Genomic DNA, 63,381 nt, shown 5'->3' on the forward strand with positions numbered 1-63,381 from the left:
ATGTTATACAGCCTTCAGTGATAGGATGTTAGATAGCCTGTAGTGTCCTGCATGTTATACAGTCCTCATGTAGAGTATGTTATACAGCCCCCACTTACCATTATATTATATATGTCCCATCTGTCAGCTGGTTGTACAGCCTTCAGTGATAGGATGTTATATAGCCTGTAGTGTCCTGCATGTTATACAGTCCTCATGTAGAGTATGCTATACAGCCTCCATTTACCATTATATTATATATGTCCCATCTGTCAGCTGGTTATACAGCCTTCAGTGATAGGATGTTATATAGCCTGTAGTGTCCTGCATGTTATACAGTCCTCATGTAGAGTATGTTATACAGCCTCCATTTACCATTATATTATATATGTCCCATCTGTCAGCTGGTTGTACAGCCTTCAGTGATAGGATGTTATATAGCCTGTAGAGTCCTGCATGTTATACAGTCCTCATGTATAGTATGTTATACAGCCCCCATTTACCAGTATATTATATATGTCCCATCTGTCAGCATGTTATACAGCCTTCAGTGATAGAATGTTATATATCCTGTAATGTCCTGCATGTTATACAGTCCTCATGTATAGTATGTTATACAGCCCCCATTTACCAGTATATTATATATGTCCCATCTGTCAGCTGGTTGTACAGCCTTCAGTGATAGGATGTTATATAGCCTGTAGTGTCCTGCATGTTATACAGTCCTCATATAGAGTATGTTATACAGCCTCCATTTACCATTATATTATATATGTCCCATCTGTCAGCTGGTTATACAGCCTTCAGTGATAGGATGTTATATAGCCTGTAGTGTCCTGCATGTTATACAGTCCTCATGTAGAGTATGTTATACAGCCTCCATTTACCATTATATTATATATGTCCCATCTGTCAGCTGGTTATACAGCCTTCAGTGATAGGATGTTATATAGCCTGTAGTGTCCTGCATGTTATACAGCCCTCATGTAGAGTATGTTATACAGCCTCCATTTACCATTATAATATATATGTCCCATCTGTCAGCTGGTTATACAGCCTTCAGTGATAGGATGTTATATAGCCTGTAGTGTCCTGCATGTTATACAGCCCTCATGTAGAGTATGTTATACAGCCTCCATTTACCATTATATTATATATGTCCCATCTGTCAGCTGGTTATACAGCCTTCAGTGATAGGATGTTATATAGCCTGTAGTGTCCTGCATGTTATACAGTCCTCATGTAGAGTATGTTATACAGCCTCCATTTACCATTATATTATATATGTCCCATCTGTCAGCTGGTTATACAGCCTTCAGTGATAGGATGTTATATAGCCTGTAGTGTCTGGCATGTTATACAGTCCTCATCTAGAGTATGTTATACAGCCCCCATTTACCAGTATATTATATATGTCCCATCTGTCAGCATGTTATACAGCCTTCAGTGATAGGATGTTAGATAGCCTGTAGTGTCCTGCATGTTATACAGTCCTCATGTAGAGTATGTTATACAGCCCCCACTTACCATTATATTATATATGTCCCATCTGTCAGCTGGTTGTACAGCCTTCAGTGATAGGATGTTATATAGCCTGTAGTGTCCTGCATGTTATACAGTCCTCATGTAGAGTATGCTATACAGCTTCCATTTACCATTATATTATATATGTCCCATCTGTCAGCTGGTTATACAGCCTTCAGTGATAGGATGTTATATAGCCTGTAGTGTCCTGCATGTTATACAGTCCTCATGTAGAGTATGTTATACAGCCTCCATTTACCATTATATTATATATGTCCCATCTGTCAGCTGGTTGTACAGCCTTCAGTGATAGGATGTTATATAGCCTGTAGAGTCCTGCATGTTATACAGTCCTCTTGTATAGTATGTTATACAGCCCCCATTTACCAGTATATTATATATGTCCCATCTGTCAGCATGTTATACAGCCTTCAGTGATAGAATGTTATATATCCTGTAATGTCCTGCATGTTATACAGTCCTCATGTATAGTATGTTATACAGCCCCCATTTACCAGTATATTATATATGTCCCATCTGTCAGCTGGTTGTACAGCCTTCAGTGATAGGATGTTATATAGCCTATAGTGTCCTGCATGTTATACAGTCCTCATATAGAGTATGTTATACAGCCTCCATTTACCATTATATTATATATGTCCCATCTGTCAGCTGGTTATACAGCCTTCAGTGATAGGATGTTATATAGCCTGTAGTGTCCTGCATGTTATACAGTCCTCATGTAGAGTATGTTATACAGCCTCCATTTACCATTATATTATATATGTCCTATCTGTCAGCTGGTTATACAGCCTTCAGTGATAGGATGTTATATAGCCTGTAGTGTCCTGCATGTTATACAACCCTCATGTAGAGTATGTTATACAGCCTCCATTTACCATTATATTATATATGTCCCATCTGTCAGCTGGTTATACAGCCTTCAGTGATAGGATGTTATATAGCCTCTAGTGTCCTGCATGTTATACAGCCCTCATGTAGAGTATGTTATACAGCCTCCATTTACCATTATATTATATATGTCCCATCTGTCAGCTGGTTATACAGCCTTCAGTGATAGGATGTTATATAGCCTGTAGTGTCCTGCATGTTATACAGCCCTCATGTAGAGTATGTTATACAGCCTCCATTTACCATTATATTATATATGTCCCATCTGTCAGCTGGTTATACAGCCTTCAGTGATAGGATGTTATATAGCCTGTAGTGTCCTGCATGTTATACAGCCCTCATGTAGAGTATGTTATACAGCCTCCATTTACCATTATATTATATATGTCCCATCTGTCAGCTGGTTATACAGCCTTCAGTGATAGGATGTTATATAGCCTGTAGTGTCCTGCATGTTATACAGTCCTCATGTAGAGTATGTTATACAGCCTCCATTTACCATTATATTATATATGTCCCATCTGTCAGCTGGTTATACAGCCTTCAGTGATGGAATGTTATATAGCCTGTAGTGTCCGGCATGTTATACAGTCCTCATGTAGAGTATGTTATACAGCCCCCATTTACCAGTATATTATATATGTCCCAACTGTCAGCATGTTATACAGCCTTCAGTGATAGGATGTTATATAGCCTGTAGTGTCTGGCATGTTATACAGTCCTCATCTAGAGTATGTTATACAGCCCCCATTTACCAGTATATTATATATGTCCCATCTGTCAGCTGGTTGTACAGCCTTCAGTGATAGGATGTTATATAGCCTGTAGTGTCCTGCATGTTATACAGTCCTCATGTAGAGTATGCTATACAGCCTCCATTTACCATTATATTATATATGTCCCATCTGTCAGCTGGTTATACAGCCTTCAGTGATAGGATGTTATATAGCCTGTAGTGTCCTGCATGTTATACAGTCCTCATGTAGAGTATGTTATACAGCCTCCATTTACCATTATATTATATATGTCCCATCTGTCAGCTGGTTGTACAGCCTTCAGTGATAGGATGTTATATAGCCTGTAGAGTCCTGCATGTTATACAGTCCTCATGTATAGTATGTTATACAGCCCCCATTTACCAGTATATTATATATGTCCCATCTGTCGGCATGTTATACAGCCTTCAGTGATAGAATGTTATATATCCTGTAATGTCCTGCATGTTATACAGTCCTCATGTATAGTATGTTATACAGCCCCCATTTACCAGTATATTATATATGTCCCATCTGTCAGCTGGTTGTACAGCCTTCAGTGATAGGATGTTATATAGCCTGTAGTGTCCTGCATGTTATACAGTCCTCATATAGAGTATGTTATACAGCCTCCATTTACCATTATATTATATATGTCCCATCTGTCAGCTGGTTATACAGCCTTCAGTGATAGGATGTTATATAGCCTGTAGTGTCCTGCATGTTATACAGTCCTCATGTAGAGTATGTTATACAGCCTCCATTTACCATTATATTATATATGTCCCATCTGTCAGCTGGTTATACAGCCTTCAGTGATAGGATGTTATATAGCCTGTAGTGTCCTGCATGTTATACAACCCTCATGTAGAGTATGTTATACAGCCTCCATTTACCATTATATTATATATGTCCCATCTGTCAGCTGGTTATACAGCCTTCAGTGATAGGATGTTATATAGCCTCTAGTGTCCTGCATGTTATACAGCCCTCATGTAGAGTATGTTATACAGCCTCCATTTACCATTATATTATATATGTCCCATCTGTCAGCTGGTTATACAGCCTTCAGTGATAGGATGTTATATAGCCTGTAGTGTCCTGCATGTTATACAGCCCTCATGTAGAGTATGTTATACAGCCTCCATTTACCATTATAATATATATGTCCCATCTGTCAGCTGGTTATACAGCCTTCAGTGATAGGATGTTATATAGCCTGTAGTGTCCTGCATGTTATACAGCCCTCATGTAGAGTATGTTATACAGCCTCCATTTACCATTATATTATATATGTCCCATCTGTCAGCTGGTTATACAGCCTTCAGTGATAGGATGTTATATAGCCTGTAGTGTCCTGCATGTTATACAGTCCTCATGTAGAGTATGTTATACAGCCTCCATTTACCATTATATTATATATGTCCCATCTGTCAGCTGGTTATACAGCCTTCAGTGATAGGATGTTATATAGCCTATAGTGTCTGGCATGTTATACAGTCCTCATCTAGAGTATGTTATACAGCCCCCATTTACCAGTATATTATATATGTCCCATCTGTCAGCATGTTATACAGCCTTCAGTGATAGGATGTTAGATAGCCTGTAGTGTCCTGCATGTTATACAGTCCTCATGTAGAGTATGTTATACAGCCCCCACTTACCATTATATTATATATGTCCCATCTGTCAGCTGGTTGTACAGCCTTCAGTGATAGGATGTTATATAGCCTGTAGTGTCCTGCATGTTATACAGTCCTCATGTAGAGTATGCTATACAGCCTCCATTTACCATTATATTATATATGTCCCATCTGTCAGCTGGTTATACAGCCTTCAGTGATAGGATGTTATATAGCCTGTAGTATCCTGCATGTTATACAGTCCTCATGTAGAGTATGTTATACAGCCTCCATTTACCATTATATTATATATGTCCCATCTGTCAGCTGGTTGTACAGCCTTCAGTGATAGGATGTTATATAGCCTGTAGAGTCGTGCATGTTATACAGTCCTCATGTATAGTATGTTATACAGCCCCCATTTACCAGTATATTATATATGTCCCATCTGTCAGCATGTTATACAGCCTTCAGTGATAGAATGTTATATATCCTGTAATGTCCTGCATGTTATACAGTCCTCATGTATAGTATGTTATACAGCCCCCATTTACCAGTATATTATATATGTCCCATCTGTCAGCTGGTTGTACAGCCTTCAGTGATAGGATGTTATATAGCCTGTAGTGTCCTGCATGTTATACAGTCCTCATATAGAGTATGTTATACAGCCTCCATTTACCATTATATTATATATGTCCCATCTGTCAGCTGGTTATACAGCCTTCAGTGATAGGATGTTATATAGCCTGTAGTGTCCTGCATGTTATACAGTCCTCATGTAGAGTATGTTATACAGCCTCCATTTACCATTATATTATATATGTCCCATCTGTCAGCTGGTTATACAGCCTTCAGTGATAGGATGTTATATAGCCTGTAGTGTCCTGCATGTTATACAACCCTCATGTAGAGTATGTTATACAGCCTCCATTTACCATTATATTATATATGTCCCATCTGTCAGCTGGTTATACAGCCTTCAGTGATAGGATGTTATATAGCCTCTAGTGTCCTGCATGTTATACAGCCCTCATGTAGAGTATGTTATACAGCCTCCATTTACCATTATATTATATATGTCCCATCTGTCAGCTGGTTATACAGCCTTCAGTGATAGGATGTTATATAGCCTGTAGTATCCTGCATGTTATACAGCCCTCATGTAGAGTATGTTATACAGCCTCCATTTACCATTATATTATATATGTCCCATCTGTCAGCTGCTTATACAGCCTTCAGTGATAGGATGTTATATAGCCTGTAGTGTCCTGCATGTTATACAGCCCTCATGTAGAGTATGTTATACAGCCTCCATTTACCATTATATTATATATGTCCCATCTGTCAGCTGGTTATACAGCCTTCAGTGATAGGATGTTATATAGCCTATAGTGTCTGGCATGTTATACAGTCCTCATCTAGAGTATGTTATACAGCCCCCATTTACCAGTATATTATATATGTCCCATCTGTCAGCATGTTATACAGCCTTCAGTGATAGGATGTTAGATAGCCTGTAGTGTCCTGCATGTTATACAGTCCTCATGTAGAGTATGTTATACAGCCCCCACTTACCATTATATTATATATGTCCCATCTGTCAGCTGGTTGTACAGCCTTCAGTGATAGGATGTTATATAGCCTGTAGTGTCCTGCATGTTATACAGTCCTCATGTAGAGTATGCTATACAGCCTCCATTTACCATTATATTATATATGTCCCATCTGTCAGCTGGTTATACAGCCTTCAGTGATAGGATGTTATATAGCCTGTAGTATCCTGCATGTTATACAGTCCTCATGTAGAGTATGTTATACAGCCTCCATTTACCATTATATTATATATGTCCCATCTGTCAGCTGGTTGTACAGCCTTCAGTGATAGGATGTTATATAGCCTGTAGAGTCGTGCATGTTATACAGTCCTCATGTATAGTATGTTATACAGCCCCCATTTACCAGTATATTATATATGTCCCATCTGTCAGCATGTTATACAGCCTTCAGTGATAGAATGTTATATATCCTGTAATGTCCTGCATGTTATACAGTCCTCATGTATAGTATGTTATACAGCCCCCATTTACCAGTATATTATATATGTCCCATCTGTCAGCTGGTTGTACAGCCTTCAGTGATAGGATGTTATATAGCCTGTAGTGTCCTGCATGTTATACAGTCCTCATATAGAGTATGTTATACAGCCTCCATTTACCATTATATTATATATGTCCCATCTGTCAGCTGGTTATACAGCCTTCAGTGATAGGATGTTATATAGCCTGTAGTGTCCTGCATGTTATACAGTCCTCATGTAGAGTATGTTATACAGCCTCCATTTACCATTATATTATATATGTCCCATCTGTCAGCTGGTTATACAGCCTTCAGTGATAGGATGTTATATAGCCTGTAGTGTCCTGCATGTTATACAACCCTCATGTAGAGTATGTTATACAGCCTCCATTTACCATTATATTATATATGTCCCATCTGTCAGCTGGTTATACAGCCTTCAGTGATAGGATGTTATATAGCCTCTAGTGTCCTGCATGTTATACAGCCCTCATGTAGAGTATGTTATACAGCCTCCATTTACCATTATATTATATATGTCCCATCTGTCAGCTGGTTATACAGCCTTCAGTGATAGGATGTTATATAGCCTGTAGTATCCTGCATGTTATACAGCCCTCATGTAGAGTATGTTATACAGCCTCCATTTACCATTATATTATATATGTCCCATCTGTCAGCTGCTTATACAGCCTTCAGTGATAGGATGTTATATAGCCTGTAGTGTCCTGCATGTTATACAGCCCTCATGTAGAGTATGTTATACAGCCTCCATTTACCATTATATTATATATGTCCCATCTGTCAGCTGGTTATACAGCCTTCAGTGATAGGATGTTATATAGCCTGTAGTGTCCTGCATGTTATACAGTCCTCATGTAGAGTATGTTATACAGCCTCCATTTACCATTATATTATATATGTCCCATCTGTCAGCTGGTTATACAGCCTTCAGTGATGGAATGTTATATAGCCTGTAGTGTCCGGCATGTTATACAGTCCTCATGTAGAGTATGTTATACAGCCCCCATTTACCAGTATATTATATATGTCCCAACTGTCAGCATGTTATACAGCCTTCAGTGATAGGATGTTATATAGCCTGTAGTGTCCTGCATGTTATACAGTCCTCATGTAGAGTATGTTATACAGCCCCCACTTACCATTATATTATATATGTCCCATCTGTCAGCTGGTTGTACAGCCTTCAGTGATAGGATGTTATATAGCCTGTAGTGTCCTGCATGTTATACAGTCCTCATGTAGAGTATGTTATACAGCCTACATTTACCATTATATTATATATGTCCCATCTGTCAGCTGGTTATACAGCCTTCAGTGATAGGATGTTATATAGCCTGTAGTGTCCTGCATGTTATACAACCCTCATGTAGAGTATGTTATACAGCCTCCATTTACCATTATATTATATATGTCCCATCTGTCAGCTGGTTATACAGCCTTCAGTGATATAATGTTATATAGCCTGTAGTGTCCTGCATGTTATACAGCCCTCATGTAGAGTATGTTATACAGCCTCCATTTACCATTATATTATATATGTCCCATCTGTCAGCTGGTTATACAGCCTTCAGTGATAGGATGTTATATAGCCTGTAGTGTCCTGCATGTTATACAGCCCTCATGTAGAGTATGTTATACAGCCTCCATTTACCATTATAATATATATGTCCCATCTGTCAGCTGGTTATACAGCCTTCAGTGATAGGATGTTATATAGCCTGTAGTGTCCTGCATGTTATACAGCCCTCATGTAGAGTATGTTATACAGCCTCCATTTACCATTATATTATATATGTCCCATCTGTCAGCTGGTTATACAGCGTTCAGTGATAGGATGTTATATAGCCTGTAGTGTCCTGCATGTTATACAGTCCTCATGTAGAGTATGTTATACAGCCTCCATTTACCATTATATTATATATGTCCCATCTGTCAGCTGGTTATACAGCCTTCAGTGATAGGATGTTATATAGCCTGTAGTGTCCGGCATGTTATACAGTCCTCATGTAGAGTATGTTATACAGCCCCCATTTACCAGTATATTATATATGTCCCATCTGTCAGCATGTTATACAGCCTTCAGTGATAGGATGTTAGATAGCCTGTAGTGTCCTGCATGTTATACAGTCCTCATGTAGAGTATGTTATACAGCCCCCACTTACCATTATATTATATATGTCCCATCTGTCAGCTGGTTGTACAGCCTTCAGTGATAGGATGTTATATAGCCTGTAGTGTCCTGTATGTTATACAGTCCTCATGTAGAGTATGCTATACAGCCTCCATTTACCATTATATTATATATGTCCCATCTGTCAGCTGGTTATACAGCCTTCAGTGATAGGATGTTATATAGCCTGTAGTGTCCTGCATGTTATACAGTCCTCATGTAGAGTATGTTATACAGCCTCCATTTACCATTATATTATATATGTCCCATCTGTCAGCTGGTTGTACAGCCTTCAGTGATAGGATGTTATATAGCCTGTAGTGTCCTGCATGTTATACAGTCCTCATGTAGAGTATGTTATACAGCCCCCATTTACCAGTATATTATATATGTCCCATCTGTCAGCATGTTATACAGCCTTCAGTGATAGAATGTTATATAGCCTGTAATGTCCTGCATGTTATACAGTCCTCATGTATAGTATGTTATACAGCCCCCATTTACCAGTATATTATATATGTCCCATCTGTCAGCTGGTTGTACAGCCTTCAGTGATAGGATGTTATATAGCCTGTAGTGTCCTGCATCTTATACAGTCCTCATATAGAGTATTTTATACAGCCTCCATTTACCATTATATTATATATGTCCCATCTGTCAGCTGGTTATACAGCCTTCAGTGATAGGATGTTATATAGCCTGTAGTGTCCTGCATGTTATACAGCCCTTATGTAGAGTATGTTATACAGCCTCCATTTACCATTATATTATATATGTCCCATCTGTCAGCATGTTATACAGGGATCGGTATGATTTACCGCCGGCTGCATGGCTGGCGGTTCAAATCCCGACAGCGGCAGCCCGACATGGGTGAAAATCCCGAACGGTGATTAAGGTAAGTAACCCTAATCTTCTTCCCCCCCTTAATCCTAACCCTCCCTTACTGGTACCTAACCCTAATCCCCCCTCTAAGTGCCTAAACCTAACCCCCCCTTCCCCGCTGCCTAAACCTAAGTCTCCCGGGAGGGTACCTAACCCTAACCTCCCCGCGGGGGTGCCTAACCCTAACTCTCCCTTCCCCTAGCCTAAACCTTACCCTCCTGGGGAGGTGTCTAACCCTAAGTCCCCCCCAGGAGCCCCTAACCTAACCCGCCCCCCCCCCCCCCCCCCGCGGCTGGCCGCACCTGGCTTACCTTCGATCGGGATGCCGGGCTTCGGTCTCCCGGTGTAGGTAAAATGACAGGCGTCGGGATTTCAACGCCTGTCATTTAACCCTTGCCGGGATTAGACAGTCGGGAAGCCGGTGGTCGGGATTCCGTCCGTCGGCTTCCCGACTGCTTACACAGCCTCATGTGATAGGATGTTATATAGCCTGTAATGTCCTGCATGTTATACAGCCCTCATGTAGAGTATGTTATTCAGCCCCCACTTACCAGTATATTATATATGTCCCATCTGTCAGCATGTTATACAGCCTCCAGTGATAAGAAGTTATATAGCCTGTAGTGTCCTGCATGTTATACAGTCCTCATGTTGAGTATGTTATACAGCCCCCACTTACCATTATATTATATATGTCCCATCTGTCAGCATGTTATACAGCCTCCAGTGATAGGATGTTATATAGCCTGTAGTGTCCTGCATGTTATACAGTCCTCATGTAGAGTATGTTATACAGCCCCCATTTACCAGTATATTATATATGTCCCATCTGTCAGCATGTTATACAGCCTTCAGTGATAGGATGTTATATAGCCTGTAGTGTCCTGCATGTTATACAGTCCTCATGTAGAATATGTTATACAGCCCCCACTTACCATTATATTATATATGTCCCATCTGTCAGCTGGTTGTACAGCCTTCAGTGACAGGATGTTATATAGCCTGTAGTGTCCTGCATGTTATACAGTCCTCATGTAGAGTATGTTATACAGCCTCCATTTACCATTATATTATATATGTCCCATCTGTCAGCTGGTTATACAGCCTTCAGTGATAGGATGTTATATAGCCTGTAGTGTCCTGCATCTTATACAGCCCTCATGTAGAGTATGTTATACAGCCTCCATTTACCATTATATTATATATGTCCCATCTGTCAGCTGGTTATACAGCCTTCAGTGATAGGATGTTATATAGCCTGTAGTGTCCTGCATGTTATACAGCCCTCATGTAGAGTATGTTATACAGCCTCCATTTACCATTATATTATATATGTCCCATCTGTCAGCTGGTTATACAGCCTTCAGTGATAGGATGTTATATAGCCTGTAGTGTCCTGCATGTTATACAGAATTCATGTAGAGTATGTTATACAGCCTCCATTTACCATTATATTATATATGTCCCATCTGTCAGCTGGTTATACAGCCTTCAGTGATAGGATGTTATATAGCCTGTAGTGTCCTGCATGTTATACAGCCCTCATGTAGAGTATGTTATACAGCCTCCATTTACCATTATATTATATATGTCCCATCTGTCAGCTGGTTATACAGCCTTCAGTGATAGGATGTTATATAGCCTGTAGTGTCCTGCATGTTATACAGTCCTCATGTACAGTATGTTATACAGCCTCCATTTACCATTATATTATATATGTCCCATCTGTCAGCATGTTATACAGGGATCGGTATGATTTACCGCCGGCTGCATGGCTGGCGGTTCAAATCCCGACAGCGGCAGCCCGACATGGGTGAAAATCCCGAACGGTGATTAAGGTAAGTAACCCTAATCTTCTTCCCCCCCTTAATCCTAACCCTCCCTTACTTGTACCTAACCCTAATCCCCCCTCTAAGTGCCTAAACCTAACCCCCCCTTCCCCGCTGCCTAAACCTAAGTCTCCCGGGAGGGTACCTAACCCTAACCTCCCCGTGGGGGTGCCTAACCCTAACTCTCCCATCCCCTAGCCTAAACCTTATTCTCCTGGGGAGGTGTCTAACCCTAAGTCCCCCCCGGGAGCCCCTAACCTAACCCTCCCCCCCCCCCCACGGCTGGCCGCACCTGGCTTACCTTCGATCGGGATGCCGGGCGTCGGTCTCCCGGTGTAGGTAAAATGACAGGCGTCGGGATTTCAACGCCTGTCATTTAACCCTTGCCGGGATTAGACAGTCGGGAAGCCGGTGGTCGGGATTCCGTCCGTCGGCTTCCCGACTGCTTACACAGCCTCATGTGATAGGATGTTATATAGCCTGTAATGTCCTGCATGTTATACAGCCCTCATGTAGAGTATGTTATTCAGCCCCCACTTACCAGTATATTATATATGTCCCATCTGTCAGCATGTTATACAGCCTCCAGTGATAAGAAGTTATATAGCCTGTAGTGTCCTGCATGTTATACAGTCCTCATGTAGAGTATGTTATACAGCCCCCACTTACCATTATATTATATATGTCCCATCTGTCAGCATGTTATACAGCCTCCAGTGATAGGATGTTATATAGCCTGTAGTGTCCTGCATGTTATACAGTCCTCATGTAGAGTATGTTATACAGCCCCCACTTACCATTATATTATATATGTCCCATCTGTCAGCTGGTTGTACAGCCTTCAGTGATAGGATGTTATATAGCCTGTAGTGTCCTGCATGTTATACAGTCCTCATGTAGAGTATGTTATACAGCCTCCATTTACCATTATATTATATATGTCCCATCTGTCAGCTGGTTATACAGCCTTCAGTGATAGGATGTTATATAGCCTGTAGTGTCCTGCATGTTATACAGTCCTCATGTAGAGTATGTTATACAGCCTCCATTTACCATTATATTATATATGTCCCATCTGTCAGCTGGTTATACAGCCTTCAGTGATAGGATGTTATATAGCCTGTAGTGTCCTGCATGTTATACAGTCCTCATGTAGAGTATGTTATACAGCCTCCATTTACCATTATATTATATATGTCCCATCTGTCAGCTGGTTATACAGCCTTCAGTGATAGGATGTTATATAGCCTGTAGTGTCCGGCATGTTATACAGTCCTCATGTAGAGTATGTTATACAGCCCCCATTTACCAGTATATTATATATGTCCCATCTGTCAGCATGTTATACAGCCTTCAGTGATAGGATGTTATATAGCCTGTAGTGTCCTGCATGTTATACAGTCCTCATGTAGAGTATGTTATACAGCCCCCACTTACCATTATATTATATATGTTCCATCTGTCAGCTGGTTGTACAGCCTTCAGTGATAGGATGTTATATAGCCTGTAGTGTCCTGCATGTTATACAGTCCTCATGTAGAGTATGTTATACAGCCTCCATTTACCATTATATTATATATGTCCCATCTGTCAGCTGGTTATACAGCCTTCAGTGATAGGATGTTATATAGCCTGTAGTGTCCTGCATGTTATACAGTCCTCATGTAGAGTATGTTATACAGCCTCCATTTACCATTATATTATATATGTCCCATCTGTCAGCATGTTATACAGGGATCGGTATGATTTACCGCCGGCTGCATGGCTGGCGGTTCAAATCCCGACAGCGGCAGCCCGACATGGGTGAAAATCCCGAACGGTGATTAAGGTAAGTAACCCTAATCTTCTTCCCCCCCTTAATCCTAACCCTCCCTTACTGGTACCTAACCCTAATCCCCCCTCTAAGTGCCTAAACCTAACCCCCCCTTCCCCGCTGCCTAAACCTAAGTCTCCCAGGAGGGTACCTAACCCTAACCTCCCCGCGGGGGTGCCTAACCCTAACTCCTAACTCTCCCTTCCCCTAGCCTAAACCTTACCCTCCTGCGGAGGTGTCTAACCCTAAGTCCCCCCCGGGAGCCCCTAACCTAACCCTCCCCCCCCCCCCGCGGCTGACCGCACCTGGCTTACCTTCGATCGGGATGCCGGGCGTCGGTCTCCCGGTGTAGGTAAAATGACAGGCGTCGGGATTTCAACGCCTGTCATTTAACCCTTGCCGGGATTAGACAGTCGGGAAGCCGGTGGTCGGGATTCCGTCCGTCGGCTTCCCGACTGCTTACACAGCCTCATGTGATAGGATGTTATATAGCCTGTAATGTCCTGCATGTTATACAGCCCTCATGTAGAGTATGTTATTCAGCCCCCACTTACCAGTATATTATATATGTCCCATCTGTCAGCATGTTATACAGCCTCCAGTGATAAGAAGTTATATAGCCTGTAGTGTCCTGCATGTTATACAGTCCTCATGTAGAGTATGTTATACAGCCCCCACTTACCATTATATTATATATGTCCCATCTGTCAGCATGTTATACAGCCTCCAGTGATAGGATGTTATATAGCCTGTAGTGTCCTGCATGTTATACAGTCCTCATGTAGAGTATGTTATACAGCCTCCACTTACCATTATATTATATATGTCCCATCTGTCAGCATGTTATACAGCCTCCAGTGATAGGATGTTATATAGCCTGTAGTGTCCTGCATGTTATACAGTCCTCATGTAGAGTATGTTATACAGCCTCCACTTACCATTATATTATATATGTCCCATCTGTCAGCATGTTATACAGCCTTCAGTGATAGGATGTTATATATCCTGTAGTGTCCTGCATGTTATACAGTCCTCATGTAGAGTATGTTATACAGCCCCCACTTACCAGTATATTATATATGTCCCATCTGTCAGCATGTTATACAGCCTTCAGTGATAGGATGTTACATAGCCTGTAGTGTCCTGCATGTTATACAGTCCTCATGTAGAGTATGTTATACAGCCTCCACTTACCATTATATTATATGTGTCCCATTTATCGGCATGTTATACAGCTTCCAGTGATAGGATGTTATATAGCCTGTAGTATCCTGCATGCTATACAGTCCTCGTTTACCAGAATATTGCATATGTCCCATTTATCAGCATGTTATACAGCTTCCAGTGATAGGATGTTATATAGCCTGTAGTGTCCTGCATGTTATACAGTCCTCATGTAGAGTATGTTATACAGCCCCCATTTACCATTATATTATATATGTCCCATCTGTCAGCATGTTATACAGCCTTCAGTGATAGGATGTTATATAGCCTGTAGTATCCTGCATGCTATACAGTCCTCGTTTACCAGAATATTGCATATGTCCCATTTATCAGCATGTTATACAGCTTCCAGTGATAGGATGTTATATAGCCTGTAGTGTCCTGCATATAATACAAACCCCATTTACACATATATTACATATGTCTCATCTTTCAGCATGTTATATAGCCCTAGCATTCCCGCTAGGCTGTTTCAGCAGGACGCCGCTTACTGCCTGATTTTAAAAGGGCACACTGTATGGGCCAAGAGATTCTTATCTGCCATCAAACTGTATATTTCTATGTATGCATGTTAAAGTGGTAAGATGCACCTTGCCCTTATGGAGGCACTTCGCTGATCACAGCCCCACCTCTCGCACCTCTCCCTGTCCCCACTGTACCACCTCTACATGGGCTGCAGTGTCCCATGGGGGGAAAAAGTAGGGGGGGTAGCACTGTGAAGAATGTGAATAGATGCCATACGCCTGCGCACGGCATCTATTCACAGTGTGGTGAGAGCTTGGGGCCAGCCCAGCATCTTTGTGAGTGCTGGGCATGCCCCTTAAAGTAATGGAGAGACTGCATGATGCAATGCCACACCCTTCCCTAAGAGGCCACGCTCCATTTTTCAGCACCCTCTATCTTGATCAGGTGTCTTGACCTGCCCTATCAAGACCCGAGAATGAACATTACAGCCCCTATTTATAGTATGTTATACAGCTCCATTACCAGTATATTACATATGTCCCATCTATCAGCATGTCCTCCAGTGATTGGATGTTATATAGTCTGTAGTGTCCTGCATCTTATACTGCCCTCATTTATAGTGTGTTATAAAGCCTCTAAATACCACTATATTAAGTATGTACCATCTGTCAGCATGTTAAATATACTGCAGAATAATACGCCAATGTGCAACACTGTATCTGTGTGTCCAGCCTGGCACAGCCCCATGTCTCAGATTAGCAGCAGTCTATACTCACCTCCCCCACTGCTGCCACCAATGACCATTCCTGGTATCAGCCAGTGTTCCTGAGACTGAAGCCTAATGGCATGCCTTTGAGCATACTATAGATTATAGAGAGAGAGAACAATAAATAATTGTTCTCACAACATAATCGATGCTACCCAGCATATCTTTACTGTGCTAAAAATAAAAAATGTTTACATATCAGAAGATATAATTTCAAGTATATCCTTTAACTATCACAGGTCACAATCATCAAAATGTCCGTGGTCTAAAGTGTACACGATACAGTATCTTGGTTTATGCATCACGGTTTAATTTAATTAGTTACAGTAAATTTTGTTTTATGTGTGTGCCTTGTTTTCCCGCAGCTTCGTGGAATGCAAATTTCCCAGAAAAGAAAAGGACCAATATTGGGAAGGGTACAGTGTATTGGAGTTGTTCAGGGCGTGCCAGATGCAGAAACTAAAGTAGGTAGTCTATACTGTATTACAAGACAGCATCATTTTTCACAGTCTGACTGGTATTCTAGTGAAGTGCCACATATTACGGGACATACCACACTCTGTTTCAAGTTGTGCGGGTGACCAGTAACCAGTACACCTCTACCCCCAAATCCGACTATCAATGCCAAGGTAGATACACAATAGCCACCTCTAAATCCCGACTTAGACTTCTCTTGCGCTGCTCACCTTCTCTCTGCCCCTTCTGACCAGAATACTCCAACCTTCAGTCTTTCAAATGCGATTTTAAAACCCAGCTCCCCAATATAGCCTACTCTACACCATCCTACTCCGCTTCCACTACAGGCCCTATCTGAAATGTCCTCTTTTGCCCCATTAGCCCCTATTATCTCTGCTCTTCCCCTCCCTTTTGCCTCTAAGCCCTCATGAACAGGGCCCTCTCTACCCGGTGTCTCATAGCTGCACCTCCTTTGTCTATCTCAAATGCGTTCATTGTTTTTATATATAACTTGTATTTGTGTGTGTATTTTTTTTTTAGGGTTATTTTGTACGTGTATTTTCTGCTTAATATTGTACTTGTCATTTTCACTTAATTTGGTATTCTGTTTAGTTTGCTTTTATGTGATTTGTTTGCTGGCTCACACATGCTGCAGACTTTGTGGAGCCTTACAAATTATATTCATCAGTAATGATGCGCAGCATCTTTTCAGCAAATTTCCCATCAGATGGAAGGGAGGGTATGGGCTGTACAATGCAGTCACGTACTTGTTCACTTTACCGGAATTGTAAATTTCTTGTAGAGTTCCACGAACTCACGGAAGAGTGTGGAACCCACCCGCTTCCTGCCCCATTTCCTAGTGTAATCGGTAGGTTGGAGGGGTGTTGATGTGATCTGAATGCAGTGCCATGATGTGCGTTGTGGGTGGGGCCAAATTATGCATATTGCCTGCCCTCCCCCAATAGCGCCCACCTCCACCTTGCATCCAGGAAGTCTCCCCGAGACAGAAGATTTAAAGTCGGCAAGCATGCTCTGATACCTGACCAGAGTACATTCTCTCCTATAACCTAGTCTAACGTAGAGGTCTTCACTTACTTCCTTCTGTTCTACTATCATTTAGCATTGTTGTAGATCTTCGGGCAGAAGCAAGCTGTCTCTAAGACAATTTATATCCTCATGGACCAGTCTTTCTTGGTATGTGTTATATTTGTGTTTTGATTCATTTCAGAAAGTGCTGACTGTGTTTAGAAGCTTTATTTCAATCAAAGAGTAATAATAAATGCACCTGCACTTCATGGAAAGTCACTGTGAGGTGTTCTGAGGACACGTGATCCTTTACTGATCAGTACTCTGGGGATACGTGACCCAGCTACGCATCTGACTAGCCTGGGCTTTATTCGATAAATCGCTACCAATTTTTTTTTTCAGTGGCAGGCAGATACTGTACAGTCTAACAGCGGAACTGTGCACCAACGATTGTGTCTTTGTCTAACCTTTATTTTTCTGTCAGCGATGACGTCATGCTGAGAGTGAGGCTGTAAAATGATAAGAAATGACCTAATGCAGATCCCTCATCTCTCATCAGGTTGCGGCGTTGTGGTCTCACCTCCTCCTACTGTGATGATCTCCGCTCTATTCTGATGACAAATTCCTATCTGATGGCACTGGACCTGTCAGAGAACAACCTGGGGGACATTGGAATAAAGACTCTGTGTGACGGACTGAGTCATCGAGCCTGTTACTTACGGGTACTTAGGTAAGACCTGTGTTAGTAATTATATAGCTGTCCTCTCAGTACAAGGTGTAGACCACACAAGTGACTACTATAATATCCCTTTATGTCATCAGAAAGGAGTTTAACACTTGGGAATGCCACACCTATACAGGATGTCAATGCTTAGGATCCCGGCGATCATAATACTTATGCTGACAGCCCAACAGGGTTAGGATACCGACACCTGTCAGTCAGTATCCTAACCCTCCACCTTTTCCTACCTCTAAGGTAAATTGAACCTCTCCTCTAGTGCCTATATCTAACCTCCCCCTCCCTCACCCTAAAACTATCCCTCCCCCCTTAGTGCCTAACCCCAACCATTCCCCTAGTGCCTAACCATCCCCCTAACCTCGCTACCTACCCTTCAGGATGCCAGTGCTGGGATTGTCACAGATGTCAAGATGACTGGCACCGGCATTCTGAGCGCCGGAATCCCCGCGGTCGGTATTATGACCGCATCCCATTCTGAGGCCACATGATGTTTTAATGATTAATACTCTAAACCTGGGTACACACTATATGATATATTGCGATCCGTAATGGATCTTAATGACCATCGTATAATGTGTTCCTCCAAATACACCCAATTCATTGTTTGATGAATTGGGAGGTCGCATCTTCCCATTTGATAGATGTGCTGCACGATACAATGTAGTTACGTTAAGCATGTAACGATATATTGCATCGTCGTTTGGCGGATCACGCATTATATCTTGACATCACATCGCCGCATTGCTGGGTCGGCACATCATTGAGGTGTGTACCTAGCTTTAGTGTACCTAAACCTAACCTCCCCCTCCCCGCACCCTAAACCTAAACCTCCCTCCCCGGTGCCTAATCCTAACCGTCGCTCTAGTGCCTAACTTTAACTCCGCACCCTAACCGTCCCCAAACTGCCGATACTTACCTTTCGGGATGCCGGTGGTCGGGATTCTGGTGCCAGGATCCCGACACTGTCGGGATTTTGGCGCCGGTATTTAGATAATTGGCATCCCGCACGCCTGGATGCCAACTACATCCCCCGTAAGGATATCCACGTTTGACTTAATTAGTAGCCAGTTTGATCGTAACATCTGTGCACAAGCAGAGATTTTCTTAAAACCTTTTGCTTTAAGTGCTTTAAGGGCAGATATAAGGGCAGGGTTTGGAAACCCTGCTCTAATGAGAAACCTACAGATTCACCGATAGACAGTAAGTGAATAACTATATGATCAGCGACCTACAGCCTAATTTCCACCATTTTATTCAATCAGTGATGACGTCACGTAGTTTGAGGCTGGGAATGATAAGAAATGACCTCATGCAGATCCCTCATCTCTCATCAGGTTACAGCACTGTGCTCTGACCTCCTCCTGCTGTGATGATCTCCGCTCTGTTATTACTACAAACCGCTCTCTGATCACACTGGACCTGTCAGGGAATAATCTGCAGGACTCTGGAGTAAAAGTGCTTTGTGGACTAGGATGTCAGCCTCGTACCCTACAAGAACTCATGTAAGAAGGTCTTAGTATATAATTATATAGAATTGTTCTCTCCGTGTAAGGCATAGATGACCTAAGGCAAAGTACATAGATATGACCTGCTATCATTTCTGTAGGTTATTTTAGTACAGATGTGTCCTCTTGTATCTTTGCCACCACCACGGCAAATGTTGGCACACATGCCGCAAAAACGTGCCCTCTAGTGGGCACGTTCGCACCAGAAATCCATAGGTTTGCATGGTGCGAATGCTCCCGTGGCATACTGTGCCATGCGAGTGCACTGCAAATCGTATGCCGCTATGTATGCGCACGTTTGCCGCATAAGCAACAACGACGGCAAAGGACACATCTGTAGTTACTTAGTGCAGTGGTTCTCAGACTCGGTCCTCAGGACCCCACACAGTTCACGTTTTCCTGGTCTCCCAGGAGTATTTATTACTCACTGACACATTTTAAAAGATCCACAGGTGGAGGTAATTATTTCACTTGCGATTCTGTGAGGAGACCTGGAAAACATGCACTGTTTGGGGTCCTGAGGACCGCGTTTGAGAACCTGTGACTTAATGAACTCTTTTAACCGATTTGTATTTGTTACATGGCAACCGTTCTTTTGTTTTATCATAATCGTAAATTGTCCAGATCTATTTCAAGCAATATGTTACGAAAAGAAAGAAAAGTGGAGGTAACCAATCAGCTTCAACCTATCATTTTGCAGAACGTACCTGATAAATGCCACCTCGTTGCTGATTGGTTGCTATGGGCAACTTCTGTACTTTTCCACTTCCTCACTCTTTAGAAAGTTTGGCACACTTCCCCCAATATCTGCTAACCTTCTGGGGCAGTCACCTAAAGGGGAGATAATAGTTCAGACTTTGAGGTCTGTTTTACTGTTCCCACCATGAAGATTTTCGGTAAATATTTTTTGGGTAGTATGTAATATATAGGGTCAGATGAATAGAGGATTTAACTAGAAAATGAATATAAAAAAGTCACTTAAGAGCTAATGTTGGTAATACACATGATGGGCAGCGGCTGTCACACCATAAGAATATGAGGTGGGCACCTGATGATTATATGTTTTGATTGGTTAATATTAGGGGTGAGCGGCTTCGGATTTCTGAAATCCGAACCCCCCCGAGCCCCCCCGATCCGAGGCCGATCCGAGTCAGGCTCGACTTTTCCCGCCTGACTCGGATCTGAAATCGAGACAAAACGTCATCATCCCGCCTTCCGGGTCTCGCGGGTTTTGGATCCTATATAAGGTACCCGCGTCGGCGCCATTTTCTCACTCGGCTGTGGACAGTGAAGAGGGAGGGTGGGAGTTAGGGCTGGCTGGGCTGTGTAGTGTAGTGTAGTGCAGTGTAGTGTTGTGCTGTGCTGTGCTGTGCTCTTCTGTGCTGCTGTTGTCCATAAGGGCTGTGTCCACTCCTCCAAAGTCCATAGGGGCTGGCTGTGTTGTGCTGTGCTGCTGTTGTCCATAGGGGCTGTGTCCACTCCTCCAAAGTCCATAGGGGCTGGCTGTGTTGTGCTGTGCTGCTGTTGTCCATAGGGGCTGTTTCCACTCCTCCAAAGTCCATAGGGGCTGGCTGGACTGTGTTGTGCAGTCAGTTGTCCACAGGGGCTGTGTCCACTCCAAAGTCCTGTGCAGAGTCCCAGTCCTAAAGGGGTGCTGTAGTGTTGTCCAGGGGGTGCTCTGTCCATCAGGGGTACTCCCCCCAAGTGCAAAAAAAAAATTAATATTTTCTGTGTTTGTGAATTGTGTGCGCAGTAGCCGCACGTGCATCAACAAAGTAGTGCCAAGAGTGCGCCTGTGTCATAAGTAAAGGGCCGGCTGGCTTGACCGTTAAAGGGTGCTGTAACCCCCAAAGTACACTCCAAACAAAATCAAAAAATATTTTCTGTGTTTGTGAATTGTGTGCGCAGTAGCCGCACGTGCATCAACAAAGTAGTGCCAAGCGTGCGCCTGTGTCATAAGTAAAGGGCCGGCTGGCTTGACCGTTAAAGGGTGCTGTAACCCTCAAAGTACACTCCAAACAAAATAAAAAAATATTTTCTGTGTTTGTGAATTGTCCGCGCAGTAGCCGCACGTGCATCAACAAAGTAGTGCCAAGCGTGCGCCTGTGTCATAAGTAAAGGGCCGGCTGGCTTGACCGTTAAAGGGTGCTGTAACCCTCAAAGTACTCTCCAAACAAAATAAAAAAATATTTTCTGTGTTTGTGAATTGTGTGCGCAGTAGCCGCACGTGCATCAACAACATAGTGCCAAGCGTGCGCCTGTGTCATAAGTAAAGGGCCGGCTGGCTTGTCCGTTAAAGGGTGCTGTAACCCCCAAAGTACACTCCAAACAAAATAAAAAAATATTTTCTGTGTTTGTGAATTGTGTGCGCAGTAGCCGCACGTGCATCAACAAAGTAGTGCCAAGCGTGCGCCTGTGTCCCATAAATAAAGGGCCGGCTGGATTGACCGCTAAAGGGTGCTGTAACCCCCAAAGGGCACTCCAAACAAAATAAAAAAAAAAATTCTGTGTTTGTGAATTGTGTGCTCTGTGGCTGCACGTGCATCAACAAAGGAGCAGCGCCAAGCGTGCGCCTGTGTCCCATAAGTAAAGGGCCGGCTGGCTCATTTCTTAAAGGGTGGTGTAACCCACAAAGTGCACTACTCTCCAGCAAAAATAAAAAAATATTTTCTGTGTTTGTGTGCGCCTTAGCCGCACGTATATATCAATATAACATAAATGGAGGACCAAACTTTCTCCGATAAAAATAAAATAGGGAAAGATCAAGAACCACTTCCTCCTAGTGCTGTTGCTGCTGCTGGGAGTTGTTCATCATCCCAGAGAGGAAGTAGGAACACCACTACTTTTACTAAACAATTGACCCTCCAACAGTCCCTAGCGATGAGGATGAAGTACGACAGCAGTCATCCTGAAGCAAAACGTATAACTGAGGCCTTGACTGCTATATTGGTGTTAGACGTGCGTCCGGTATCCGCCATTAGTGCAGTGGGATTTAGACAATTGATGGAGGTAGTGTGTCCCCAGTTCCAAATCCTGTCTAGATTCCACCTGCATGCTCTAAGCAGCAGCGACAAGCGTGCGTCTGTCTGTTAAAGGGTGGTGACACCCTCAAAGTGTGCTTCACAAACAATAAAAATATTCTTCTTTTTTTTTCTGTCTTTGTGAAATGTGTGGGCTGTAGCCGCACCTGCATCCTTAAAGCAGCAGCGACAAGCATGCGTCTGTCTGTTAAAGGGTGGTGACACCCTCAAAGTGTGCTCCACAAACAATAAAAATATTCTTTTTTTTCTGTCTTTGTGAAATGTGTGGGCTGTAGCCGCACCTGCATCCTTAAAGCAGCAGCGACAAGCGTGCGTCTGTCTGTTAAAGGGTGGTGTAACCCTCAAAGTGCACTCCACAAACAATAAAAAAATTCTTTTTTTTTCTCTTTGTGAAATGTGTGGGCTGTAGCCGCACCTGCATCCTTAAAGCAGCAGCGACAAGCGTGCGTCTGTCTGTTAAAGGGTGATGTAACCCTCAAAGTGCGCTCCACAAACAATAAAAATATTCTTCTTTTTTTTTCTGTCTTTGTGAAATGTGTGGGCTGTAGCCGCACCTGCATCCTTAAAGCAGCAGCGACAAGCGTGCGTCTGTCTGTTAAAGGGTGGTGACACCCTCAAAGTGTGCTCCACAAACAATAAAAATATTCTTCTTTTTTCTTCTGTCTTTGTGAAATGTGTGGGCTGTAGCCGCACCTGCATCCTTAAAGTAGCAGCGACAAGCGTGCGTCTGTCTGTTAAAGGGTGGTGACACCCTCAAAGTGTGCTCCACAAACAATAAAAATATTCTTCTTTTTTTTTTGTCTTTGTGAAATGTGTGGGCTGTAGCCGCACCTGCATCCTTAAAGCAGCAGCAACAAGCGTGCGTCTGTCTGTTAAAGGGTGGTGTAACCCTCAAAGTGCGCTCCACAAACAATAAAAAAATTCTTCTTTTTTTTTCTGTCTTTGTGAATTGTGTGGGCTGTAGCCGCACTTGCATCCTCAAAGCAGCAGCGACAAGCGTGCGTCTGTCTGTTAAACGGTGGTGTAACCCTCAAAGTGCGCTCCACAAACAATAAAAAAAAATCTTCTTTTTTTTTCTGTCTTTGTGAAATGTGTGGGCTGTAGCCGCACCTGCATCCTTAAAGCAGCAGCGACAAGCGTGCGTCTGTCTGTTAAAGGATTACATCGGTGACAGCATCCAAGTAGGCATGTCAGACAGTCCGTACCTGTACTGCTAGGAAAAAGAAGCAATTTGGAGGTCCCTGTACAAACTGAATCTATTTTACCTGAGTTGCCCCCCCTCCAGTGTGTACTCCGAAAGAGTGTTTAGTGCAGCCGGGAACCTTGTCAGCGAAAGGCGTAGGAGGTTGCTTCCACAAAATGTGGAGAAGATGATGTTCATAAAATGAATTATCAACTCTTCCAGGGAGACCAGCCTCCAGAACGTACAGAGGGACCTGTGGTTGTGGATTCCAGCGGGGACGAATGAACACTCTGTGAGGATGAGGATGTACACAACACTGAAGAGGGTGAGGAATCGGTGGATGAGGAGGATGAGGACGACATCTTGCCTCCGTAGAGCCAGTTTGTGCAGGGACACATTAATTGCCAGCTTGTTTTGTGGGGGCCCAAACGAACCAATCATTTCAGCCACAGTCGTGTGGCAGACCCTGGCGCTGAAATGTTTGGTTTGTTAAAGTGTGCATGTCCTGTTTATACAGCATAAGGGTGGGTCGGAGGGCCCAAGGACAATTCCATCTTGCACCTCTTTATTTTCTTTGAATTATGTACTGTTTGGGGCCTAGTTTTTCAAACTGCCATCCTGTCTGCCACTGCAGTGTCACTCCTAGATGGACCACGTGTTTGTGCCGCCCACTCGTATCTCTTAGCATAGTCATCCAGCTACCTCGGTGCAACCTTTTGGATATAAAAACACTATTGTGAGGTGTGAGGTGTTCAGAATAGAGTGGAAATGAGTGGAAATTAAGGTTATTGAGGTTAATAATAGCATAGGAGCAGAAAAACACACAAATTCTGTGATTTTAGCTGTTTTTATGCTTTTTTTAAAAAAAATACAGATCCAAAACACAAAACCCAGAACCCAAAACACGGAAGGGTGGTTTTGGCAAAACCAATCCAGATCCAAAACACGAAGAAAGATCCAGATCCAAAACCAAAACACAAAACACGAAAAGTGGCCGGTGCACACCCCTAGTTAATATTAAGGCAAAAATGTACTGTTTATTTCCTCTATAAATAACATTTTTATAAATCTGTCTTAAGACCCCAATCCATCTGCGATGGATTGCCGCAATGCTGTTACCCGTCATCACAGGATCGCAGAAATCCAACATGTTGGATTTCACAGATACTGTTTGACAATCACGATCAAAAAATGATCGTGATTGTCAATCGGTGAAATTCAACATGTGAAATTTCAGCGATCCTGCGACTGATCACTGAACATCGATGGTCCCCGGTCGGCATTTCCGATCGGCGGATCGGCGTTTCCCATCTGCTTGCAGGATCGCGAGATCCTCGATCAGATGTATGGGGGCCTTTAGTTTTGTGCATACATACTTACTCTCCCGGGAGGCTCACTATTTTTCGGTAACCCCCCGCACCGCTGGAAGAGTAGGCAGATTTCCCGCATCCCGGCCACTTCCTAGTTAAGTGGGCAGGATGGGGAGATTTTCCGCGAAAAGTGTGAGTCTATAGGAACGAGGCAAAGCTAAATGTGGTGATTAGCTTCATTTAACCCCGCCCCCTCCGTATGGTCCAGCGAATCGTGGCGGTGTCATGTAAAGGGGCAGGGCCTAATAAAGGCTCTAGTCTGGCCCCGCCCCTGAAGATGAGAGGAGCAGGTCCTCTCCGGCAGCTCTTGGAAAACTGCCTGGCAAAGTCGGTAAGTATGGTTTTGTGATTTCTTTGATTCCTATATGAATGTAGTGTGAGCGGTGTGTCGGGCACATTGAAAATCAAGGTTAGTCCCTCTGGGCATCCCCTCTCCGCCAGTCGTAGAAATTGCCATGTATTGTGTAAATGTTATTTATGTGTTTTGGCATGTTCTTAAATGTCACTAGGTGGGCTCTTTAGGTACCGCTAGATTCTCAGTGCCAGTCAGCTGAGAACACTTTCACCAGAAAAGACACAGGTTAACTCCGGGTAATAGCAGAGACATAAGTATATTATTTTATATTACCTATAGTAACAAATGGGTGCCCTTTGTCCACTTTCCCTTTACTAGTGGGAGCGTGTGTAATGTATTGCTGCTCGGCTTCAGAATTGCACATTGGTTTAACATTGAGCGTGTGCAGGAGGAGTGTGGGTACTCTTAGTAGAGCCTTAAGTCCATTTTTGTTGGGAATGGGGCCTCCTGAGGCCTATCATCTTTCTACTGGGTGGTCAAGGTGGGGGACATGTAGTTGGTGACCTCTCATAGCGCTCACAGGGCCTGATTCAGCAAGGATCGCAACTGTGTACGTAGATTGAGCGATTGTTAGCCATTACACATATGTACAAGTCACACTGCACCTGTGCGGCGATTGTACTGTGATCACGCTTGAAGACAGGAATCCATGGCAGAGTGAGTGACTGCCCATGAGCATTTGGGGGTGGTGACGGGGGAGTGGTTGGAGAAACGCAGGCGTGCTTGCACTTTGGAACGCCGTTGCATGGGCGTGCATAAATTACCCACTGTGATTGCATACGCAGAATGAGTACTCACTACGTGCGATGAGACAGATGGGTCAGATCTGCTGTAATTCTGCTTGACGGCCCAATGTGCGTCGATAGTACTGATGTATATGCTAAGTGTGAGGTATTACGGATATAAGAAAGAAGCAGTGGGAGTCTCTATGCTGGCTGAGATGGGGCAAGCTTTAGCATATTTTCACAGATGTATTGCAGGCAAGATCGCAGTTGCCATCCTTGCTGAATCAGGCCCGCAGTCTATTATATGAAAAGCAGATTGGCTGACCTTGGTGGAGCATTCTCAAGACTCCCTGGAGTACAGTTCCTGCATGATGTGGCCGGTCATACAGAGGAATAAAAATTACTTCTCTTCTCATCAGGTATGGTCTTATACGGTTCAGAGCTGGATAAGATCATTGCTCAGTCAGCATGATGGGAACTCACCCAAGATATCCTGTGGTTTGAGCCCATCTGTTTCTCTTTAGAACCCATGGCTCAATACCACTACAAGTGTCTGAGTGGTAGGTGCAGTGATTTGTCAGATCTTCACCACAGGTCTCCCAATGGATAAGGCAAAGTGTCATGCTCTGTGTGAAGTCATTCAGTCTTTCCTTTAAGTGGGGATTGCGGTTCTACTCCAGTCTCTTTGAGCACTTAAAGTTCTGAATAGGATATTAAGACCTGTCTTGTTTCAAACGCCCAGCTCAAGATAGATTCAAGTAGGAGTCCCTGAGAACTGTCATACACAGCATAGAAAAGAATGAGTTCCATGGTATGTAGATGTCAAGGTCACGTATTTACATGACCTCATATGGTAGGGTTATCAGAACCTTCTATTTGGTCTAGGGCCAGCTCCAAGAGTGTTCACGATGATCATGGCTATGATGGTGTCTCATGTATGGTCCAGGGCAGGTGACTATACTTCCATTACTGGGTGATTTTTTTTTCAGTCATTTTACTGTCTTTGCATTAGTCCCATGTCCTAGAAATGTCACATATACTGAAATCCTGTGGTTGGATTATCAGTTACTAAAATTCAAAATGGACTCCAAGGCAATGAAAGAAATTCCTGGGGCTCAGCTGAAAACCAAAGTCTCTGCTGACTTACAAACAAATGTCTGTAATTTATGCATGAAGGTTCTGAGGAAGGTAGCCTCGACTTTCAGGGTAGTCCATTATGCACATTTTCACTCAGTTCAGGTAAAACTCCTTTTGAGGTGGAACAAGTATACCCATCATCTGTCTTCGAGTGTACATCCGTCTTTAGTTTGGTTGAGGGTGAGAACCTCACTTCAGGACAATCCTTCAACATTTGATTTGAATGTCCGCTTTTCGCGGCCACACATTAGGCTCACTTTCATGGTTTTTAGAACTTGGAGGAGTCCAGACCTCCAATCATTGTTCTGGTTCTAAGGGTGGTATTTTAAGTTTTGGTAAGTGGACATCATATCTTTTGCAAAAAAAAGAGTAAAAATCTAGTCTGACAATTATATGTTTTTGCATACCTCAATCATAAGGGGGGCACCATGAGTCCTCTGGCCATAAGAGACTCCTGACAGATTATGTCCAATGTTCATTTCAGGCATAGACAATGTAGAAGCGGATTTTCTCAGTTGACAATACATTTTTTCTGGGGAATTGTCCCTTCATCCAGAAATCTTTCTTTAGCTGGGAGATAGGGTAGTTTCCACCAGGTGTTGACAAGATAATGTCTTGGTTGAAAACCAAGATGCAGAACTAGGAAGCCAAAGACTTCTTTAGTAGATGCCATGTCGGTGCCATGGGACGTTTGTCTCATTTATTGTTTTTATTGACTTTCTCAACACAGAGAAGGGTCCATACTGGTAACTTCTCCCAAGGACAAACCTGCTTTAATAAGGCCCTTTTCTTCAGCTGAGTTTCCAAGGGCTGACTTTAAAGGCTTGAATGTGGAAGCCATTATACTTAGAGCAAATGGTTAGTTTTAGGTGAATCAAACTATGCTAAAAGTGGGGAAAAAGGGTTAAGGCAGAAATTACCATAGCATATGGAAGACCTACATCTCCTGGTGTGATAGACAGAGGTTTCGTGTGTTGCCTTTAGGTTGTCGAAGATCCTATTGTTTTAACAGAAGGATCGACAGTAAAACTTAGTTTCTTGAAGGTTCAGGCTTTGCCTTTTTCAGTTTTCTTTACGAGACAAAAATCTGTTACCAAAATTCTACATGTTTTTACATGGATTATTGCATGTACAGTACAACCTCCATTTGAGCCTCCTTTAGCTCTATGGTATCTTAATCTGGTGCTGTATAGCATCCTTCTTTGTAGATGATGGATTCGTGGAATTAAAGTTTCTCACCTGTAACACTGGTTTTTCATTTTGGCTACTTCATCTGCTAGGAGCGTTTAAGAGCTGGACACTCTATCTTGCAGCTCTACCTTCATTACAGCCAAAGACAATCTCCCGGTATCACATTTATCAGGATATGGTGTATTTGACTTTGGGACGTCATAGGTCTGTAGAAGAAGAGGGGCTGTCTCTGTTCCTTGATGTGGTTAGGCCTTTGCAGACTTCTGTTTAGAGGACAAGTGATGTCTGCAAGCCAGATGATCTCTTGATTCTCTATGGTGCACAGAAAAGGGTTTGTCCAGCTTCAAAGGAATCCATTGTTACGTGGATTACTTTGGCAATCTCAAGGCATGTGCTACCAGCTCGGCACTTGGCCATCTCTTTATGCACTCACTGAATCTTACAGTTGCAGGCACTGCAAAAAATCAAAAAGAAAAAGCTAGGTGCTGGTGCCCAAAACTGGAAACCGTATGAGGTAGAAATAATATATTTATTAAATACATAACAACAAAATAAACACAAATAAAATATATACGTAAATAAAAATAATAAATGAAGAAAACGCCCGAGAGTAATAGTCACTTAAAATAGCTGATCAGACAATTAGTACATATAGAGATTCTCTAATATTATCACTAGCAGTATAGGATAACATAATAAAACAGAGTATCAGTAAAATAGTAACAATCTAAAATGTATCCAGCACTAGAGACAAAGTTAATGTATACATAGTCCCAGGAAAGTGTAGTGTTGGGGTTCCAGGCAAAAGGTCGAAAATGATTTGGTATACAATTCAGGAACGTGGACAGGTTCAAAAGGTCAACACATTTTTTTGTTATTTTTAGGGTTAGAGTTAAGCACTTATCGAAGGGTGAGGGTTAGGCACTTGGAGGGCTGTTTAGGGTTAGTCACCAAAGGGAGGGTTAAGGTGAAGATTAAGGTTACAAAAAAAGTGTCGACCATTTATGTGTCGACCATTTTCATGTTGACCTTTTGAACATGTCGACCTTCTGTATTGTCTAACATTTTTCATGTTGACATTTTTTCATGTCAACCTTTTGTATCACACCCATAGTGTTGTACCTTCCACAACTAATGCAAAGTTCATCAGGGGAATAGCAATATGAAATGAACTCCTAGAGCCTGGTATTCATTCGTAGACCAATAATTAGCAGCTCACCACTCCTTACATTCGTCATCTGGTTTACCACAGTCTGTAAATTTAAATGGAACAAGCTCAATATGGGAGCAGGAATGTTTCTTCCAAGTCACTGTCATATTCAGCAAATGTCTTTTTAAAATAGCTGCTATACCTGCGTGGAGCTATCGGCCGGCAGCTGTAAGACCCTGAAGGGGGCAATTATGCTTCATTGCACAGACCCTGCTTAAAATCTTTGCAATGGCTGGAAGGGCAGCTGGATTCGATCGGGCTGTCTTGCTCATGCAGTGGCAGACTCACACCTCTTGTGTCACTAGCTACAGTGCATAGATGGGTTCAGCTCCAAAACGCTGCTACACCTGTGTCCTGGACGTGTTTCGCTGTCACAGTGGGACAACCTTTTCAAAAGGCGGGTATCGAAAAATCCAATGGAGCCAATGAAATGTACACTGATAGATAATATATATCCAATGGGTACATCTCTCAGCTGCTGCTTTATTGGGATTCTGGGAAGTCTTAAATAAACAACACAATCTAAATCGGGGAAAAAAGTGGCACTTAAGAGAATATATATAATAATCATTTGATAGTTTTATTTATCAAATAGTTTTGCTATTCCCAAAACAAATTCATGAGGTAAGTGATGATCACAGCAATGAGTCACTCAAACATTTATACAATGTAATTAATGAAAGCAGACATTCATATAAGGCCACCAGCCAGCTACTCCCGATCACGCTTACACTCTACTGTGCTATAAGACTGACATAGAGCGCCCAACTCCAATCATGTAACCCCTCTTACTTACCTCTAACATCGAGAAAGGGACAATTGGGGAATGATAAGCACCAGTTCTGCACAAGCTGCACCCAGATGGGTGTCATGGCACCCATTCTATAATTAAGCAATGGTTTGGTTGGCATTGGGCATGTAAGGATAATATGGTAGAGGTTTGATTGGCATGTAAGCAATTGGCATGTTGGGATCATGTAGGGAGGTGTGTGGCATGCAGGGTTTTTTTGTGGTCTACATGTGGAATTTATGTGCAATTTGTGGGATATGGGGGCTCTCTGGGCAAACAGGGTGGTTTTCGGGGCAGACAACTTTGTGGCAGTTTTTTCCCTATTGAAATTAAAGGTAGTTCGTGGCCCGTTCGAAGATTGGAGGGCTGAAAATGCCCTTGAATTGTATCTGGTTACCCACGACTGTTCTGAGGAAACACAAATCATCTACACCCGGGGTATTCAACATGCGGAATCCCCATATCTACACATTCACCGCCTCACATGTACATTCAGCAATTCATTAACAACATTATCAATGACTACACCTACATTCCAATAACTGATATATACACCAATATTGTATCTGCTTTACACAGATTTATTCTGTCACTTATGACTTTCAGAAATGATAAGGATGTTTCTAATATGGATCCCTCATCTTCCATCAGGTTACAGGACTGTAATCTGACCTCCTCCTGCTGTGACGATCTCCGCTCCGCACTTACTAAGATCCACACATTGATGACGCTGGACTTGTCTGAAAATTATCTGCAGGATTCTGGAGTAAAACGTCTGTGTGATGGACTCAGACATCCGGGCTGTACCCTGCAGGATCTGAGGTGAGGATTACACTATACATTATATAATGATCTGCAGGACTGTGATGTAATACCTCTGTGTGAGGGACTCAGACATCCGGGCTGTACCCTGCAGGATCTGAGGTGAGGATTACACTATACATTATATAATGATCTGCAGGACTGTGATGTAATACCTCTGTGTGAGGGACTCAGACATCCGGGCTGTACCCTGCAGGAGCTGAGGTGAGGATTACACTATACATTATATAATGATCTGCAGGACTGTGATGTAATACCTCTGTGTGAGGGACTCAGACATCCGGGCTGTACCCTGCAGGAGCTGAGGTGAGGATTACACTATACATTATATAATAATCTGTAGGACTGTGGTGTAATACCTCTGTGTGAGGGACTCAGACATCCGGGCTGTACCCTGCAGGAGCTGAGGTGAGGATTACACTATACATTATATAATAATCTGCAGGACTGTGGTGTAATACCTCTGTGTGAGGGACAGACATCCGGGCTGTACCCTGCAGGAGCTGAGGTGAGGATTATACTATACATTATATAATAATCTGCAGGACTGTGGTGTAATACCTCTGTGTGAGGGACAGACATCCGGGCTGTACCCTGCAGGAGCTGAGGTGAGGATTATACTATACATTATATAATAATATGCAGGACTGTGATGTAATACCTCTGTGTGAGGGACTCAGACATCCGGGCTGTACCCTGCAGGAGCTGAGGTGAGGATTACACTATACATTATATAATAATCTGTAGGACTGTGGTGTAATACCTCTGTGTGAGGGACTCAGATATCCGGGCTGTACCCTGCAGGAGCTGAGGTGAGGATTACACTATACATTATATAATAATCTGTAGGACTGTGGTGTAATACCTCTGTGTGAGGGACTCAGATATCCGGGCTGTACCCTGCAGGAGCTGAGGTGAGGATTACACTATACATTATATAATAATATGCAGGACTGTGATGTAATACCTCTGTGTGAGGGACTCAGATATCCGGGCTGTACCCTGCAGGGGCTGAGGTGAGGATTATACTATACATTATATAATGATCTGCAGGACTGTGATGTAATACCTCTGTGTGAGGGACTCAGACATCCGGGCTGTACCCTGCAGGAGCTGAGGTGAGGATTACACTATACATTATATAATAATATGCAGGACTGTGGTGTAATACCTCTGTGTGAGGGACTCAGACATCCGGGCTGTACCCTGCAGGAGCTGAGGTGAGGATTATACTATACATTATATAATAATCTGCAGGACTGTGATATAATACCTCTGTGTGAGGGACTCAGACATCCGGGCTGTACCCTGCAGGAGCTGAGGTGAGGATTATACTATACATTCTATAATAATCTGCAGGACTGTGATGTAATAGCTCTGTGTGAGGGACTCAGATATCCGGGCTGTACCCTGCATGAGCTGAGGTGAGGATTATACTATACATTATATAATAATCTGCAGGACTGTGGTGTAATACCTCTGTGTGAGGGTCTCAGACATCCGGGCTGTACCCTGCAGGAGCTGAGGTGAGGATTACACTATACATTATATAATAATCTGCAGGACTGTGGTGTAAAACCTCTGTGTGAGGGACTCAGACATCCGGGCTGTACCCTGCAGGAGCTGAGGTGAGGATTACACTATACATTATATAATAATCTGCAGGACTGTGGTGTAATACCTCTGTGTGAGGGACTCAGACATCCGGGCTGTACCCTGCAGGAGCTGAGGTGAGGATTACACTATACATTATATAATAATCTGCAGGACTGTGATGTAATACCTCTGTGTGAGGGTCTCAGACATCCGGGCTGTACCCTGCAGGAGCTGAGGTGAGGATTACACTATACATTATATAATAATCTGCAGGACTGTGGTGTAATACCTCTGTGTGAGGGACTCAGACATCCGGGCTGTACCCTGCAGGAGCTGAGGTGAGGATTACACTATACATTATATAATAATCTGCAGGACTGTGGTGTAATACCTCTGTGTGAGGGACTCAGACATCCGGGCTGTACACTGCAGGAGCTGAGGTGAGGATTATACTATACATTATATAATAATCTGCAGGACTGTGGTGTAATACCTCTGTGTGAGGGACAGACATCCGGGCTGTACCCTGCAGCAGTTGAGGTGAGGATTATACTATACATTATATAATAATCTGCAGGACTGTGGTGTAATACCTCTGTGTGAGGGACAGACATCCGGGCTGTACCCTGCAGGAGCTGAGGTGAGGATTACACTATACATTATATAATAATCTGCAGGACTGTGGTGTAATACTTCTGTGTGAGGGACTCAGACATCCGGGCTGTACCCTGCAGGATCTGAGGTGAGGATTACACTATACATTATATAATAATCTGCAGGACTGTGATGTAATACCTCTGTGTGAGGGACTCAGACATCCGGGCTGTACCCTGCAGGAGCTGAGGTGAGGATTATACTATACATTATATAATAATATGCAGGACTGTGATATAATACCTCTGTGTGAGGGACTCAGACATCCAGGCTGTACCCTGCAGGAGCTGAGGTGAGGATTACACTATACATTATATAATAATCTGCAGGACTGTGGTGTAATACCTCTGTGTGAGGGACTCAGACATCCAGGCTGTACCCTACAGGAGCTGAGGTGAGGATTACACTATACATTATATAATAATCTGCAGGACTGTGGTGTAATACCTCTGTGTGAGGGACTCAGACATCCGGGCTGTACCCTGCAGGAGCTGAGGTGAGGATTATACTATACATTATATAATAATATGCAGGACTGTGGTGTAATACCTCTGTGTGAGGGACTCAGACATCCGGGCTGTACCCTGCAGGAGCTGAGGTGAGGTTTACACTATACATTATATAATAATCTGCAGGACTGTGATATAATACCTCTGTGTGAGGGACTCAGACATCCGGGCTGTACCCTGCAGGGGCTGAGGTGAGGATTATACTATACATTATATAATAATATGCAGGACTGTGGTGTAATACCTCTTTGTGAGGGACTCAGACATCCGGGCTGTACCCTGCAGGAGCTGAGGTGAGGATTACACTATACATTATATAATAATCTGCAGGACTGTGGTGTGATACTTCTGTGTGAGGGTCTCAGATATCCGGGCTGTACCCTGCAGGAGCTGAGGTGAGGATTATACTATACATTATATAATAATCTGCAGGACTGTGATGTAATACCTCTGTGTGAGGGACTCAGATATCCGGGCTGTACCCTGCAGGAGCTGAGGTGAGGGTTATACTATACATTATATAATAATATGCAGGACTGTGGTGTAATACCTCTGTGTGAGGGAATCAGACATCCGGGCTGTACCCTGCAGGATCTGAGGTGAGGATTACACTATACATTATATAATAATCTGCAGGACTGTGGTGTAATACCTCTGTGTGAGGGACTCAGACATCCGGGCTGTATCCTGCAGGATCTGAGGTGAGGATTATACTATACATTATATAATAATCTGCAGGACTGTGGTGTAATACCTCTGTGTGAGGGACTCAGACATCCGGGCTGTACCCTGCAGGATCTGAGGTGAGGATTATACTATACATTATATAATAATCTGCAGGACTGTGGTGTAATACCTCTGTGTGGGGGACTCAGACATCGGGGCTGTACCCTGCAGGAGCTGAGGTGAGGATTATACTATACATTATATAATAATCTGCAGGACTGTGATGTAATACCTCTGTGTGAGGGACAGACATCCGGGCTGTACCCTGCAGGAGCTGAGGTGAGGATTACACTATACATTATATAATAATCTGCAGGACTGTGGTGTAATACCTCTGTGTGAGGGACTCAGATATCCGGGCTGTACCCTGCAGGAGCTGAGGTGAGGGTTATGCTATACATTATATAATAATATGCAGGACTGTGGTGTAATACCTCTGTGTGAGGGACTCAGATATCCGGGCTGTACCCTGCAGGAGCTGAGGTGAGGATTATACTATACATTATATAATAATCTGCAGGACTGTGGTGTAATACCTCTGTGTGAGGGACTCAGACATCCGGGCTGTACCCTGCAGGAGCTGAGGTGAGGATTATACTATACATTATACAATAATCTGCAGGACTGTGGTGTAATACCTCTGTGTGAGGGACTTAGACATCCGGGCTGTACCCTGCAGGAGCTGAGGTGAGGATTATACTATACATTATATAATAATCTGCAGGACTGTGATGTAATACCTCTGTGTGAGGGACAGACATCCGGGCTGTACCCTGCAGGAGCTGAGGTGAGGATTATACTATACATTATATAATAATCTGCAGGACTGTGGTGTAATACCTCTGTGTGAGGGACTCAGATATCCGGGCTGTACCCTGCAAGAGCTGAGGTGAGGATTACACTATACATTATATAATAATCTGCAGGACTGTGGTGTAATACCTCTGTGTGGGGGACTCTTACTTCCATCCTGTACCCAGCAAGAACTTTGATGAGGACACCTAGTGGTCACTTTAATTAGATACAAGTCTCCTTGCGGCACTTATAAGAGCATCTATATACAGCATTTACAGTACCTCTGGACTAATTGATATTTGTTTGCAGCCCCATAGGGCTGTGTAGAAAAGTGCATGGGTGAGATTGGACCTCGAGGGCGTGGGCTCCGGTGCCGTTGGCTGCGTTTCCATGCCATTACAATGCAACTCTCACCCCTTGTGGCTAATTGAATTGACCCCTTAGTATTTATATAACTGTCCTGTCAGTGCAAGAGAGAGACCACAGTAAAACTAGATACTATTATTTCCTTTTATGTCATCAGACTATGGGGGATAAGATTTCAAACTTTGGAGAGAAATAAAGCTCTAACCAATCAGCTTCTACCATTTTACAGGCTGTGTCTAAAAAAACAAACACAGTTAGGAGCTGATTGGTTGGTACTTTATCTACAGTGTCACTCTGTTATTTTTACTAAAATGTGATGTACAGACCATGGCAGAGGCTGTCACGTTATATGGTGATACTATGGGTGGGGGAAATAAGATTTGGGGCCTGATTTAGAGGTTGATGCTGCTGCGTCCTCTCTTGCATCTGTTGCCAAAGTTGCGGCTGCAGCAATATCCAAATGCCAGTATCAGCCTTTCCCCTGGTTTAGTACCCTGCGTTCAAATGAGCAAGCACTGAGACGCCCTCCTTCTTTGCCTTTGCACGCGGTAACACTGCCGGTGATTCTTGACACTCCACCATCGGTGCACCATTGACAATATGGCAGCTGCAATTTCTCCTTAGTAACAGGATCTTTGTGGCTGCAGATCTGCATCTGAGTGCACAGCAGGTTGCATAGACATGCCCGCGACCCTTCTATAGCATGCCAATGTGACAGTCCTATTACTTCTTCCTCCACTAGGGGGCACGGGGACAACTCTGGGATATAGCCTGGAGAGGAGAGTCTGGGCACCAAACGGTTAAAGCAATTTAACCACAAGCCCAGGCTCCTCTCCTCTATACCCCGCTTCCAGGCACTGGGAGCGGGCACCAGTCAGTTTGGTGCCGGCAGGAGCTGGGCACCAGTTATTAGGGGGGCTACTTTAGTTGGTCCTCTGTTTTTATTTATTTAATTTCTTTATGTAACTTGGTTTATTCTGAGTAGGCAGCAGAAGGCGTCCTATAGGGCGCCCCCACTGCCGCTCCAGCGCCGGTGGCCGCAGCACTGATGACTGGGTCATCGACTTTGGCCACGGACTCTCACACTGCAAGAGACCTCCGACAGTGCTGGTATTGAAAGGCACTCGGTGGTCCCGCGCTTTACCACTTGGACCACCAGGGAAGCTTTAGGTAAAAGCGGCTGCTTGAAATAGTGGTGACATGTCCCTGGGGTGCCAGCACTTCCCTGTTAGCCCCTCCCCCAAGCCTGAGACATGCTTTCCCTCCGTGGCAATAAGCCACAGGCTGATGCTCCTTTCTCTCCTCCCCTACCAGAACACTGGGCGGCCATTTTAGTTCATTGCCTGCCTCAGCATTGGAGAGAGAAGTACAGGGCTCCTGTCTCCTCTCATTCCTGCTCCCAACAGCTGCGCTAGTATCTTGCTCCTTCCTGCTTTTTTAGGCTGATTTGTTGAGCTATTGCCCACTTTCTGCATCGAGTGGTCTACGTGTATGGTGTATGTAAGTGTATTTTCATCGTGCCGCTGGGGCTGGTCGCTGAGGTCAGTACAGATTGATTATACTGGCAGATCTGCTGCCTTTAAATTTCATATATTCTGTATTATATACTACCACTACTAAAGACCCATGTTTTCTTACACCTTACTAGCTGTTTGAAGTGTAGTGTTTTCTGCGACTTACAACATGTCCAGAAATAAAGCTACTAAGGCGGTGGGCGCTGCAGCAATGCGCACGTGTAAATAGTGTCTGACTGTCATTTCTCCTCAGGATCCAGAGCATGTTGGCCTGTATGTCACCTGCTTTAGGGCACTGCAGCAGGTGATTTCACCTATGGCTTCTAGTCAAGAACCAGCTTTGGCATCTAGTCTGACACAGGTAATATCACAATTTGTAGACCGTATGTCAGTAACTATGCCACCTTTCCCTGTCACTGTGCCACAGCTTCCCATGGCGGAGCCTCCCTGGATGCAAACTTTTGCCCAGTCTGTCCAGGGGCTAGCTCAGGTGTCCACGTCCTTCCAGCAAATACTTAATAGAGATAGGGCTCCTAGGCGTAGACCTGCTCCATGTGAAAGTTCCAATCCGTTATCTGGCAGGGGTTCATATTGAGGAGTTTCCTCCTATGGAGGAAATGATGTCCCCTGTAGACGTAGCTCTTAGTTACATCTATTCCGCTAGTGGAGGAATCGGAGCAGCATTCTAGGTCTAAGTCACCTTCTTTAAAAGGCAGAAAAAGTCTGTGGCCGAATTTCCGTCTACTGCACAGCTTGAAGATCTCCTGGCAGAAGCATGGACACACTCTAGTAGACGCTTTCAGGATTCCAAGCGTATTGCTACCTTTTACCCTCTCCCATATGCGAATAAGGTGGATGCCCACATTACCTGTCTTATTATGTCATCCCTCCTGCCTATACCAAATATGGCATCTCTCAAAGATCCTACAGATAGGAAGTTGGAAAATTTCTTGAAGACTATTTATGTGAATGCAGGAGTTGTGGCTTATCCAGCCCTGGCATCTGCTTGGGTAGCTAAAGCTGTGGGCCGCTGGGCGGACTCTTTGGAAGACGGTCTTACCTCGGGTGCTCATAGGAGTGACTTAGTTACTATGGTCGCACAAGTTAGGGAAGCAGCTTCTTATCCTTCTGAAGCAGCTTTAGATTCTGGGATTTTAACCTACTAAGATTTCTGCTTCTGCAGTTGCTGCCAGAAGAGCTCTTTGGCTGCGCACCTGGATAGTGGACACAGAATCTAAGAAAGCTCTGGAAGCTTTTCCTTTTTTGAGTGACGTCTTATTTGGTCCTGAATTAGACAAAATTGTGAATACATTGGCAGCCTCAAAATCAGCTTTTTTGCCATCTGTTGCCACTACAAGACCCAGGACTTCAGTATCTCGTTCCTTATGCCCGCAGGGTAAGGCCAGAGGTCAACCATTTCCAATAACACAGGGTTCTGCTTCCAAAAGCTCCAAGCCTAGAGGTAAGCAGCCATGGTCCACCAGATGTCCAGCTGCCAAACCAGCTGACAAGCCTGCCACACGATGGGATGGGCTTCCTCTCGTGGGACCTTTTTTTCTTTTTCCAGGTGCTTATTAACTGATAGCCCTGGGTGTGGTCCTGTCTCTTTAAGGCAGGACCCAGTTTCATGTTTAAAATGTATGCAAGCTTGGGCCCAAGATGGCAGATCAAGTTCATTTATCTGAGAATCAGTGTAGGGACTGGCTAGATGGGAATGACCGTGAAGCGGTGGCCAGCTTAACAAATGATAGCAATATTTTGGAACCAACATTCCCTATGTTCAAAGGAGTTGCAGTTTGAAAAGCATGTGAGTGCCGAGTTTGTATGATATTTTTTATGTAGATGGTATGGTCACATACCAAGGGCACCCCAGATGGTTGAGTGCCGTGGATTGAGCCTGTCGTTTATATATACAGTATATATATATATATATATACATACATATACAGTGCATCCGGAAAGTATTCACAGCGCGTCACTTTTTCCACATTTTGTTATGTTACAGCCTTATTCCAAAATGGAATAAATTCATTTTTGTCCTCAAAATTCTACATACAATACCCCATAATGACAACGTGTAAAAAGTTTTTTTGAGATTTTTGCAAGTTTAATTAAAAAAACAACTAAGAAATCACATGTACATAAGTATTCACAACCTTTGTTCAATACTTTGTTTTTGCACCTTTGGCAGCAATTACAGCCTCAAGTATTTTTGAATATGATGCCACAAGCTTGGCACGCCTATCTTTGGGCAGTTTTGCCCATTCCTCTTTGCAGCACCTCTCAATTTCCATCAGTTTGGATGGGAGGCGTCGGTGCACAGGCATTTTCAGATCTCTCCAGAGATATTCAATAAAGTTCAAGTCTGGGCTCTAACTGGGCCACTCAAGGACATTCACAGAGTTGTCCTGAAGCCACTCCTTTGATATCTTGGCTGTGTGCTTAGGGTTATAATCCTGCTTAAAGATGAACCAGTCTAATGTCAAGAGCGCTCTGGAGCAGGTTTTCATCGAGGATGTCTCCGTACATGGCTGCATTCATCTTTCCATCTATCATGACTAATCTCCCAGTTCCTGCCGATGAAAAACATCCCCACAGCATGATGCTGCCACCGCCATGTTTCACTGTAGGGATGGTATTGACCTGGTGATGAGCGGTGCCTAGTTTCCTCCAAACATAACGCCTGGCATTTATGCCAAAGAGTTCAATCTTTGTCTCACCAGACCAGAGAATTTTGTCAGGTGCATTTTGACAAACTCCAGGCAGGCTGCCATGTGCTTTTTACTAAAAAGTGGCTTCCGTCTGGCCACTCTACCATACAAGCCTGATTGGTGGATTGCTGCAGAGATGGTTGTTCTTCTGGAAGGTTCTCCTCTCTCCACAGAGGAATGCTGTAGCTCTGACAGAGTGACCATCGGGTTCTTGGTCACCTCCCTGACTAGGGCCTTTCTCCCCCGATCGCTCAGTTTAGACGGCTGGCCAAGTCTAAGAAGAGTCCTGGTGATTCTGAACTTCTTCCATTTACAGATGATTGAGGGCACTGTGCTCATTGGGACCTTCAAAGGAGCAGATATTTTTCTGTACCCTTCCCCAGAATTGTGCGTCAAGACAATCCTGTCTCGGAGGTCTACAGACAATTCCTTGGACTTTATGCTTGGTTTGTGCTCTGACATGCACTGTCATGTGTGGGACCTTATATAGACAGGTGTATGCCTTCCAAAATAATGTCCAATCAACTGAATTTACCACAGGCAGACTCCAATTAAGCTGTAGGAACATCTCAAGAATGATCAGTGGAAACAGGATGCACCTGAGCTCAATTTTGAGCTTCATAGCAAAGGCCGTGAATACTTATGTACATGTGATTTCTTAGTTTTTTTATTTTTATTAAAGTTGCAACAATCAACAAACCTTTTTACACTTTGTCATTATGGGGTATTGTGAGTAGAATTTTGAGGACAAAAATTAATTTATTCCATTTTGGAATAAGGGTGTAACATAACAAAATGTGGAAAAAGTGATGCGCTGTGAATACTTTCCGGATGCACTGTGTGTGTATGTGTATATATATATATATATATATATATATATATATATGATGAATAAAACCTGTCCAAAGATTTTAAAGAGTGCACACTGTAGCTGGTAAATCCCAAATACTGTTATCATATAAAAAGTCCTTTTATGGAAATTGCCGTAATAGATGTATAGATAAAATAGGACTGAAATTGTCCGGTGTATTATCCAGTCACTGTAAGATGTATGTTACCGTTTATGATGGATCTTATGTAATTAGCAAGGTGTCCTCACAAGTGTTCTGCTTGGTAGGAATTGTAGACCTCCAGGGCTAAACATCACAAATGTCGCTGGTCTGGAACATGAACAATCACTTTGATAACTAGGAGATGGAGTCCCAATAAAAATATTCCAAATAGGCTCTACGCGTTTCAGTGTGGTATCGCCCCACACCTTCCTCAGGAGCAAATTAATACACCTCAAGAGAATTTGTGAAGCTAAATGGCACTCTTGATGAATACATTCAATACAGGTGTACATGTATATCACGCAATTAATCAAGTCGCACTTAGAATCTCAAAATAAAAATATGGAGAGTAGAGACAATCATATCTTTAAAATAACTTATGTTTGCAAAATCAGAAACGAGTGTTATTACATTATAAACAAAGCTGATTACCTTGTACAGCATAGTACTAATAGTGATCACATGATATGTTCTCCCGATCATGTGACCAAATCACATGTGCTCTCATACCCAGATGCTAGAGGCTGCATAAACAAGTCATGTGGTCAGTGACTCATAGATAGAGGAATAAACTCACAATCATGTGACTAGTGGGCTCACATATGAGAATAAACTACACAGACTACAATTTAAGAGGAAGGAGATAAATAACTCATCTATATACCCATTCTTATCTACACGTTTGTCCTCATATTCATGGATGTTTGGCCCAATCAATTATTAGTATACATCATTGATAAATTGTAAGTAGATTATAATGAATAGAAAGACTATCTATAATAAATAGGTAATACTCCAAACTGGACATATTCTAATTATATGATATATTTATTGGAAAACAATCCCATAGGGATATAATGAAAAGGAAATCGCTTATGTTGATTATATAGCAAATTACTGAATGGTACATTGAATAGAGTTTATATGAAAACCTTATAGAATCACAATATAGTTAAATGGAGGGAATTCCTTCAGTAATAATACAATAAAAATAAATAAAGTAATGTAATGAAAATAAATGATAATAAATAATAAAAGGTACTAAGAGAAAACTGTTATTTATAAAATGTATATGTGCACACATATACAGTATATCACATACAAGGTATTTATCAATCAGAAAATCTGGTGTGGAGATGGGGGAACCTATCTCCCATACTAGAAATCTAAAGTGAGAATGGATTTAGTCAATACAATTGAGTTCAACTGACTCATTTAGGACGTCTGGATGTAAGGTATTTAGTTTAAACATCCAGAGAACCTCTAGTCGGCACAGATTCTTGTATCTGTCGCCACCTCGGATCGTTTTAGGAACATGTTCAAGACCAATAATAGTTAGATCTTTAGGGTCACCGTCATGTGTTTTGGCAAAATGGCTAGAAACACTATGTTTTTTCGGAAATTTATTCAAGATGTTACGGCGGTGTTCCATAAATCTTCTTTCGAGGGGTCGAGTGGTGTGGCCCACATATCTCATGCCGTATCCACATCTCAAAAGATATATAACATATGCTGTATCACAGTTGATAAACCTGCTGATAGTGTGGATCTCTCCTTTAGCATTCATCTCTATTGTATTAGTCTTCCTAGGTATGTATGTGCACATAGTGCAGTTAGTTTTACCACAACGGAAAAAAACATGTGGACATTGTGGTAATCATTGTTCTGTGGGGGTTTTATGAGTATCAATAGTGGTATCCTTGATAGTTTTTAGGTGACTTGGGGCTAATATGTTTGTAATGATTTATTTTCCTTATAAATAATTAGAGGTTTAGTTGGTAGGATGTTTCTAAGGATATTGTCATGTCTCAATATTTTATAATTTCTATTTATAATGATTTTAATCTCTCTGAGTGCTGAGTTGTATTTACAATATTTTTATCTTTGTTTTTCAATAGATCCAACCTGTCTATAGTCATTACTTCTGCTAATACATTGCGAAGTAATGTTTCAGGATATCCTCTTGTTCTAAATGAATTCAGCATCTCATCTGCTTGTTGTTTGAAAAACACATTTAGGGTACAGTTTCTGCGTAAACTCATCAACTGATCTTTGGGGATGTTAATTTTCCATGGTTTATAGTGAGCAATCTGATAGTGGAGGTATGATTGGGTGCTCACTGGTTTATTATAGTTGGACAAAAGAATCCTGGAACCACTAGATTCCAGGGTCACATCCAGAAAGTCGATGCACCTCCTATCATAGGTGAAAGTGAAAGATAAATGAAATAAATTAGAATTGAGAGAAGTGACAAAGTGTTGTGACGATGTATAGTCCCCATCCCAAATAATAAATATATCATCAATGTAACGACCATAAAAGACCAGAGACCCGCCGAGTTTGCCCCTCACACATGGAGGTCCTCAAATTCGCCCATATAGAGGTTGGCATAACTCAGCGCAAATCTGGTCCCCATGGCTGTCCCCATGATTTGAAGATAAAACATGTCAGAAAAGAGACAGTATAAAGGAAATACATGCTAAAATAAGATTTTTGTCCCTGTGCTAGGTCCTGCTCTCTAGAGAGTCGAGCAGAAATATGTTGTAAACTTAAATGATGTGGAATATTAGTATATAGTGATTGAACATCCAAAGTGAGGAAAGCATAAGATTCTTTCCAAACAATGGACTGCACTAATTGAAGAAAATGTGTAGTATTTCTGAGATGGGACCTAAGCATAGGGACAAAAGGTTGAAGAAAAGAATCAACATAGGAGAGATTAGAGGTAAGAGAATTGATACTTGAAATAATAGGACGCCCAGGGAGTGCAGTGAGGGACTCGTGAATTTTGGGAAGTTGATAATACACCAGAATAGTGGGAAAAGGGGTGTATAGGAAGCGCCAGGTCTCCCTGGATATGACCCCCTTCAGTCAGAGCTGAATCCAGAAGCTCCTTAAATACACTCAAGTTTCAGAATCTTATAGAAACTGGAGTTAATTGATTGATTGTAAGCCTCTTGCTTGCTGTCTTTAAGATTTGCTTAGGCTACCTACCCATGGTAGTGTCCTTTTTTCATATTAATCAGGAAATAGTGGTTCCTGCATTTCAGTCTTCGGATTCTCTCACCCTTAGGCTTCGTTGAATGTGGTGAGGGCTCTCCGTTTGTATGTCAAAAGGACTAAGAGGTTTCGTACATCGGACTCTGTATTTGCCTTGTATGATTTCCACAAAAAGGGCTGGCCAGCTACTAAGCAGACCATAGCCCACTGGCTACATTTTACCATTCACCAGGCTTACTCCTTGGCACCTGCCCCTGCCATGGTGACAGCCCATTCCACCGGGTCAGTGGGGACTTCATGGGCAACATGCTGTGGGGCTTCTGCAGAACAGCTGTGAAAGGTTGCCACATAGTTGTCTGCTCATACCTTTATCAGATTTTACACTTTTGATAATTTTGACAACCTACCGGCGTTCTGTGCTCACTGCAGCTCAGGAGCGTCTCCACCCTTAGGAGAAAGCTTTAGGACATCCCAGAGTTTGTCCCTGTGCCCCCTAGTGGAGGAAGAAGAAAAGGAGACTTATCTCTTACCTGTTAAGCCTTTTTCTTCGACTCCATAGGGGGGCACAGGACGCCCGCCGTGATGCACCTGTCTATGGGGGGTGTTTCCTTGGTGACCGGTCCAGCTATTCTTCCATGATATGTATGGGTCTGTATGTATGCTGGCCTTCCTTCTCCTTCTCCTCTGTCTTGCTCCCGCCGTGGGCTTGCAAACTAAACTGAAGTTCAGTGCCTGGGAGTGGGGTATAGAGGAGAGGAGCCTGGGCAAGTTGCTTTAACCGTTTGGTGCCCAGACTCTCCTCTCCAGGCTATACCAGGAGTTGCCCCTGTGCCCACTATGGAGTCGAAGAAAAAGACTTAACAGGTAAGAAATAAATCTCTTTTTGCATTGACCTCTGGCTACATCCCAATAACCATCCATGAATGCTCATCTCTTTGCCTCCTCATATCTGATACCATCTCAACAGCGCCTATGTGCGTACACTACTGGATTGGTGAATGTCCAGCCACTATTTTGAAATCCTCTATAATGAATATTTCAATATCTTTTATATTTGTGGTTTGATTAACTTAAAGTTCTTTCTTAGATATGACTGATACACTTAGATATTTCTGAGGCCAAATGGTCTATTAGTGACCATTGCATTATTTGATTACACATCCAACTGCTCCCATCTGTAGTCAGTAACTCAATAACATAATCAGTGACTACACCTACAGTCTAATAGCTGATATATACACCAACATTGTATCTACTCTACAGACTACTTCACAGACTACTTCCAGCTATGACATCATGCTGAGGGTGAAGCTGATAATGACCTAATTCAGATCCCTCATCTCTCATCAGGTTACAGAGCTGTGGTCTGACCTCCTCCTGCTGTGATGATCTCCGCTCTGTCATTACTACAAACCGCTCTCTGACCACACTGGACCTGACCAGAAACAATCTGCAGGACTCTGGGATAAAGCTTCTGTGTGAGGGACTGAGACATCCAACCTGTGCTCTACGGGAACTTATGTAAGAACTGTCTCCGTTTTTATATAACTGTCTTCTCAATACAAGTCCTAGAGCACAAAAGGCAAAAATACCACTATTCCCTTTTATGTCATCTCAGTATATTTTTAACTTTTTTTTTGTTATACAATCCTTGTTTTGTGTTATTATAACTTTTTTCACTAATAATGAGGGGTTTTTTACATTTAAATTATTAGTAAAATTAGAAATCCTGAAAGTTGATACACTCTCATCAGATATTTGGAGACATAAATGGATAGATGAGTGACACTTCTATTTCTCATATACAACAACTTTTAGAAAAAACTTTATTACAATATTGGGGGAAATGCACTAAGCCTTTGGAGAGTGATAAAGTACCAACCAATCAGCTCCTGTAAATTTTCAAACACAGCCTGTAAATTGACAGTTAGGAGCTGATTGGTTGGTATTTTATCACCCTACACTTTATTGCTTTCCATGAATTAGTGCATCTCCCCCCATTAAGTGTCATGAAAAAAAGTGTAAAATAGTATCGTACTGGTGGTATTTGTGGGGCTCAAAAAGTTGTGGTCGGGATGTAGTAAAGCTGAAAATGCGGTCAAACCCCAGAAATGGGGGTTTTGTTGCATTTTCCATATGTACTAAGCACCGGAATGCGATGCATTCCAGTGCTTTGTCCCGGTAGGTGGCGTTACCCAATAGAAGCCTATGGACTTCTTACTGGGATGCTTACCCTGAGAGGGATCTGATCCCAACACCCTCCACGGCCGGTGTCCTTCTGTGCATGCACAAATGTTTATAGCTTTATTAGAGTTATATGTATGATTTATTGCACTGTAAAGTGAACCGCGATAAGAGCAGCAGCTAAAATATACACCAATGACTATGTCTGTCACCAGGTTATGGAGATGTCAGCTGACCACCTCCTGCTGTGAGGACCTCCACTCTGTCCTTACCACAAACCACTCTCTCCTCATACTGGACCTGAGGGGGAATAATCTGCAGAACCAGGGAGTACTTCTTCAGGAGGTTGTGAATCCGCCTCTGCAGCTCCTGGTGTAAGACTAAGACTTAGAATGTTTTAAAATCAGAAATGTATTTCTATTTGCAGTGAATGTTTTATTTTGATTAGATTTATACATACAGATTTGGGGCAGGTGTGAAAAAGTCCTAAGGCGCGGGTACCCACTTGCACGATATTGGCCCGATTTGATCAAATCGGGCCTATCGTGCAGCGTGTATGCCTGATTGTGCTCTCACGTTTCGCATGCGATATCGTGTGATTGGCCGTGCAGCACGGCCAATCACACTGTATCCTATGCGGGCCGGTGTAGCTTAATGAAGGATTGTTCCATCGCTCTTCCTAGTGTGTTGGTGTTGCTCTATAACAACCAATCAGATTCTAGCTATCATTTCTCTATTGCATTCTAGAATTCTAGAAAATGAAGCGAAAATCTGATTGGTTACTATGGGTAACACCACCAAGTGTCTGTTTTTCAGAAGCTTTAGTAAATCCACCTCTTAATGTCTGTTCACCAGACTAAAGCTGCTGTAGCCACCATGACTTCCCACAGATAATGTGTGACAGTTATATCCTAGTGTTTCATGTCTTATGGTCCAGTGATTTGTAAAGGAGTCGCTCCTCCTCATTAATGTTAGGTGTCCTTACTATTCTCACCCTGGTGCATGCGGATAGACATATCAGATAGACCATCTTAGTAGGGATGTTCGAGGACCAGCTCACCAGTATTGTATCACTATATATAGGGGCCTATTAAGAGAGGAAGTGGCGTGCAGGTCCTCCACTCTTTAGCCGGTGGTTCAGGTGAGTAGACTGTGTGTCAGTGTCTACTGTACCTGCTCAGCTCTCCAAGAACATGGTGCCCACTCCATATTCCTGATGATTTCATTGCCGGGAAAATGGACATCTCAACATTTTTCTCAGTGATTTATGCAGCTGACGTAGGACTCCAGAGGGGGAAGTATTGAGCATGGTTGCAGGGTGTGTGGTGTGGGCACCCTGGAGCACCACATACCCTGCACCCATTATAGATAACGCTATGGGATGTAGTCAGCATCCCGGGAAACACACATGGCCGGCGTTTGAAATCCGTGCAGCAGTCAGAATCCTGGCTCCAGAATCCCAACGACTGCGATCCTGATGGTGAGCATTGGGGTTAGGAGGAGGGTTAGCGTTAGGCACTAGAAGAAGGGTTAGGCTGTGGGAGGGGAGGGTTAGAGGTAGGTCGTGGGGGAAAGGGGGGCGGTTAGGGTTAGGCTGCTGATGGGGAAGAGTAGGGTTAGGCTGCGGGAGAAGTTAGGTAAGGTCAGGGGAAGGGTTATAATTCTTACCTGCATGCATCTGGATTTCTACTGCTGGGATTCTGACTGCTGGCATTATCAGCGCCAGGATCGCATACCCAACCCAAGGCCACTGACTACATGGTCCTAACTGAACCCAATTAATATTGCTCAAGAAACGTTTGGCAACATTCTGGAATTTTGATGAGATGTATGTGTTAATAGATCTTCGTCTCCCCACAGATCCACCTGCTCTTTTCAGAAATGGCGTCTGGATAAAATTGCCGAACAGTTCATAGGACTGAGACTGAGTGGCAGACTGCGCCCTTTCTGATGCTTGGAGGGCAGTACAACCGGCAGAGAGGACTATACATTTTTCTCTCCCCACCACAATGCTAAGCCACGTATTGATTTAGTACTTTTTGACGGCAAATTTAAAAAAAAGCTAATTGTTTTATTTATCGATTACCAGCTTGCGCTGACATTCTTGCTCGCCATCTTGTTCCAAACCAGCTCTCCTGAGGCCCCTAATGCTGTGGAAAGAGGAGCGGCCGATTAGGCATAAAATAAGCTACTATGGAGAGGCCTGAGGATAAGATTGTAACCTTGAATGTGCAGAATAACAGGTGTATTTACTAAAGTGCTGGTTTTTAGAAGTGGAGATATTGCCCATAGCAACCAATCAGATTCTAGCTATTGTCTTCTAGAAAGTGCTAGATAAATGTTAAGTAGAATCTGATTGGTTGCTATGGGCAACATCTCCACTTCTAAAAACCTGCACTTTAGTAAATATACCTTACGTCTCAATAAAAGATCTGGGTCTCTCGCTCTCCCCAGGACAATGGGAAACTATATTTATAAATTCTCCAAGTGCCTTAATCATATAGAAATGTCATATAAATTACTTTATTGTATCTGATTTACACTGAATAAACTTTCTAAGATGTCCCCAATGTATTCAAACAGAGGCAAGTGTTGAGGGTAATATTTTTCATAATTATGGTGCTGCCCAGTATGAAGACACTTTAAATATGGCGTCCTAATTAGGGATGTGCAGGCTCGGATTAATTCAGATTTTCCCGCCAAATTCATATTTTTCCCGCCAAAAATCGGGTCTCAGAAAGAGGCAAAACGTCATCTTTCATGGACTTTTGTCCAGGAATGATGATGATTGTCCATGAAAGATGACATTTTGCCTCTTTCTGAGACCCGATTTTTGGCGGGAAAAATCTGAATTTTTTCAGGAAAATCCGAACTAATCCGAGCATGCACATCCCTAGTCCTAATACATTGAGTTGCTACAACTCTGGGAAAACTTCCCCCCTACCCCCTTTATTTGTTACAGTTAATCCAAATGTGCTATAAGATGGAGCCCTTTGGTATGCAGTACACAGCGAACTCCTCTTCTACCCTGGTCACTTGGATGAAATGGGAAAGGGACATTTATCTTCAGACATTACCCAATGTTGTCTCTTTATGTATAAATTTGCACACATTTTTCTACCTTTTTGTACTTTTTCTTTCTTTTTACTGTACAATTACTGGCATTGATCTGTATATGATATGGCTTCCCGATTAAATTTTGGTAACTCTTCAAAGTTATTTCTTTAATCTACACCCCCTTCCACTACCCATATACTTTTTTACTTTTCGTACTCTTTTTTTCCATCCAATCAACTTTTTTTTTAAAAGAACAAAGAATAACATTTGGAAGTTGCTCACTACACGCTGCCATTATAACTATGGAATTTCACTTTGTATGACTTATTTGTCATTACAAAACGCCCTTTGGTGTAAATGCTGTGTTACAACATCACATGGCTACATATTTATACAAATGCTTCAGTTTTTACAGGGAAGCACTAAGCCTTCCAGGCAAAGGTAGCTGCGGGGTGCAAACATTTGCACAGTTTGATGGGGAGCATTGGCCGTGCCATACGTATTAGGCAGTATGAAATTATTTCCATGTGATAAGAGGTGGTAAAGGTGTATTACAGGGGAGTTCTCTGCCTTATGGGAGAGCACAGACTTTTTTTTTTCTCTGCCAAAGAACTTTTCCAAGGTGCTCACAAATTTGGGAAATACAGATGTGTCCACACACACCTTTGTTCAAACAGCCCCATTTGGAAAGCACGGGTACCCTGACTACTGATGCTGGCATTTCATGCACTTCTGTTGCCTTTTTACCCAGATTAGCAACTGATGGTTATCATACATCTCCAATGGTGTGTGGTCTGCAAATGTGTAGAACGGGTCCTGCGATCTATGCTGCAGACCCAAACAGAAGCATGATTGACATGCTGCACCGTTTGGAAGGCGGGCATAGCAGGCCACCGTTCCTGGAAACAGGAGGAACGAAGCCAGGGTCTGCGTTGGTGCACGTAGATTTCCTGGCCTCACAGCTATCAAGACTCAGCCAGGCTGTGGTAAGCTTCAGCCACCGAAGCCTGGCCAAAGGGGCAATCATCACAACCGATGGTTAAGATGGTGATCCAAGGCTGAGACCACAGAAGCAGCAAGGAGGTGTATGTTTCCTACCGACTACTCCTGCTGCATTTGTGTGCCCTTGCAGGCATCTGCAATTCTGTCCATCTCTCAATCAGGCCGCGAGTTCCGCCATGAACAATTCGTTATGCTTAATCTGTGCCTTTATACCAATTCATTTACTACAAATGTATAATGGCCAAGTGAGCCTGGTGCACTGTAAGCTACTTTGTATGCAGTTTCAATGCAAAGAAGAAGCAAAATGCAGGAAACAGTATGAAAGTACCAGGATCACTACCCATGGTAAGGTGTGCAAGTCTCGTTGCTATAGGCAATTTATCCATTTTATCTCTCTCGAAGGTTTGATACATCTCCCCCACAATCATGACCTCATTAGCGCACATTTTATGTTTGTTAGCGAGCTCATCAGTGTGATAGTACTGTCACACAATTTTACAGGTACACATTACAATCGGTCTCAGCGGTGCTGCCGTTGTTTTGCTGCCACCTAGATTCAGGATATTTTCTGCTATGTGGGTTATGTGCCACATCCCTAGCACATGCATGCTGAGTATTGATGAGCACTCCAGCAAGCATTAGATGTGCACTAATGAGAACATGATTGCTACTTAGAATCCATTCTTAACGGGATGTAGTCGGCATCCCAATGCACACAATGCCGGCTATCAGAATCCAAGCCCCAGAATCGAGGCTCCAGAATTCAGACGGTTAGGGTTAGGAACTTTAGGGAGGCTTATGGTTGGGTATGAAATCCCGTCTGTCGGGATGCCGCTGGTCAGAGTACCGACAGTGGTATCTCGACAGCCAGAATTTCATAGGGAACACAGGTGTTTTTGTAACCCCCTAACCTTCCCCAGTGCCTAACCCTAACCTCCCCCCCAGTGCCTAAACCTAACTTCCCCCTTCCCGCACATAAACCTAACACCCCCTCCCCGATGCCTAAATTTAACATCCCCCTAGTGCCTAAACCTAACTTCCCCCTCCCTGCACCCTAATCCAAACACTCCCTACCCTCCCTCTAACACCCTGATAATTACCTATGGGATGCTGGCGGTCGGAATACTGGTGCCGGGATCCCGATATGTCAGGATTTCAGGGCCGGAATTCAGACCGTCAGCATCCTGCATGCTGGGATGCCAACTACATCTCGGTTTAGGCTATGGGTGGGGGGTTAGGCTGTGAAGGGGAGGGTTAGGCTGCGGAAAGGTTGGTTATGGTTAGGCACTGGTGGAGGATTAGGGTTATGCTGCAGGAAGGTTAAGGTTAGGCTGCAGGAAAGGTGGGTTAGGCGAAGGGTTACAATACTTACCAGCAAGTGCGTCAGGATTTCCAACCTTCGGTATTACGCTGCCAGGATTTTGACTTCCTACATGATCAGTGCCGGGAAACCATTTTTAATCTATTGGGTTTCTGTACCTGCCTCGGCCAATGCTTAAGAGCATAGGGAACTCAAATAGGTGGACTCCACATTTCCATGCCACCACACTGGTGCTGCCATTGGGCACATCCACCCAGCAACTGCTGCTATTAATTACTGCTAACATAACTGGAAATGCATATTACTTGTTTCTCCGTATATGTTCAACAGTAGAAGATGTTCCACATCTAAGTTATGATGGGATACAGGCAGCGAATATACATTCTGGCCCAACAGCTGACACCATAAGTGGAGATGACATCACTGTGAGCTTATCTAAGATATCTCATTGGCTCCATGTATATGAGACTACTTGCTCTCAGAGGCCAATTCAACCAGGTATTGTCAGCTAAAAGCAGAAAGAACTTTGGGCCTGCTTCAGTACCAATCGCAAGTGCAACTACGGACACAGACCAAGCAATTGTTTTCCATGGCACATGCGTATAAGCTGAACCGCACTGCGACTACGGATGCACAGAGGAATCCATCATAAAGTGAGTGTCAAGCTGTTTTAGCATTTGGTGGTGGTAATGGGGGCGGTGGTTGGAAGAACACAGGTGTGTCTGTCCATTTGAATGCCATATCCTGTACGTGCAAAAATTAGCCGCTGCATTTGCATACACAGCATGAGAGCTTTGTGTGTGCGAAGAGACTTGCAGTATCTGCGGCTGGTCAGACCTGTTGCAAATGCTGCGTGAGTGGCCAATGGGCGTTGATGTTACCAATGTTTATGCAGAAGAGCGAGATTGGACGGATGTGAGGAGGCCCTTGGGGGCATCTATATGCCGGCTGAGCTTTGGCAAGCCTATTTTCACAGTTGCGTTCCGTGCAAATTCTCAGCTGCGATTGCAATTGCGATCAGTACTGAATTGGGCCCTTTGTTGGGTTACATTTGGAGATATAAAGCAGATGTCCTACTGGTAACAGACCTAGGTGCTATATAATTTTTTCCAAAGTGACAAAATGGCAGTTAACATGACCCAGTAAATTCTACTCAAATCTTTCAAATTTGATTCCAAAATTGGGTATAGTGATAATTACTTTTACACAATCCATAAAACCACAGCCTCCATTGGCTAGGATTGTGAAGAACATCTCCACTCATGAAGTCACCCAAACTATAAAGCGTCAAAACAGCTAATTGGCTCCTGGGCATGGAGAGACTTCTGTGATTTATTGCATGAAAGTTCAAAGATACAAGATTCATTTAATGCAATCTTACTTGTTTGCCAAAGCCAATGTAGCCACCACCCGGGCAAAGCTCTTGGCCAATAGGCTTGGACAGGTCATTCCTTTAATGGTCCACCAGGATCAGGTGGGACTCAATTTACATATAATATGAAAATCAATTAATTTGATTCAATTAGTTAAAGATGTGTCCTCATACCTCCTTGCTGAGGTCACGCCAAAGGGCCCCTCTTGGCGTGCCAGGTCCCGTGCGACTCTGCTAGTGTCCGGAGACTTTTTAACATCTGTTTTGCCCATGCATCTTAGTCAAATTAATCAGTGCAGAGAAAAAGACCACCGGTGCTAGCAGAGTCATACAGGACCTGGCTGCTCCCCTGCACCAGACATCTTGCGCCATGAGGACACATCTGTAACTTGAAACACTTGTTCATCTTTGGTGGGTTCCTCAATGCCCTGTATCATATAGGGGAAGATTTATCAAATCTTAGAGAGAGATAAAGTACCAGCCAATCAGCTTCTAACTGTCATGCACAGGCTGTGCTAGAAAAAAATCTAGCACAGCCAGAATCTGTCAGAATGACTACACCTGTGCTCCTGCCAGGAGACCTGGAAAATGTGTTAGTGAGTAATGACTACACCTGTGCACCTGCCAGGAGACCTGGAAAATGTGACCTGTGTGGGGTCCTGAGTACCGAGTTTGAGAACCACTGCCCTAGTGAATGAAGTCCTGCTAAATTCTGAGTGCCTCCAGTCATCTGGGTACCCTGGCTACCTTAAGTGACAGTAGCTCCTTTAGGGGACATGGGGTCCTGAGTTAGAGGTGAATGTTTGCACAGTTGAGCGATGTTTTGCTACTGCGTGAAAAAGTCAGAAAAATCAGTACTGCGCACATGCGAACCTGGATTATATAGAGAAAAGACTACTCCCGCACCGAGTTATTCAATAGATAATATTAGAATGAGGATACCACATATCATATTTACCAATAATTGGGGTATTGATTCTGTTGAAATATTATTGGTGCTACCTACTGATTCGAATATACAGACCAAAATTTACAGAGAATAAGAGAATCAGTTTAGTTAGGTGCACTCAGATCCTCAAATGACAATATATATATAAAAATAATTTTTATTAGATATACATTAAAAAAAACGTATCCTCTGATCTATATATAGTAATAAGAGGACTAATGGCCTACTCTATTATATATAAAAATAAATATTCTTATTCAATCCAGGTCTAGGGAGCACATTCATTTTAAATATGTTCATCCGACCTAACCATGAAAATCTCTGAGGGAGCCAATGGGTCAATTCCTTGCGAAGTTTGCTAAGCATGGGGGCATGGTTAAAAACAAATAGCTGATTAAGGGGTCTATTTACTAAACAGTGTTAGGAGACAGAGTGAAAAGTAATAAGAAAGTGATAAGGTGCCAGCCAATCAGCTCCCAACTGCCATCTCACAGGCTTGAAAAATGACAGTTGGGAGCTGATTGGCTGGCACCTTATCACTTTCTTATCACTTTTCACTTTGTCTCCTAACACTGCTTAGTAAATAGACCCCTCAGTGTATTTGGTATCTGTACACCTAAATACTCTATATGGGATGGGCACCATTTGAAAGGAAAAGAGGAGCTAAGAGCTGAAATAGTCTCCATAGAGGCTGTGACATTAAGAGCCATTGATTTGGAATAATTTATATTAAAATGAGACAGCTGACTAAATCGATTAAATTCTTGCAGAAGATTTGGAAGGGATATAACCGGATTCGTTAGTATAGCCAATAAATCATCAGCAAAAAGGGCAAGACGATATTCTCGCATCCCCACACATAAACCAGAAATATTCGGATTAGCCCTAATCGCCCTTGCCAAGGCCTCCATGCAGAGCACAAAGACCAATGGCGAGAGGGGGCACCCCTGTCATGTAACATTTGCAATATGGATCGTGTTAGACAGGTATCCGTTAACCCGAACCTGCACTGAGGGAACCCGGTATAGACAGAGTATCTTCTGGATAAATGCATCACTCAAACCCAACCGCCCCAATACCGCCACCATGAAGCCCCAATCCACGCGATCAAAGGCCTTTTCTGCATCTGTAGAGAGAAGCATCATCGGAGTGTTAGTTGTAGTTGCATAAGATATCAATCAATAACTTTTGTAGTATTGTCCCTAGCTTCTCTACCAGGGACAAAGCCCACTTGATCGGAGCGCATAACGCCCGGGAGCAGCGGCTTGAGGCGATTGGCTATAAGTTTCGCGTACAATTTAACATCCACATTCAAAAGGGAAATTGGCCTATAACTGGCAGGAAACACGGATCCTTCCCTTCTCTTTTGGAATCACTCTTATATGTGCATTAAGGGATTGGTCAGAAAATGGAGCTTGCAGCGATTCAGTGTTACAAGCTCGGAGGAGAAGGGGAACAAGTTTATCTTTAAAAGCCTTATAGTAAGAGATGGGGAAACCATCTGGTCTCAGGCTTTTTCCATTTGGAGATGTCTTTAGGGCATCTAACAATTCCAGTTCTGTAAAGGGTAAATCTAATGCCTGAGTCACCGCCACGGGGAGAGTCTATAAGTCAATCTCTTCTAAATAATCCTTTATCGCTGATTCATGCTCCAATTGAGTCTGCGTTAAATTATATACAGTAAATTAGAGTAATAGTTTTGAAATATTTGTGCAATCTCTGTATCAGTGGCATGTATGGCCCCTGCAGGATCCTTAAGTTTTTGAATGTAAGTCAGAGACCGCTGTGCCCTAAGTGCCCTCGCCAGCATCTTACCAGGCTTATTGCCCCACTGAAAGTATCTATGTCGGCAGCACCGGAATGCTCTCTTAACCCCTTCATTAAGCAAAGCATTGAGGGACGTTTTTGCTGTTTGCAATTCAACTAGAATGTCAGGAGAGGAGGTAGTCTTATGGGCCTGTTCTAACAGTTTTATTTGAGAAAGTAACGCCTCACTACATTCAGTTTTCTGATTACAGCGACCTCGTATAACACACTTGTGGGCTTCCCACACAGACACTGGTGTAACATCGTCAGTCACATTGGAAGAGATATATTCATCTATAAACTCAGAAAGTTGGGCCCTACAATGGGAGTCTCTGAGCAATTGCTCGTTAAACTTCCAATGCCAGTGGAGAATGTGCAAGGACAATGAAATAGGGGCATGGTCTGATCCTGTAATCTGGCCTATCATTGCATTTAACAATAGGTCAAGATGAGAATGACTGACACAAAAGTAGTCTCTGCGGGAGTACGTGCCATGTGGGGGAGAATAAAAGGTATAATCCCTCTCAGCTGGGTGGAGCAGCCTCTAAGTATCAACTAGCTGAAATTCATGAAGAATTGGCCTAAACCGGCATGCATCCTTAAGGGAAACCCGAGAAGCCCCAGAAGAGGTGTCTAAAGGAGATTCCAGTGCCCAATTGAAATCCCCTCCCACTATTCATTCTATATGATGTTCAAGAGATTCTAAAGCTTCACGAAGAAACCGTATCTGACCCTGATTGGGCAGGTAGCCTTTACCAGCAAACCCCTACCATCCCCAATAGGAACCTCATGAACCTCAGTAAGTCTAAGGTTTTTGGAAAATAAAATGGCAACACCTCTAACCTTGGCACCAGAGAAACTGTTAAAATACCCCAGAGGGAAATGGCGAGAAGAGAGACTTGGAGAAGCTCCCATTTTAAAGTGTGTCTCCTGCAGAAAAGCGACATCAATCTTATCAATACATAATGTATGCAGTAAGCGAGATTGCTTCTCCAGAATATTGAGACCTTTCACTTTATTAGAATATAGAGATAATGCAGCCATCATGGAGAAACAGTATACAGACCTTTAGTATGATATAATAATGGAGGCGACATATAATGTCTCGGGGTCGTTCTGAGGGCATGCCTTTGGGGCGTAGAGCCCGGTGTGCACGATAAAACTGAATAAGAGAGTTCGAATCTGCCCCCAGTAACTCATTAAAGATTTTAGTAAGGGCGTCCACCAAACCTTGCTGCGAGACATCCTCTGGCACACCCAGAACTCTCAAATTATTTTGGCGTCCCCTATTATACATTTGTCATCAATCCGCCGCTGCCTGCCAATTAATAAATGGGACTGACGATGATAGGCAGCTTCAAGAGTGTCAAGTTTGGAAACAGTCCCTTCCTGACGTTCCTCCAGCGACCCCACATGGTCTGCCACCTGGGTAAGGTTGGATTGGATGGACCCAATACAAGTCTTTACCGCGTCTTGTATCCGTTGTTCTAGGAGCTGCAGGTCTTGTTGGATATCTTGCCTAGTTGGCAGAGATCATAGATGGGATAAGATTTCAGCAACCTCAGGGTTCCCAGCTTGGGACGGCAATGATAAATGAGGAGAGGAGTGCTCAGGTGTCGAACAACCATCTGAACTACCGAAAGCCGTCAATGGGGACCTAGGACCTAGCGGAGCAGCTGCAGGGGAGTGTGTAGTCCCAAAAAGAGTATAAAAGGCAGCAGTCGGAGAAGCCTTAGCAGTAGTTACAGGTTTTTTAGAGATGCATCTTCTCGGCATAAGGCAAGCAGCTTAGAGAAGTCCACGTAGAATTTATTAATGGAAATATAGGCTTAGAAGCAGGTAGGTGTCACATCGCTATATATATATAAGGTGGGCTAGGAATTATAATTATGTCGAGAGTGATGAGTGGCAATAAATGACATCAGGAGCCCTAAATTTGATAGATAAAGAAAAACACTGGTAAGTGTAATTACGCTATACTAAATGCTGCCTTAAGAATTTTACAACGCAGGACCGGCCAAGGATGGGTGATCGTGACTGCAGGATCCCAGATGCCAATGACAGGTGGGGAGCAGAACCTGTCAGCTGTCACAGCGCACCCCAAGCCCACCTGCAGGAAAAGTAGCAAATCTTGCAGCACTTGTAGAGTCCTGCAGCACCGTCTGGAGAGGTCCAGCAACAGGGTCCAGTATTCTCCTGCACGGGCCTCACAAGTCACCATGGCAATGTTGGCCAGCCTTATGGAGGTAGTAGGTAGTGAACAGCAGGAGGCAGGACAGACAGTGTGCTATGCTCAGCAGCACTTAGAACTACCTGGCATCAGCCAAGAGCAGCGATCAATGTGTCGGGTCTTGTCTGAGATTTAGTCCCCGGTTACAGTGGAGGGGATATGCCTCAACCCTTGGTGATAAAGGAAACAAATCCTAGCTCCACAAATCTTATCCCTAGCCACAGCCAGGTGAATCTACAGTGGGGAGGGCAATAGCAGCCCCAAACCCGCACTTTAGTTGTCAGTAGAGGCTCTTTCATTAAGTACCAAGCAGGAGCTCAGTACTCGTGCATCCACTCTGTATGTCCACCAGCACAAACACTTTTTTTACATTAATATTTAATACACATTGTTTATTAAAATAATTTTTTGATAAATAATTTCACATACTTACATATTATATAATTCTGTACTAATAAATGTATTGCATATCTATATTTGGGTATACTTTATTGGTGTTGTTCAGCAATGATATAAATTATGCAGTGAATATCTAGGGTATTTTAAGCCTGGGGTAAGACTTCGTAGGGTATTGTCCCACAACCGCCTTGAAGGCTGGTATAACCTTGGCTTGATGCAGCTGTGTAGTAGCATAAACCGCTGATATGGCAAGAGTGGCTGAGGCATGGACCAGTGGGATGAGATGTGGCCTTTGGGCCGGTAGCAGCCTTGAGGGCTGGAAGTGCCCTGGCTGGCTGTGGCCTGTGGTCCTGTAGATGAGATGCGGGGTTGGGCCGGTAGCAGCCTTGAGGGCTGGAAGTGCCTTGGCTGGCTGTGGCCTGTGGGCCTGAAGATGAGATGCGGCCTTTGGGCCAGTAGCAGCCTTGAGGGCTGGAAGTACCTTGGCTGGCTGTAGCCTGTGGGCCTGAAGATGAGATGCGGTCTTTGGGCCAGTAGCAGCCTTGGGGCCTGGAAGTGTCTTGGCTGGCTGCTGTAACAGGTGACTGGAGGAAGCATGCTGGATTATGACTTGTGCCGCCGAGTTGACACAAGCGCGAGTACACTGGCTTGAGCACTGAGGACGCTGGATTGCGGCCTGTGCCGCCGGGTTGACACAAGCGCGAGCACACTGGCTTGTGTACCGAGGACGCAGGAGGGCGACCTGTGCCGCCTGGATGACACAAATGGCAGATAGATGGTAAGCGAACCGTGCCGCCCAGATGACACAAACGGCAGGTATACGAGATAACAGGAGGGCTGGATACTCGACTGGATACTGGAGACAATGTCAGAACCGGATACACATGAAACTCTATCACCGGCATGGAGTGAAGGGCTGGCTGTAATTTAACAGATACAGGGTCCAATCAGAGCAAGCCCTGCAGCCTCCCTAATGACAGACCAGAGTGCAGCTGGCCTGTGCACACAGACAGGACAATTAACTAGTGTGCAGCTGATACTGCACACAGACAGACAGTAATTAATGAACACATGAGATCAACATACAGACAGACAGGAATGACAGGCTATGAGCTAACACAGACAAGACAGGATTAAATGCAGTATCCTGGTAGCAACTAAGACTGGGAACTGTAACCAAGATGATCTGCTAACCGCAGATCCTAACAGTGAATACAATAAAATTCATGATTAAGATGTAATTCCGTTTACATCGATGTTCATATAATTGGTACCTGTTATAGGATATACAGATAACGAGCGATGGTTCTAAATATCTCCCATAGCTCAAATAATCGGAACATGTAGGAGTGATGTCACAACCTCTCTTTTTGATTGGAGGATTTACTTCCATCTCATGATAGGTCGACTGACGGTATTTAAATCCTGAACCTGGCGGTCTCTGGCTCCTAATGCCTTGAGAAAGCTTGTTGAAGCTAAATGCGCATCAGCGTTTGGCTGTGCATTGTCTAAATATACAAATTGATAATGTATGTATATGTGTGTGTGGAATAGCATTTCTCTGCAGAAATGTCATCCGCAATGTAGAGTGAGTCTTAAATAGAATATACAGCTAATGCGTGGAGGTCGTGCAGGATATGTTACACTGACACGCTGTAACTCAGAGACAGGTAGCACGAAAATTACGGGACAGCTATAGATAAGATATATGTACAAGCATAATGATGTATTAGCCAGAATAGAATAGCCCCAAGAGATATGAGCACGCAAATCTGTGGGACTGTGAAGGAGTAAAACATTGGGAAGAAAGAGACCGAGATACAAGTGTGATCTTTAAGCCTATTAATACAAGATTTATTAGTGTGTATGTGACATATATCTACTGAATTACAGCCATTGCAGGCTAAGTTAAAATAAAAAAGTGATTAAACTTATTTAGACAAAGAGCTATATCAATATCACCTGATAACGGGATAAGTGGATGTACAGATACAATTAGAGTTTAGTGTCTGCTATGGAAAATTGCTATCTTTATAGCCTAAAGGTGCACACATATGTAACAATTTGTTACCAACGATTTTCTGTCAGATTTTCTGTCAGATTTTCCCTTGAAAAAGTGGGCCTGATTCAGACCCGCTCGCGAGCGCTCGCAAGCGGGTCGATGTTGCACGTGTTCACATGCACACGACGGAGGCTGCTCCGTTGTGCGCATGCGCAAGACCAAGATAGCGGCGAGGAAGCCGTCGCTCCGGGTCTCGCACCAAAGGGGGCGTGCTGTCGATGGTGAGTGACAGCATGCTCCCTTTGGTGGGCGTGTCCCGGGGGCATGGCTGGCCAGATGGAGGTGTTCCCATGGGAACGCCTACCGTCTGGGTCCGGCCCCACTGACATCACTAGTGATGTCAGTGGGAGTGTTTTTGGCTATGATAGAGCCAAAAGCACTCCAGGCTTGCGGCCAATGAGACCCTACCGCAAGGGTCTCGTCGCAAGCCAGATGGTCGCAATGGTCTTGACCATCGTGACCATCTTTTTGGCCGCTCGCATAAGCTGTGGGTGGTCACCCACAGCTATGCGAGCGGCCAGGAGGCCGCTCCAATTTTAGATAGGACTGCCCTGAGTGAGCGCTCTTGTCAGAGCGTCCGGCTCTGAATCAGGCCCAGTGAACAATTTTTTGAAGTGTAATAAATGAGTTTTACAATGATTGAACGAAAAATGTTCCTTCCCTTAAAGAAAATCGTTATGTTGGACAGTCTGAAATGGACTCGTTATAACTCAGAAACTGAGCGATTTTTTGATGTAACTCAGAATTAGTTTAACCCTCAACTGTCTATGGGAAACATGTGAATAATTAACAGAACAAAAATCAAAAGTAAACTTATGAAAACAGCCCTCAGGTAAAGCCGCAGCTTATGACTAAATACTATGCTTACAAAGGATGAATTATCTTGACGATTGAATATGTAATAAAAGTCTTTAGCAACATAACTATACCATATATATAATAACAAATCATCATCACCATAAGCCTTAAGACGTATGTCTTATATATAGCATAATATGCGAGCGTGTAGCCTGGATTGAATAAGAACAGCCAGATCTGGATGGTTACATTTCTGTCTGACAGAATGAAAAATTTAATTTTCTGATACATTTGTATCTTTAATATCTCTGCAGTAAATGTATCAAATGTAAATAATAGACACATCTGTGAAACACACTGTGACAAGATTGTAATAGACTTATAAATGAAGACAGCACACAGCCATGGTTTTAAATAAAATTTATTTTCTTTATCACTCTATACTTCTATATAATTTTTTATATTATATTTCGCTTTATGACCTTATTTAAGGACATGCAATTCTTATAAAAACATAAAAATATTTATATTTATAATAAATAGAGTAGGACATTAGTACTCTTATTACTATATATAGATCAGAGGATACAGTTTTTTTAATGAATATCTATTAAAAATAAAAATTATATGGCCCGTATTCAATTAGGTGCGAAAAGCCGTTTTCGGCAAAAAAGTTTCAGTACCAAAGACTTTTCGCAGGTGCGTAAAGTCAATGCTATGAACCCGGCAAAAAAGATTCGCCTATGAATAGCAGTCAATAAAAGTGCAGAATTGGGGTTTTGGGGTGCACACTTCGGAAAACCCACCTGCACCCTTGGGACAGTCCCCCAAAGGTAAACTGTGTAAAAATAAAGTTTAAAAAATACTTTAGATCACCCCAAAAATGCACTTTCATTTTGGGGGTGAAAAATCTAAAGTTGTGGGGACAAAGTTAAAAACTAGCTAAATAGACTCCAGGGGGGTCCCCAGGTATGCGGCAGGTGTTTTTTTTATTGCAGGTGTTTGCGGCAGGTAGATTTTTTACCTTTTTTTAAAACTTCACTTTAGCAACTTTAAAATATGCTAGCACCCATTTTTATGTACCCCGAATTTGCTGGGACTAGCTATTTTGACCAAAAAATTATGCAAAATACTATTCTTCACCCCTTATGCAAAGACGCTAAATAGCAGCTATTGAGATAATTTAAAGACCCGAAATACCTTCAGCAGGGCTATTCGGGGGGATCTATAGTGGTCCCCAATGTCAGTGCATCTTTTGGGGGGTGTCAGGCTGATTTCCCCAAAACTGACAGCACTTTTCACCTGTTTCAGTTTCCACGGGTCCCGTTTTCGCGTCCTTTGGAATTGAAAATGGGGATAAGCAGTGACATGCCCAAAACTTTTTCGCTGGTAAAACCCGCGATGACGGCGAAAGACCGGCATGAGCAAAGCTCCTGGCTCATTGCGGGTAATTGAATACGGGCCATTGTGTCATTTGAGGATCTGAGTACACCTAACTAAACGGATTCTCTTTTTCTCTGTAAATTTTGCACATGAGAACCTATTTGTGCGATACCGGTCACAGTTACCTACAGGACTGGTATCATTAGGAAAGGCTAGAGCGAATCGTGGACATTTCTGTTAGGTGACCTGAAGTGAACGCAAAATGAATCCAACCTATGGACGTATCATGGGAGTGTCATG

General features: G+C 43.2%; 1 protein-coding gene across 2 annotated transcripts; it reads left to right on the forward strand.

Annotated features, from left to right (window-relative positions):
- The first annotated feature begins 9,595 nt into the window (after positions 1-9,595).
- On the forward strand, positions 9,596-48,968 carry LOC148507963 (NACHT, LRR and PYD domains-containing protein 3-like). Of its 2 annotated transcripts, XM_088445080.1 has the most exons (10): positions 9,596-9,961; positions 11,681-11,786; positions 13,500-13,605; positions 16,411-16,509; positions 18,087-18,257; positions 19,601-19,768; positions 31,425-31,595; positions 45,869-46,039; positions 46,918-47,076; positions 48,563-48,968. In XM_088445080.1, exons 4-10 carry the CDS (start codon positions 16,496-16,498, stop codon positions 48,651-48,653), a joined length of 945 nt encoding a protein of 314 aa, XP_088301206.1. In that variant the 5' UTR covers positions 9,596-9,961; positions 11,681-11,786; positions 13,500-13,605; positions 16,411-16,495; the 3' UTR covers positions 48,654-48,968. The 2 variants fall into 2 exon arrangements, with proteins under 2 accessions (XP_088301206.1, XP_088301207.1); XM_088445081.1 differs by lacking the exons at positions 9,596-9,961; positions 11,681-11,786; positions 13,500-13,605 and having other exon boundaries at positions 15,351-16,509.
- Positions 48,969-63,381: the final 14,413 nt, after the last annotated feature.

The sequence above is a fragment of the Taudactylus pleione genome, unplaced genomic scaffold (assembly GCF_031769625.1).
Source record: "Taudactylus pleione unplaced genomic scaffold, aTauple2 ptg000377l, whole genome shotgun sequence".
NCBI lineage: Eukaryota > Metazoa > Chordata > Amphibia > Anura > Myobatrachidae > Taudactylus > Taudactylus pleione.

What these genes read in the sequence shown, in the direction of transcription:
- LOC148507963 (XM_088445080.1), top strand. An exon ending in CGTACCCTACAAGAACTCAT is followed by an intron (nt 19,769 to 31,424) that starts GTAAGAAGGTCT and finishes ATCTTCCATCAG; the next exon opens with GTTACAGGACTGTAATCTGA. An exon ending in CCGCCTCTGCAGCTCCTGGT is followed by an intron (nt 47,077 to 48,562) that starts GTAAGACTAAGA and finishes GTCTCCCCACAG; the next exon opens with ATCCACCTGCTCTTTTCAGA.